Source organism: Bos mutus, chromosome 5, assembly GCF_027580195.1.
Source record: "Bos mutus isolate GX-2022 chromosome 5, NWIPB_WYAK_1.1, whole genome shotgun sequence".
Classification (NCBI taxonomy): domain Eukaryota; kingdom Metazoa; phylum Chordata; class Mammalia; order Artiodactyla; family Bovidae; genus Bos; species Bos mutus.
The window spans coordinates 111,293,180-111,360,786 of NC_091621.1; the positions used below are offsets into that span (position 1 = coordinate 111,293,180).

The 67,607-nt window shown below is 54.8% G+C and overlaps 4 protein-coding genes across 9 annotated transcripts in view; 3 read left to right on the forward strand and 1 right to left on the reverse strand.

The window, feature by feature from the left end:
• Positions 1–368: 368 nt before the first annotated feature.
• ADA2 (adenosine deaminase 2) lies at positions 369–24,546 on the forward strand. 5 transcript variants are annotated; one of them, XM_070371656.1, is made up of 10 exons: positions 369–449; positions 2,987–3,313; positions 4,831–5,056; positions 6,377–6,587; positions 16,605–16,732; positions 18,011–18,101; positions 18,816–18,924; positions 21,626–21,783; positions 22,200–22,429; positions 22,632–24,546. In XM_070371656.1, the coding sequence occupies exons 1-10, from the start codon at positions 395–397 to the stop codon at positions 22,729–22,731; spliced, it is 1,635 nt and encodes a 544-aa protein (XP_070227757.1). In that variant the 5' UTR covers positions 369–394; the 3' UTR covers positions 22,732–24,546. The 5 variants fall into 5 exon arrangements, with proteins under 5 accessions (XP_070227757.1, XP_005895265.2, XP_070227759.1 ...); XM_005895203.3 differs by having other exon boundaries at positions 22,227–22,429; positions 22,632–24,539; XM_070371658.1 differs by lacking the exon at positions 369–449 and adding an exon at positions 583–693.
• Positions 24,547–29,091: 4,545 nt separating this feature from the next.
• HDHD5 (haloacid dehalogenase like hydrolase domain containing 5) lies at positions 29,092–39,539 on the forward strand. Its single transcript, XM_070371660.1, has 8 exons — positions 29,092–29,216; positions 32,739–32,942; positions 33,787–33,899; positions 34,757–34,850; positions 35,837–35,870; positions 37,731–37,905; positions 38,749–38,937; positions 39,042–39,539. Exons 1-8 carry the CDS (start codon positions 29,106–29,108, stop codon positions 39,325–39,327), a joined length of 1,206 nt encoding a protein of 401 aa, XP_070227761.1. The 5' UTR covers positions 29,092–29,105; the 3' UTR covers positions 39,328–39,539.
• Positions 39,540–47,650: 8,111 nt separating this feature from the next.
• Positions 47,651–51,649, forward strand: TMEM121B (transmembrane protein 121B). The gene has a single exon (XM_070370089.1). It carries the CDS (start codon positions 47,669–47,671, stop codon positions 49,187–49,189), a length of 1,521 nt encoding a protein of 506 aa, XP_070226190.1. The 5' UTR covers positions 47,651–47,668; the 3' UTR covers positions 49,190–51,649.
• A 2,954-nt stretch (positions 51,650–54,603) lies between these two features.
• The window catches only part of IL17RA (interleukin 17 receptor A), a 15,624-nt gene continuing 2,620 nt past the window's right edge, over positions 54,604–67,607 (reverse strand). The window contains exons 2-13 of one of the 2 annotated variants that reach the window (XM_070371661.1): positions 65,677–65,701; positions 64,955–65,101; positions 64,154–64,266; positions 62,945–63,071; positions 61,282–61,329; positions 60,975–61,138; positions 60,117–60,200; positions 59,780–59,864; positions 59,105–59,116; positions 58,782–58,847; positions 57,654–57,695; positions 54,604–57,139 (exon numbers count right to left, since the gene is read on the reverse strand). In XM_070371661.1, the coding sequence (XP_070227762.1) occupies positions 55,740–57,139; positions 57,654–57,695; positions 58,782–58,847; positions 59,105–59,116; positions 59,780–59,864; positions 60,117–60,200; positions 60,975–61,138; positions 61,282–61,329; positions 62,945–63,071; positions 64,154–64,266; positions 64,955–65,101; positions 65,677–65,701 (2,313 nt within the window). In that variant the 3' untranslated portion in view covers positions 54,604–55,739. Of the gene's footprint in view, positions 57,140–57,653; positions 57,696–58,781; positions 58,884–59,104; positions 59,117–59,779; positions 59,865–60,116; positions 60,201–60,974; positions 61,139–61,281; positions 61,330–62,944; positions 63,072–64,153; positions 64,267–64,954; positions 65,102–65,676; positions 65,702–67,607 lie in introns of both variants that reach the window. The other variant, XM_070371662.1, reaches the window with a different exon arrangement.

The following is a 67,607-nucleotide window of genomic DNA, read 5'->3' on the forward strand; positions in this document are numbered from 1 at the left end:
GTAAAAGCGCCGAGTCCCAACCTTTGGGCCACAGGGAAATTCCCACACTCTACCTTTTGTCACTTCTACTTTTTCACCCACTGTCCAGTGGGTTGGCCCATGCTTCACCCCATATTTCTGAGGAGGAACGCTTCCCAACGTTCGTGAGCCAGTTCGAGTGCCTCCAGCCTGGGGGCACAGCCACTTATACCCCACCCACAAATGAGCATGACCCCCCTGCACACTGACACACATACATAGCACATACCTGTGTGGCTCTCACATGGATGCTCACACACACACAGAAACACACATGTGTGCACACACAGACTCAGCAGGCCGCACCCCACCCCCAGGCTGCAGGGAAGTGAAACCCTGCCCCAGGGAAGTGAAAGACTGTGAGCCCCAGCTTCCGATGGGCCTTTGTGGGATCGGAACCCGCAGTCACTTGTCTCTGGAGCTGTCCCGAGGTAACTGGGGTCCCTTGGGTGGAGCCTGGGGCCGAGGCGTGTAGGTGGTTGGAGGCACTAGGGACTCATCTGGGTGGGGGTCTGCCCTTGGGGTGATACTGGGGGTGGGAGGGGCAGGGCAGCTGGGGTTGCGCCACTTGCCAAGGCCCCAGTTCGTGACTCAGGCTCACAGATGCACAAGTTCCTTTCTTAGTCTGTGAACAAGCTGTTTTTGTAGCATTTTTCTGCGACTTCTTCTAAAAGTGTAAGTGCCAGGCCCCAGAGGGAGGAGGTGAGTGAGCACCTGGACGGGATGACTTCTCGTCCTGCTCCGTTGGGCTGCTCCTGACCAGCGCTGGACACACTTCCGTCTGGCCGGCTGGGAGGAGCCCTGGGTGCCGGCCACATGGATGCTGTGGGGTCCGTGGGGAGGATGGAGTGGGAGGTTTGGGGGTGGTGGCTCCTGTTTAATGTCACTGGGGGAGAGGAGATGAGGGGTGGGGTCCTGGGTGGAGGACGTGGGTGGAATAAGACGGCTCTGTGATGGGGAGGGGTGTGTGAGGGGCAGCGTCACTGTCCCCTGCCTGGAGACTTCAGGTTCGGCAAACACTGTTATCTGGGGAGAGATCTGAGGACCTAGTGAAGAAGCAGGGATTTTCCCAAAGCTCTGCTCTCAGACTTGAGGTCCAGCCCTGCCGCGCTGGAGTCTGATTAACCACTGAATAAACACCTACAATAATTGAAAGCCGGCCCCGAAAAGGATCTTGGACAAGGCGTCCTGATGATGACCAAACTTTTAATTAAAAAAAAAATTTATTTAATTAATTTATTTGTCTGGCTACATCTGGTCATAGTTGCAGCACCCGGGATCTTTATTGCTGCATTTAACTCTCAGTTCTTTAGTTGCAGCACGCAAACTCTCACTTGCAGCCTGTGGTATCTAGTTCCCTGACCAGGGATTGAACCCAGGCCCCCTGCATGGGGAGCATGGCTTCTTATAAGTGTTTTATTCCACCTGAACAAGGTTGACACACGATTCCCACTTTGAGAAGCACTGGTTTCACCAAGTTCACCCTTGCTGCAAGTGAGGAGACAGGCCCGCAGACATGAAGCGATGAGCCCGACGTCTCACCAGGATGTGCTCATTTGGGGCTGGGCCTGGGGTCTCCTCATTTACAGCCTTGATACTTCCTGGGAGAAAGGAGCATACCCTCAAGTGTGCATTAGGAATTTCACATTTATGTGGTTCCAGGAGTCAGCCCAGCTCAGGGGCTGCAGGCAGACCCGACCGGGGAGCTCCCTGATTCTGCCCACAAGCCCCCGCTCACTGGCCACCCTGGCCAGCTGCTCTTTGGGAGCTGCCGGAAGCTTCAGCGCTCAGTTTCTGAGATATTGCTGTTGAGTGACTGTGCTGCGTGCTCAGCAAGTCTAGCGCTCCCAGCGGGGCAGATCTTCACTTCTGGAATGATTTCTTTTTTTTAAAATATTTTTTCAAGGTCTTTATTGAATTTGTTACAATACTCTTTCTGTTGTATGTTTTGGGTTTTTGGCCGTGTGGTGGCATGTGGGATCTGAGCTCCCCGACCAGAGACTGAACCTGCAACCCCTGCATTGGGAAGCGAAGACAACCACTAGGCTGCCAGGCGAGCCCCTGGGACAGTTTCTTATATTATTTATTCCCCTTTCCCTCCCATCTATTCTTTCTTTTTCCTTCTGAAATGTCTGTTTTTTGGGGTGTTGGGTTTCCTGAACCCAATATTCTCCTCCTTTTCTTTGCTCCTGTTTTATCCTGCTTTTTAAAATCTTCTCTTCAGTTTCATCTTTTAATATTGCTGGTTAACGCTTTACATTTCAGCACTCACGCTTTTAACTTCTGAAAGCTCTTTCCTGTTTTGTGTATTTTTCACACTGTGCTTTGCCTGTTTCATAGACGCATGCTTCCTCGTTCTTGTAAGGAGGTTAATTGTGGTTCTTCTGGACTTCCTTTCATTTTTCTGTGCTAGTTCCTTCTCCGTGCTATTTTTTGAGTTCCTTTCTCATGTTGTGGGCTTTCTTCATAAGCCTCGCGACCTTCTGCTCTCTGGTTATTAAGTGAAAGTCACTCAGTCGTGTCCGACTTTTTGCGACCCCATGGACTGTACATTCCATGGAATTCTCCAGGCCAGAATACTGGAGTGGGCTACTCTTCCCTTCTCCAGGGGATCTTCCTGACCCAGGGATCGAACCAGGGTCTCCTGCATTGCAGGCAGACTCTTTACCAGCTGAGCCACCAGGGTTATATTTGAAAGTAAAACCCAAACAGTCTATGGTATCTTCCTCTGAATGTGAGCAGGGCTCGTTAAGGATAAGCTCCCATCTGGGAGCGTCATGACAAGTGTTTGTGTGGGGATACTGTCCTTGTCTGTCTTCACGGGTCTCTTCTCTGGGGTCTCGGAGAAGAGTTTTTTGTAAGCTGCCTCCTGGTAATCTACTGAACCTCCTCTGGCTTAAACACTTAGATCTGTAGTTTCCTGCCCCCTCCCCACTCAAGTCTACAGCTGAATGATCTCCTCTTCCAGGCATCCTAGCATCAATGTCGGGGCGGCTGGCCCCGCCCTCCCTGCTGCTGGCCCTGGTCGTGTCTTCTTTCTGCCCGGCCACGTCCAGGTCTGGAGATGAAACACGAAACCAGCTGTTGACGAGAGAGAAGATGATGCGGGTTGGGGGGCAGTTGGTGCTCACATGGGAGGAGGAGCTGGCCAACCAGAGGCTCAGGGCTCTCAAGGAGGCTGAGATGCATGAGGCCCTGAGTACGGGGAACATCCTGCCCAGCATGCACTTCTTCCAGGCCAAGAGCCTCATTGAGAAAAGCGAGGTGTTTAACATCCTGAAGAAGATGCCTAAAGGTAAGGGCCTGGAAGGGAGGGTTCTGGGGCCCTGGGGTCTTGGAGGAACTAAATTGCAGCTGGCGGTTTCTCTTCTAGTGGAGCGCAAACTCCATGGGGGCCCTGTGTGCTCCTTCTTGCTGGTGGACAGTGGCCGGGGGTCCACATGGCTTCTGTCCACCCTGGAAACCAAAATCCCAGCTCTGAGGGGACTCAGTGTCAGACAGGGAGGGGGTCTGGGTGTCACCGGGCATCCCTGGTGGGCCTGCAAGTTGTCCCCCACAAGAACCTCATCCTTCCTTTCATATGCTCTTCTAGCCTTTCCAGGGGCCAAGTTACCGAACAGGATACATCCTAGACAAACACCTTTCTCGTAGTTCATTGCAACCACCCACTGGGAAAAAATGCACAACCTGAGAGTTGTAGTTAAGTTTTATTTGGGGCAAAATGAAGACTATAGCATCTCAGATAATTCTGAGAAACTGCTCCAAAGAGGTGGTGGTGGAGGAGGGGGGAGGTTAGTACATATGCGATTTTGGTGAAGGGGAGTTCCTGCAATCATTCTGCTAGTCGTGTGTAGATCACTGCTAGTCACGAGGAGCGGATGTCACCATGAAGGATTTCAGTGCTTTTCTAGATATGAGAAGATGCAAGAAGTGGGTTCATAAGCTCATCTCCTGAAAATATCCAACTATCAGAAAACTGTCCAGCCAGTTTTTCCTAGAGCACAGAGGGCCTCTTTTCTGCTCCTCACCCTGAACTCCTTTCAGGGGTGTTGAAGGCCAACAGCTGCAGCAGCGTATAATTTAATCCTTGTAGCGGACACGACTGAAATGACTTAGCAGCAGCAGCAGAGGTAGATGGCAAGTGCCAATTTGTAGCTGAGACTACTACAGAAAGGCGTCGTCACTATGAACAGTAAAACGCACGCATAAATGGCAGTTTGCAGCTTGTAAGGACTTCTCTGTACTTTTTTTTTTTTTTTTGTATTGTAGAGATTAAAAAATGTAGAAACTGTGAGGTCGGTAAGGTCGCCTCACTGTTTAGGGAGGGAACACGGCAGAGCTCATACAGTGTGACGCCTGTCATGGGGTTAGCGTCAAGACCAGAGAGCAGAGGAGGTAGACACTGAGCCTCGAGTTGGGGTGAGGTCTGAAAGAAGCTGCTCGATGCTGGCAGGAAGCAGGGAGCCGGCAGGCAGCGGATGGGGTGATGGGGAATCGGATGGGGGACTTGAGGGTCCTGGGCAGACAGGCCAGGGGGCAGGTGGGGCTCCTCTTCTTAAACCCCCTCACATAGCGCTGGGCCACTTGAGGACTTGTTTGGAGGTCAGGCTCCTGACAGGAGCTGGAAGCCAGTCTTCTAACTCCGAGCCTGCCTGCTGCCTCCTGAATGAGACCACCCAGGGCCCCTCCTGGTGAGGGAGGGAATCAGGGAACCAGGAGGCTGTGGCCAGCTCTGAGCTGCAGAGGGAAAGGGCCCTGGGTTCCCAGGAACTTCACCTCGTAGAAACCCAGCCCACCCACTCTCTCCCTCAGGGGCCGCCCTTCACGTCCATGACTTCAGCATCACCAGCCCGGACTGGCTGGTGAAAAATGCCACGTACAGGCCCCACTGCTATTTTTGCTTCACCCAGAGGGGGACCCCGCAGTTCAGATTTGCTCATCCGACTACCCCCACCCCGAAGCCAGCAGAATGTCCCCAGTGGGTTTTGCTGGAGAAGTTTCGGAAGGGGCTGCGCAACGTCTCGGAGTTTGACAACAGGTGGGTGTTCTTTTGCGAAGAGCTTGTCTAGCACCTGCACAGGTGGGGGTGGCGTGCAGTGTCCCTGTGCTATGGACCTTTCTAGAAACACCTGACCTTAAAAAAATCAGGAGTCTTTTTCTCTTAACTGTATGGGATACTTTGCTTCACTACAGCGTTCCATGCCTTTCCCATCCAAGGCAAGCTCCTGGTACGTGTAGACCTGATTTGATCAGCAACACTGCTGCTGTGTCTGGACTCTCAGCAAGGGTAGAGACAAGTAAATTCCCCATTCCCAGAGCCGAGAGGGTCCCAGGCGGACGAGATAGCCTGAAAACATAAGGAGCATCTTTCTAACAGACCTATAAAGAATTACTATAATAACTGTTCTAATCAGAGAACCATCTACAGAGGGCTTTCTGGAACTGTTTCCTTTATGAGTAAGATAATGCTGCTCAGCCTGGGCAAGGAGGTTGCCCAAGGCCACACAGCCGATGAACAAATGGCTGAACAGGGAAGTAACCCGAGCCATGGGCTGCCAAGTCCACAGTCATTTCCATCAGACCCCGGGGGTGAGCTTACTGGGGCCGCCCCAGTGGGATGCCAGTGACAGTGACTTAAAGGGGAGAAATGTATTTTCACAGTTCTTGGAGCTGAAACTCCGAGATCAAGGTGTGGGCAGGTTTCTCTGAGGCCTCTGTCCTGGGCTGGTGGCCAGCCGTCTTCTCACTCTCTCTGCAACCCTAGGGTCTAGGATGCTGGCCCTGTTCATGCAGGTCTCTGCCTTCGGCACTGGTGGTCTAGTCACACAGTCGTGTCCGACTCTGTGCAACCCCATGGACTCCAGCCCGCCAGGCTCCTCTGTCCATGGGATTCTCTGGGCAAGAATACTGGAGTGGGTTGCCATTTCCTTCTCCAGGGGATCTTCCCGACCCAGCGATCAAACCCTCGACTCCCGTGTCTCCTAGATTGGCAGGCAGATTCTTTACCACTGAGCCGCCTGGGAAGCCACCACCACCACCTCCTGAAAGGCCCCATCTCCAAACACAGTTACACTGGGGATTAGGGTTCAACATACGAATTTGGGGGATGCAATTCAGTGCACAACACCCTCGAAGGAGAGCTTGACCTGGGATGTTCGTTCTGTGGGGTCAGCCTGGCTAAGAGGCGGAAGGCAACAGGTTGGGCCTGGCTGGGGGTGTGTGTCCTGCCTGCTGTCTCCTGGGGAGCAAGTGTAGGTCCTGGGGTGGGGGGCCTCCATTAGGGTGCCGGGGCAAGGGTCTTGCAGGGCCGGGGTGATGGCCTGTGGCACGCCTACACCCACCCTCTGTGTCCTGACAGCCTGCTGAGAAATCTCACTCTGATGACCGAGAACCCCCACGTGACTTACGCAGACCAGGATGCGATCTGGGCCAAGTTCGAGACCATCTTCTTCGTGCTGGGGGGCCTGGTGAGCTACGCACCGGTGTTCCGGGACTACCTGTCCCAGGGCCTGGAGGAGTTCTACCAGGACAACGTGCTCCACCTGGAGATCAGAGCCTCGCTGCACCCGGTGAGCCACCTCTGCTCACCTTTGCTTGGGCCAAGCTCTGCTGTCACCCTGCAGAGTGACAGGGTGACACTGGCTCCCCACCCTGGTGCCCCGCAGCACCAAGCACCGGCTTCACCCCCAGGGGTCTGGTGCCTGACCAGGGGCCGTGTGAGTGTGGAGCCCTGGAACGCGCTGGGCTGGCCCTCACTGCCCGTCACCTCCCTTCCCCCGTGACCCCCACAGACACTCGGGGCCTGGTGCCTGGACACCTACCCCTGGACTCTGGGCAGTGCCTCGAGCCTGGATGTCCTCGACCGTCTGCTTTCTTGTCAAAGCCTGCTGCAGGATGATGACCTCAGTGCAGGGACGCTGAGCCATCTGGTACACGGGTCTGGTTGCGTGTAGAGTGGGGGCTGGGAAGTCCCTGGGGGTTGGTCTCTTCTGTGGGCAATAAAGATGTCTGATTTGACTTTGAGGAAGGAAGGTCAAAGGGAAAGGAACAGAAAAGATTAAGAGAAGCCCCAAAACATCCCAAAGTGTTAAAGTATTAAAAAAAAAATTTGCTGAGTAGGACCTTGCATGTGGGCCAGTGGAAAAGGGTGACAGTCTCAGGTACACGAGCTGGGCCGACCTCAGCTTTGCGAGGGGGTCTTGGACTCCAGGCTGGGGGCAGGGTGGGCGTCCCATGAGGAGCCCAGGGAAGCCAAGTACAGCCACGAGAATGCTCCTGGTGGGTCTTTGAAGAGGACTTCTGGGGGCAGGCGGGGTTGGGGTGTCCTGGGTTCTGACTGACTCCCTCCGGGGGACTCAGGAGTGTGAACGCTTTATATGCAGGGGAGAGCCGCCCCTCAAGCTGTCCCTCGGCCTGTGGGTTATTTTGAGCAGAAATAGTCAAGGCCCATAGGACTCAGGAAGAGCCTTTGACCTTCCCCCTAAGTAAAAAACAGCACTTTTATTTATTTACCTATTTTTGGTTGCGCTGGGTCTTCACTGCTGGCCAGGTTTTTCTCCCGTTGCGGCGAACAGAAGCCATTTTTCATTGTGGCGTGAGGGCTTCTCACTGCAGCGGCTTCTCTTGTTGCGGACACAGGCTGTAGGTGTGCAGGCGTCAGCGGCTGGGGCTCCTGGGCTCTAGAGCAGAGGCTCAGTAGTTGTGATGGATGGACTTGGTTGCTTCACGGCATGTGGAATCTTCCCAGACCAGGGAAGAGAGACCCATGTCTTCTGCGCTGGCAAGAAGAGTCTTATCCACTGCACCACCAGGGGGGTCCTCCTCTAAGTTCTTAAAGAACCTAGGTGAAGGGCCCGTGCCCAGAATAGAGCTGTCACCAGTCTCTGCAGAGAATACGGCAGGTGTAGTACAGAGACTTCAGGGCCTGAGACCAGAGTCTTCTCTGTCCCTTGTCCCTGCGGGCCCAGAAAACGTGTGTTCACCAAACACTTGCTGTTTATCACCCCTTCTTCCCCTTTGAAGTCCCAAACCCCCACCCCCAACACCCTCTTTGTCTTGAGCTGAAGACGATATTTAAGGCGAGGGCTTCAGCCATTTGGGTGAGTGGCTCCCTCTTCCTGGGTCTCTCCCACATACTGCTACTGCTAAGTATGCAGTATGAACTGCTACTGCTAAGTCACTTCAGTCGTGTCCGACTCTGTGCGACCCCATAGATGGCAGTCCACCAGGCTCCCCTGTCCCTGGGATTCTCCAGGCAAGAACACTGGAGTGGGTTGCCATTTCCTTCTCCAATGCATGAAAGTGAAAAGTGAAAGTGAAGTCGCTCAGTCGTGTCCGACTCTTAGCGACCTCATGGACTGCAGCCTACCAGGCTCCTCTGTCTATGGGATTTTCCAGGCAAGAGTACTGGAGTGGGGTGCCATTGCCTTCTCCGGGTGTTATGAAGCTTGTGCTTAATTTTCTCCTGTTAATCTGTCTTATTTCAGCTTAATTCTTAGACCAGCCAGAAGAACCTAGAGGGGTAGAGGGAAATGCCACCCCCGCTCCCCATCTACCCCACCCCCTGCCAGTCCCCACCCCCATGTGCCCTCCACCCTCCACCCTCCTTGACAGCTGGCCAGTTGCCTAGGTGGCCCCAGGCTGCCAGTTCAGAAACCTTGGCAGAAGGTGAGAACCCTTATCCATTAGTCAGCCCCCGGATCTCTGTCTGCAGGGCTTTTGGAAGCAGGAGTGCTAAGAGTCTTTTTTCTTGTTTCTAAAATTAGGTCAGCAGGAGAAAATATTTGTGGAGCTGGTTCCTGGGGCTCAGAGCCTCTGGGCCTGTGAAGTTGGTAGAGCTTTGGGCTTGTCAATCCTTTTCCTCCCAGAGATGGTGTCTGTTTTCCTGTGTCTCTGTCTGTTGTGTCATAAGGAGGAAAACCTTTGTCAGGATGCCTTTTCCTTTTTTCTCATTCTGTTTTGAGAGTTTAGCCTCAGGACCAGTGAGAAAATTCGCCCTGGTCCTGCCATCCAGAAGGTGCAGGCACCAGGGCATTTGGTGGCCAGTCGGATCCAGTGGGATTCTGGGCTGTCACTGCTGGTGGGAAGCACATAATCGTGCCGGCTCCCAGGAGGGTTTATCACAAGGGGTCTCCATCCATGTGGGACTCTGTCATCTCAGCCTTCACTACAGCCTTTGCTTTCTCAGACCATCTTCGGGGAGTGAACTCTCTGGATCTGGTGCAGCCGTGTTCTTTGCCCTCTCCTGTGACAGCTCTTGGTCACGGCTAAGCCACAGAAAGCCTGATTGGTGTGTGTTGGTGTTAAGATCCTACTGTCCATGGTGGACACTTTGAACTGGAAAAACTTCTAAATTGGTAGATTTTTTAGCAACCTCTCTTTGTAAACACCTGTCTTATTGGTACCAATGTTAAGACCAAAATGTGGATACAAAGAAATGTAACCTTAACTCAAACAGAATGGTTTGAGAAGCAGAATGGAATGGGTCTTTCAGATGCTGATAAAGACGTTCTGTTAATTAGCAAGCCAGTGGGAAGAAGGGCCTTGGAGAAAGCAAAGGGGAAGAGGGGAGCTGTTATGAACTCTTCCAAACAAGGTGGAGAATTGTAAAGAGTCACGGGAGTAGGGGACCACAGGACTGGTCACAGCAGCTTGGGAAACTTCAGATGGTTGTTAAGAAATGGGATGAGAACAGTGGACATTGATGGGATTAAAACAGGTTTTGATACAGCATTCCCTAAGGTTGGGTAGGCTAAAGGGACCTCCTACCAGTTTCCCCAACATGAAAGGGCCCCAAACAAGTCCTCCCCACTCTTTACCCCAGTTTGGAGAAGTTTAAAAGCCAGAATGCAGAGATGATAGCCAGTAAGCTGACCCGTGATCACCAGGGGCAACAGAGGCTGTTTAACCAAGTTAAAGATTGACAGGAAGGCTTGGATCTCTGGGCTGGATCCCTGGCTAGGGACCTAAAGCCTTTTGCAAAGACTAGTGGAAGGAAGTTCCCCCAGCTCCTCAAAGCTGGGGCCCCATGAGTTGTGGCACCAAAGCCACTAGCGGAGCTGACTAGGGGTGTGAGGGTAGACAAGGTTATAAAGGTCAGAATGTTGGAGCGAGTGTTTGATGGGAACGGCTGTGATGTCCAGCTGACAGTTTCCAGACTGTCTGCCCGTTCCCCCAAATTACTGAGTAAACCAAGGGCTCGGGACTGACTCCAAGGGCAGTATTTCGGTTTTGTTACCAAATGAGTCTTTGTAGGCTCAGAAATTCTACTGTTTGTACACCCAGAAGTAAAAGGGCTGCAGAGACTGACACACATTGACCAAAGTCACAAGTGACAGATGTATACACAAGAAAGTCAGAATACAGTTTTCGGAGAAAATTGTCAATTAGACCAGACACGTAGGCTTCCTGATCAGTAAATTCTCTCTTTTTTTTTTTTTTGGTAAATTCTCTCTTGAAGGCAAATCTGTTTCTTTTAAATTGAAATATAGTTGATTTACAGTGTTGTTCTGGTCTCTGTTGTACAGTGAAGTGACAGCATTTTACACACATACAATCTTTTTAAAATACTCATTTCCACCATAGTTTATCCTAGGAGATTGAATATAGTTCCCCGTGCTATACAGTAGGATCTTGTTTATGCATCCTATATATAATAGTTTACATCTGCTAATCCCAAAGTCCCAGCCCTTTGTTCTTCTTCCCAACCCTCCTTAGCAACCACAAGTCTGATCTCTACGTCTGTGAGTCTGGTTTAGCTTTGTAGATAGTTCATTTGCGTCATATTTTAGATTCTACATCTAAGTGGTATCATCTGATATGTCTCTTTCTGACTCACTTCACTTAGTATGATAATCTCTAGTTATATCCATGTGCTGCAAATGGCATTATTTCATTCTTTTTAACAGCTGAGCAATATTCCATTGTATGTATACACCACATCTTTATCCATTCATCTGTCTATGGGCATTTAGGTTTCTTTCAATCTGGGCGATTGTAAATAATGCTGCTATGAACATAAGGGTGTATGTATGTTTCCGAATTCATTTTGTCTGGATATATGCCCAGGAGTGGGATTGCAGGATCATATGGTAGCTCTATGTTCAGTGTTTTGAGGAACCTCCATGCTGTTCTCCATAGTGGCTGTACCAACTTACATTCCCACCAATAGTGTAGGAATATTCCCTTTTCTCCATGTCCTCTCCAGCGTTTATTATTTGTAGACTTTTTAATGACAGCCTTTCTGACTGGTGTGAGGTGATACCTCACTGTGGTTTTCATTTGCATTTCTCTAATAACGAGTGATGTTGAGCATCTTTTCATGTGCCTACTGACCATCTGTATGTCTTCTTTGGGGAAATGTCTATTAAGGTCATCTGCTTATTTTTCTATAGTTTTTTTCTTGCTGGATTGTATGAGCCGTTTGCATATTTTGGAAATTAAACCCCTGTCTATTGCATCGTTTGCAAATATTTTCTCCCATTCCATAGGTTGTCTTTTCATTTTTTTTAATGGTTTCCTTTGCTGTGAAAACCTTGTAAGTTTGATTAGGTACTATTTGTTTATTTTTATTTCTATTGCCTTGGGTTGAAGGCAAATCTTTTTAAACTTTTTAAATTTATTTTTGGTTATGCTAAGTCTTTGTTGCCACAAGTGGGCTTTCTCTAGGTGTGGTGAGCAGTTGCTACCTTCTAATTTGCAACGCAAGCGCCTCTCATCATGGTGGATTCTCTTATTGCAGAGCACGACCTCTAGAGTTTGGGCCCAGTAGCTGTGGCATAGGGCTTAGTTGCCCCATGGAGCATGAAATCTTCCCAGACCAGGGATCGAACCCGTGTCCCCTGCATTGACAGGCGGATTCTCAACTACTAGACCACCAGGGAAGTCTGAAGGCAAATCCTAATTTCTACTGAAGCCAAACTGTCTGATATTTTTCTCCTTCAGAATGTGATACATTTTTAAATCCTGGGTGGAATCCCTAAAGGGACTCTATTGCCCTAGTGTGACTGGCTGAGTTGGCAGGCCCTGTCGTGGAGGCTGATCCTGCCCTGAGAACCAGTCATTCCAGAGTCAGGGCCCCTCCCCGCCCGCCCCCCGCACCCCCCCCACCCCCGCCCCCCGGCCCGCGTTCCAGGTCTCTACCTCCTGTGCATCCTGGACTGGCCCCCTTTCCCTTGAATATGTTCATCCTCCTCCAGGCCATCCCAGGTGAGGGTGGGCATCTCTACCAGAATCTGGTGTTTGTTCGATGGTTTAATGCTGAGTAGACTTTTGTTCCTATTTCTGATTCTTGGGAAGTGGGAGTGGGACTGACCTTGCCCCCAGGAGAACCTTTGCTAGCCTTGTGAGCAGTCAATAAGTACAAATGCTCCTTTCAACAGAAAAGAGAGGGTCCAGTCCACCTTCCACTAGAAGAATTTTGGAAAGAGGTGAGCTGGCCTGTGCAGGGCGGAGGACAGGGCAGCTCCCAGAGCCATCATGCCCAGTGTGCCCTGAAACCCCATCTCTTCCCCTAGCCCCAGCTCCCCACCTCCAGTCCACCTCCTCCGGAGTCTGGCTTAAGCCCCGCCTCCCCCTCCCTCTTCCTGGAACTGGCTTCCTCCCAGCTCTGGATCCCCAGTTAGACTATGAGTCACTCCAGACCACCTCCCCCACCCAGGTCCTCCAGAAGCCCCAGGAGTGGTCATCACACTCAGGAGTGGTGGGTGTACATGGGACTAATCTGGAGGTGCTCTTTGGTCCCTGACCTCCCAGGCTCCCAAATCTGAGGTCTTGAGTGGGGCCAGGAAGCAGCCCATTTAACTAGCCAGCCACCCCAGCCCCCACCCTGAGGTTCTGATTCAAGCTCTCCGACCCAGACCACACTTTGAGACCTTTTCCAAGCGCTTCATCTGCACTGTCTTATCTGAGCCCTTACTGCCGTGGGAATGAGGTGGGGAAGGGTCGAGGGGCCTGGCCCAGGCCAAACGGGCAGTGAGCAGGGACTAGGCTTTGAGACTTGGGGGTCCACAAGGCATCTCAAGAGGCGCTCCCTGAGGGGGTCCGGCCTGGGGGTCGCTTCCTGTGGTCACATCCTGCCGGCTTTCTCAGAGTAGGGACTGGGAGGGAGGCCTCCACACAGGGAGGGGCCTTGGGCCCCGGGGGAGGGGAAGAGGGGAGAGATGGCGGGGAGAGAGGGTCTGAGCCTGTGGAGGGCATCAGGGGAAGTTGCTGAGGAATTGCATGGAGGGTCGGCTTCCTCACCCCCTCCCCCTCTTGCCACGCCCCCTGGGGACAACTGGCTCCAGGGTATCCCCTGACGAGCCACCCAGCTCCCCTCTCTCCCAGCCCCCTCCGGACCCAGCCAGGATTCCTAGAAGGTGGAGGCCCAGGGGCGTGGGATCTACTCAAGGTTCTGGCCTGACCCCGGAACAAAGGCCCCTTGCTGTGGAGACTCTCGGGCTGACGCCCCCATTCCCCAGAGTAGGGGAGCCATCAGCACATTGCCACCCCAGACGTCTGCCCTGGAATTCTCTGCTGAGCCCCGGCCTCCCCTCCCTGCTCGTCGGGCTAACTCAGGGCCTGGGACGAGGTTTGATGGACCAGGCCACCGGCCCAGCCTCCTATTGTGTCACTAATGCTCCATCACAAAGGCCACTCGTCCTTAGCAACAGTTGCTAGGCGGGTCTGATCTCCCTGGGCCCCATCCCCGCCCCCACGGCCGGAATTGGAGGCTCCGACTGGATCGGGCCAGCCTTCTGAGCCGAGCTCCCAGGGGTTTATCCTCGGCCCTGACCCGTGGGCGGTCTTGCGGTTGAGGGGACAGGCCTGGGAGCCCAGGATGGTCATTCCCAGATGGCTTGGATGCTGTCAGCAGTGTGACCAGCGGTCCTAGCGCTCCCCCTATCCACCCCCTGGGTTTTGTCCTGGATTCTCAGCAGACTCCTTCCCTAGGAACTCCACCTGGCTTTTGCTGTAGTGACGGTATTTCATGTCACTGCTGCTGCTCTGGGGAATCCTGAGGGCAGCACCTTCTATGATGTTATTCTGTGACTGTGCTCCTCACAAGACTGTGAAACCTAGAGGCCCATGATACAGGAGGATCACCTGGACAAGGTTTTAAAAAACCAGCTTCTACCCCCAGGGAATCTGATTTAATTAACCTAGGGTAGGACTCAGGCATTTTCTTCTCCCTGGGTGGCTGGAGACTTTGAGACCACCCCCCACCATGCCTCCAAGTAAACTCTGCCACCCCAACCCCCCACTCCAGCCTGGGAGCAGGTGCGAGTTTCTTATCCTTTCTAAACCTCAAAATCCTCATCTCTAAAACGTTTACTAGGGGAGTGTGTGTACTAAGTCTCTGCAGTCGTGTCCAACTCTTTGCAACTCCACGGACTGTAGCCAGCTAGGCCCCTCTGTCCATGGGATTCTCCGGCAAGAATACTGGAGTGTGTTGTCATTTCCTCCTCCAGAAGATCTTCCGGACCCTAGGGATTCAAATTTTCGATCCCTTCTGATCCCTAGAGCCTGTGCTCTGCAACAAGAGAAGCCACCACCATGAGAAGCCCATGCACCGCAACTGGAGAGTAACTCCCACTCTCAGCAACTAGAGAAATGCCCGCGCAGCAACAAAGACCCAGCACCGCCAGAAATAAATAAATAAATACCATTTCTTGTAGTGACCATGTTTTATGCCATTGCTGAATTCTAGGGATTGAATTTGGATCTCCTGCATTGCAGGCAGATTCTTTACCGCCTGAGCCAGCAGGGTTCTTGGTCTCTAGAATGAGACCCAGCTGACAGTGACAGGCAAAACTCCATCGGTGCTTGTATAGAGAGTCAGGCTCTCCAGGTGAAAGTTGCCTGTGTCTCTAGTCAGAACCTCTGGGCCCCAGTTTCTGGTTTGACACAAATGGACTGTGTGACCTTGAGCAACTCTGACCCCAAATGTCCCTTTGTTCCTTCAGCTTCATATTCTCTAATTCCATGATCTCATAGATGATAGAAATTCGTAATCTTACACTGGTTTATGAAAGTTGTATGTAGTTTGAATAACTTCTCCATAAATTTACAGTTCCTCAATTAAACTATAGTTAAGGCTTGAGATAATCTGAATTGAATCCAATGTGGTTTTTTTTTTTTTTTTTTTGATGTAGACCATTTTTTAAAGTTTTAATTGAATTTGTTTCAACATTGCTTTTGTTTTATGTTTTGGTTTGGTTTTGGGGCCACAAGGCACGTGCGATCTTAGTTCCCTGACCAGGGATCCGTCATCCCTTCACACTCTGCATTGGAAGATGAAGTCTTAACCACTAGACTGCCAGGAAAGTCCCAGAGGCCAATATTTTTCTTTTTTTAACCCTTTTACTAAACCACTTCAAGAAATTGTATTTATTTATTTAGTTTAGGCGATGCTGGGTCTTTGTTGCAGGGCCTTTCTCTAGTTGCTGAGAGTGGGAGTTACTCTCTAGTTGCGGTACGTGGGCTTCTCATTGCGGTGGCTGCTCTTGTTGCAGAGCACAGGCTCTAGGCATTCGGGCTTCAGGAGTCGTGGCACACGGGCTTAGTCACTCCACAGTGTTCTGTTCTTGGGGACTGCAAATTAAACTTGCAAAAGGATAGGCATAGCAATTTTATTGGATGTTAATGTTTTAACTGTGTGCATGGACACCTTCATGGAAAAGAAGTGAAGACCCAAAGAAGTGGGTAGACCAGGTTCTCATATACTATTTTAACAAACGGTGATAAATTGTGGAGAAGCAGTAAGACGAAGGAAAGGGGGTTTGGCTTCTAGGAGTAGGAACTTGTGGGATGGTCAGTGTATGGGGGAATTGATAGAAGATAGGGGCTATTTAGTCAGGTTTGTTTGTTCAGACCCAGCTTGGTGCCTAGTTTCTGTCTCTGCTGGTAAGGGTGGGTGTCTCTCCTCCTGGAATAGGAGCTGGAAAGCGGTGCCTTCTGGACAGAAACATACATCTTGCTCTGTGGCAGACGGGCGGGCACAGAGATCTGTTTGCCTTTGTGCTTCTTATTTGCCTTTAGCTCAAAATAGTCCTGCAAAAAGTGACAGGTTTGGGGGTGGCACATTCTGATACCCTTCAGGACCCCCAGAGATGGAGAAGCAAAAAGCCTGCTCTTCTCCACTGTGTTTTTTTTTTACTCTGTCAAACCTACTGTGCATCCCTGGATCTTCCCACTCTGCCTCTGGCCATGTCACCTTGGTGTCCCTAAGTGGCTTGGCTACTTCAGGATCCCCCGCCTGGGGGTGGGAGAGTGGGGAGATGAAGAGGGTCCTCGGATCACTCTTTCTGGCTGGCATCCTGTCCTCAGCTGGTCTGCTGCTCATTTGCTGCACAAATACTTCCTGAGTACTGACTGCTTGCCAGACACTGTTCTAGGTGGAAGGACCCAGGCCTGAATGAGAAACAGACATCCCAACCTCACAGCACCAAGAGCATCATCCCATTCAGGGCTGGGACTTCTGGTCAACCTCAGAGGCCGTCAACCTCACAGGCTGTCAACCAGGCTTTGGAGATTGTTGGCAGTTGGGAATGGAGTTCTGCCTTACTCACCTCTGACATCTGGCTGGGACCCTGCTTCCCTCACAGGTGTATGAACTGGATGGGACGATCTACAGTCAAGAGTGGTTGGTGAGGACTTACGAAGAAGTGGCTCATAATTTTGCAAAAACGCATCCTGGGTTTATTGGAATCAAACTCATTTTTTCGGATCACAGGTAAGAGTGAGTGAAGCTGAGCCTGAAGGAACTGGGAAGACATGCTGTGGGCAGAGCCATGGGGATGGGAGGGGATGAGACAGGAGAAGAAAGGGGTGAGGCGGGGCAGGGAGGCTGTGGCCAGGGGCAGAGACCCCCCCCAGCTCAGGATCCAAGCACCATGGGCTCCATGTGCCATGGAATTCCAGGATGTGACCCACCCTGGCCTGGGTGGTTAGTTATGGGGTTAGTGTTTTTCCCTGCATGTTTTGATGGTTTTGTTTCAATCTGTGGCCGGGTCCTGCCTCACAGCAGCCCCATCTGTATGGAATACTCACTGCGAAGACAGACCCACCCTTGCTCCAAGCAAATGCAGAAAGCCTATAGGAATTCACCTGACTTTACCAAGGAAGGGTCTCCCTCTTGCTGAGGGGCAGTCAGTCTGGATAGACTGTGCCATGTCCAGCTAGAGGGCTGGGGAGGGGCAGCCGCCCCACCTGCTAAGCCATGGAAGGTGGGAGGGCAATCAGACCTCCCTGGAGCCCCTCCCCTCCCGCTGAGACCTGGGGCCGCTGCAGCTGGTGGGCCAGGGTGGATTGGCAGTAGTGGACGTGAAGGCTCCTTGGGGGCTGGTGGCAGGAGCTCCAGGGCAGGGCTACAGTGCCGGCTGCTGCGGGTGCAGGGAGGGACGGCCAGGTGTGGGGGTGCAGAGCTAGGGATCAGAGTGGGTGGGCCAACACCTTCCCCCATCATGGCCTGTACCTTTTCTCTTGGTGCTCCTATGGCGGTGCTCTTGCCTGGTCCGTGCCCTGGGCTGGTAAGGAGAGAGCTTTGGGGGAGAGGAGGCAGCCTGGTCATCTGGTTTCCAGAGCACTCTGGCCTTTTTGACTGAATCAGGGGCCAGGCCCATGTGCCCCACAGGGACCGGGTGTCCGTGGCATTTTACAGGTGCCCAGAGAGCAGAGAGCTGGACGCTTCCAGGACCATCTCTCAGGGACACAGGGCAGGTTTCGATCATGGCCACTTTTCTTCATCCAAATGCAGACAAGTAAAACTTGTCCTGTGGGCCCCTATCCCACTGGCTTTCCAGAGACTTAGGTCCCTCTGGAGCAGCCAGACTCCTCGACAGGAACGGATTTGGGCAAAATTTCTGTGTTTAGGAGGGACTCAGCAGCCTGGATGGAGTAGGGTCATGTGCAGTTGTGCCGAGGGTTTGAGACGTGGCAGCTGGGCGCCCTGGATGTGCTTGACCATCCACGTGGGAGCTGATGCCCGTGCTTCTCTCTGTCTCTCCCGCAGAACCAAAAACGAGTCCCTCATCAAGAAATCCATCCAGACAGCCATGGATCTTCGAGTCAAGTTCCCTGGGATAGTGGCGGGGTTTGACCTGGTAATGGGCGCAGCGTGAAGCCCCCAGGGAAGGGCTGGGAGGCACCATTGAGACCCTCCCTTGGGGTCTTGGGTGGTGAAGGGAGAGCAGAAGAGGTCAGAAGAAGGCTGGAAAGGGTAGTTCCCGAACAGGAAGGGCCACGAGGAAGGGCTGTCCCCACTCCCTGATCTCCACACTGGGCATGACACCTGGATCTTCAACCCGCAGCCCAGTGCGGGTGTCTGGAAGCTGAGGTGTGGCTGGGTGATTCCAGCACATCCTCGGGTGGTGTTGCTCTCCTCCCACTCCCCCCTCCCCTAAATAACAGCCGGGCCATACTTCCAGGTCACAATTTCTTAAATCTCATGAAGAAGCTAAGTTAGTATAACCAGCTGGATACACCTGACCCCCCTTCCGGAATCTGCACATCTTACCCAAGAGAACTCATGCTCTTGCTCTCAGACCCACTGGGGCCCCGGAGTGGATCTCAAGGGCTTATTTTCTCTGGACCAGGGTGTCCTCCTGGGGTCCTTGGGGGCTGCTCACAGGATCTAGCCTCCCCCAAATAAGGCAGGTGGTTATATCAGGGCCACACAGCTCTCTTTTCTTCCCCAGTCCTGCTACTGGTCTCTACAGCTGTTACAGAGGCCTTGGCAGTGGTGGCAGGTCCCGGGCACTCCAGCAAGGTGAGGCAGGGGGCCGGCAGGCACCCCACGTGCCTGCTCTGTCCTGCAGGTGGGGCGCGAGGACACGGGCTACACCCTGTATGACTACAGGGAGGCTTTGATGATTCCAGCCTCGCGGGGTGTTCACCTGCCTTACTTCTTCCACGCAGGAGAGACTGGTGAGCTTGCGACACCGTTGGGCACAGGGCTGATGGGCAGGGCCCCCTCAACATCTCTGGGGCCGCAGATAGGACCCCAGCCAGTAGAGTGACAGCCCCACGGTGGCTCACGGCGCGTGTCCGCTTCACGCACATTGTTGAGTCTATGCTGATAGCAGCGCCCAGAGAAGGGGGCATGGTGGTGCTGGGGCAGCTGTGCTTCACACACCTTACCTGTGGCTCTCACCTGGTCCTGCCAGGAGGGCACCCCACCCCAATCTCCAGGCAAGGAACCCGAGGCTCCAGCCAAACAGGGTGACTGGTCAACCAGAAGGAGCTGGGAACCCTTTCTGATGATGTCAATTTCATAACGAGCAAACCTTGCTTTCCAGGTGGACTCATGTGTAAAGTCACACCCTGGGAGGTTGGGGGAGAGGGACCAGCAGGCCAGTTCTGTGACTGGGAGGCACTGTACCCCCCCACCAGGCTGGGTTGGGGGGTGCTGTCGACTCCCACCAGGCTGAGGGGAGGCTGCCTGTCCACGTCCATCAGGCTGAGGTGGGGGACCTTAGTCTGCACCCACCAGGATGAGGGGGCCCAGCTCTGCTCAAGCAGCGCGGCTAGGTCTCTGCCCCTCAAAGCTCTGTCCGTGGGCTCACTGGTCATTGCTCAGCCTCCAGATGCTCCTCAAAACATGTAAACCCTCAGCAGAAGCAGCAGGTCACAGCTGCAACGTCACATCTCGGGGAAGATTTGGGGGGCTTAGACCTGCTGCACCCCACCCCTCAGAGCATCCGCGGCTCCGGCCACCTGAGAGGACCAAGGAGCCAAGGGCAGAGTCAGGATTTCACAGCCAGGCTGAAACCTGGCATCTCACACGGGCTCCAAAGCAAGGGTTCCCTGCGCATTTATCACTTTTTTCTGGACATTTTAAGTCCATTTGGAGCCAATTTAGATCAAAGCTATTCTAGGAGATGTAAAGAAGGGTTTGTGGGGGATGGGAAGCTGGGATGGGTCAGGGCAGGGCAGGGGACGTGGCAATTATTAGCCTTGAAGGCCCTGAGGTTTGGTTGGGAAACCATAGTCATCTCTGAAACAAACTCAATGCCATGACATGGTCCTAGGAGAAGATTTTGCCAGGACTTGAATATTTAATGGGCTTCCCAGGAGGCTCCAATACTTTGGCTGTCTGATGTGAAGAGTGGACTCATTGGAAAAGATCCTGATGCTGGGAAAGATTGAGGGTAGGAAGAGAAGGGGATGACAGAGGATGAGATCGTTGGATGGCATCACTGACTCAATGGACATGAGTTTGAGCAAAGTCCAGGAGATAGTGAAGGACAGGGAAGCCTGGCATGCTGCAGTCCATGGAGGTTGCAAAGAGTCGGACACAACTGAGCAACTGAACAAAATCCAGGTGGCTTAGTAGGTAAAAAATCCACCTGCAATGCAGGAGAACTAGTGTTCGATTCCTGGGTAGGGAAGATCCCCTAGAGGAAGGCATGGCAGCCCACTCCAGTATTCTTGCCTGGAGAATCCCACGGACAGAGGAGCCTGGTAGGCTACAGTCCATGAGGTTGCAAAGAGTCAGACATGACTGAAGTGACCTAACGCAAAAAAAAAAAAAAAAAGGAAAACATCTTTGAAAAGAAACTGCTAGGAAACCAGTGAAAATTCTTCTAAAGCACATGCTCTTACCAGCATTGGGAATTCTTGGGCTTCGTTCCCAAGAGAAACATGGAATTTTCACATTTCACATGTGGGGCAGTTAGGATGCTTTCGGCGCCCACACACCCTGTAGGCCCTGCTTTCAGGTCTGCTGTGATCGTTCACCATAATCAACCTTGCCGTCCTCCTGGGCCTGGGATCTCTCCCCATTCAGTCACAGATAGTGAAGTCACATCCGGGTGTGACCACATCCAGTGAAGCCAAAAAACAGCTGTTTCCTCCAGGGCAACTCCCTGAATGAGGGGGCGGGAGCTGCAGGGGCCCTCCACCCCACCCCAGGCTGCTGGGAAGGCTGGCGGAGTCAGAACGGTCTTCTCACCTCTAACCAGGAGGTCCTGCCAGCAGGAAGGTCCCGTGGGGTGGCTGGTTCCTGCTGGCCGTGGCTACCTTGCCCTGGGTTGTCCCAGGAGTTTTGTTAAAGATGGAAATTAAAGTAAGTGCAGATAAGGCAAATCGTTACAATGACAGAGTCTGCAGCACACTGTAAAGATCTTACACATAAAATTCCAAGAAAACCCTTTCTAGAAACAAACATAAGATGGAAAGAAAGAATCTAGGGAAAACAGGGGCAGGGAATTCCCGGGTGGTCCAGTGGTTGGGGGGTATGTGCTTCCACTGCAGGTTTGATCCTTGATCAGGGAACGGAGATCCCACGTGCCACCTGGTTCGGCCGAAAAAAAAAAGAATACAGACTATGGGTTGAGCAGACCAAGACTTGAAACCCACTTTTTCTGCTCTGTACGTGAGGACCTTCCCTTAGCCTATAAAGCCTGCGTGGGTTTCCGCTTCCTCACCCGTTACACACATACACACACACATAGGTACACACAGGTGGGCCGTACGCCCTCCTGCAGTGTTGTCAAAAGGAAAAGTGTGTGCACGTTTGTGTTAATGTTCATTTCTCTTCCTTTTCCTGCCTGGGAACTCTGGAGCCTTCACCTGCCAAAGGTCTGGGGTCCTATCCATCCTACTGAAGACCCCTCTCTATTCCCAGATTGGGAGGGAACTTCCGTAGACAGAAATCTTCTGGATGCTGTGATACTGAACTCGACCCGGATCGGCCATGGGTTTGCTTTGAGCAAGCACCCGGCGGTCTTGGCTGAAGCCTGGAAGAAGGACATCCCCATCGAAGTCTGTCCCATCTCTAACCAGGTACCGGCCTCCCCAGCCTCCCTCCCTGTGGTTGCTCCATGACTCAGTGTCCTTCCGCTCTCTCTCTCTCACTAGCATTCATGAAGTTATTTAGGAATGGCCTTTGCCTAAACTGTTCCCAGTAACGAGGGTCCCCAGTGGGACAGGACTGTGGGTGAAGCTGTAGACAGAGCTAACGGGGCCCTGGGGGGCACGCAGCAGGGAATGTGGGATCCCCCACTGCCACATGGCTCCTCAGGGCTCTGTGCTTGGGACAGAGGCTCAAGCTGGCCCAGGGGAGACCAGATGTTTGAATAGGACTGGCTCTTCCTGCATCAGGACTTTGCCCAGAGCTGTCCTGATGGTTGGAACAGCCACAGGGAGAGAAGGGCCTGATCCTGCTCACGGTCTCACCTCCCTCATGACGATTCCTCAAGGATCCAGGCTTGTCTCCGCCCGAGCAGGTCCTGAAGCTGGTGTCCGACCTGAGAAACCACCCCGCCGCTGTCATGATGGCCGCCGGGTACCCCATGGTGATCAGCTCAGACGACCCTGCGGCCTTTGGGGCCAGAGGCCTGTCCTACGATTTCTACGAGGCCTTCATGGGCATCGGCGGGATGTCGGCTGACCTGAGGACGCTCAAACAGCTGGCCATCAACTCCATCAGGTGAGTCTGCTGTGTGGTCCACTCCACCGCCGCCTGAGTCCGCTGCTCTGAGGTGTGGGCAGAGGTCCAGAAGGTTCCTGTGAGCTTCTCTGCCTCTTATGGCGTTACTGCTCTTGGACTGGGGACATGGAGCCCTGCTAACACCCTAGGTCCCCTCCCGCCCCCTCCCCAGGCTGACCTGGGCATCCTGCCCCCGTCACAGGTACAGCACCCTGTCGGAGACCAAGAAGAAGTCTGCCATGGAGACCTGGGAGGAGAGGTGGCAGAAGTTTGTAGCTGGGCTGGCCAGGGGCCCCAGGTGAGGGGACGGCTGTCTGTCACCCTCCACCTCTGCTTCCCTCCTCCCAATGGTCCAGAATCCAGGGAAGTCACCTCTGTTTGTCCATCAGGCCGCTGTGATTCTGGCCTGACTCACATGAGCCCCTAACTTATCTCCGTCTTCTCTTTGCCCTCTCCAGTTCATTTTCCCCAGAGCAGTGACTGTTTTAAGTTAAATTAAACCAGGGTACTCCACTGTGACAATTCAGAGCACTTAGAACTCACCCCCCCCAAAGCCCCCACCAGGCTCCCAGCATGAACAGGGGTCCCTCCCATGTCATCCCATCCCAGGCGCCCAAGCACACTGGCCTCTGGCCTTGGGCCCCTCCTGGCTCTCTCTGCTGGGAATGCTGTTTCTCCCCACTTCCGTCTGCTGCCTCCTGTCACCCTCAGGCTAGTCTCAGAAAGACTTGTCCCTTGGGGCACCTTGCTCGCTCCCTCCTGACTTCACCCAATGTGTCATTATGGATTTATTTCTGTGCGGCCTCCCTCCCCCAGACCTTCAGCTGCACAGGCACTCACAGCCAGTTCACGTCCACTGCAAGCCAGGAACCTAGATTGCCCCTTGCCCGGTCGGCCCTCAATAAACATTGTTTTGCAAGAATGCCTGTGCCCTGTCGTGCTGAGCTGGGTCAGTTCTGTCTCCCAGCCCGGCCCTTGGGAGAAAGAGGGCAAGGAGCCAGACTGGCTTTGCTGGGCGCTGGGTATGAAGGAGAACCAATGGGCCCAGTGATGTGAGTCTTCTTCTTATCCCTCATCCCCTGCATGGAGCCTGCAGGACCTCCCCCTGGGCTCGGGCTCCTGATGCTGGACAGCCTGTGGACTGGGGTCCTCAGCCACAGGCTGGTTCCCAGAGGGAGTCAGATATTCTCGAAAACCTTTTGATTCACAGCCTTCACCAGTCCCACGGTGGGGCATACAGGTCCCAGTTCAGCTGACTTTGGTTCAGTGAATGGTGACAACAGAACGCAGCAGAATGGGCTTCGGTAGCACGTTGCCATGGTCACGGGGGTCTCCTAGGAGTGTAGGGTCTCTGATTTGGGAAAACAAACCAGCTGTGGTGCCTTCATTCCTGTTAAACAGGCAGAGTCCAAGCAGAGAACCAGAAACACCAGTAGGGCCAGACCTGAACTCACCAGGTTGCTGCTGGCAGAGAAGGGAAAGCTGGTTTCACACACACCTCCTGGCACTTCCTGAGGGGCCCTGACGTGCTGATCTTCTAATATGTGTTAATTGAATTCTTATAAACAAAATCGAGGTGCACAGTGGGAGGGGGGCTTGCTGTTTCAGGAAATCTGTAGCAGAAGCTCCTGTTCACAAAACACCTTTTTCTGATTTGAACTCCAGGAGTCTATATTTCTTAGACTGAGGTCAAATTCCTTTTTTAAACTCTTTTATTATCATTTTGGCTACCCTGGGTCAAATCTCTCTAGGCTGAACACTCTCAGTTTCAAGAGGACAGGGTAGGGACCCTGCCTTCTGATGGAAGATGGTCCAGGTCACGTTAGTGAAGGACACGAAAGGTGACATAGAAAATGTCTGAAGATAAAAACATCACATAGTGATTTTTCTGGTTCTATCATTTCTTCTATATTTATTAGCTGCCATTCTTCTGTAAGAAGGACTTTTTCTCATTGATCGATTGATTACCAGTATGGCTCATGGATTCTGGCTATCAGTGGATTATAATCTAAGACTATTGTTATTTATTTTGATGCCCAACTTTTGTAGACGTGGCCATGGGAACTCTGTTAAGCTGGCTCCTGAGACTCTTGGATAAATTCCTATTATTCTTTGAGCACTTATTTGCTTTCTGACACAACAAAATGTTTTAGGTTCATTTTACACTTTCCATGTCTGTGGCTGAAGATCAACCATTTCTCCAAAGAGCTCTGGTTCTTTTTCATAGAGAATAATATTTAGAAGCCTTGATCTGGGCATTAGATGTTCCTGTTGCTAGTGATGTGTGTAAAAATAATCAGAAATATATAAATACAATTTATGTATGTATGTGTATATTTAGTCACTTAGTCGTGTCCAACTCTTTGGGACCCCATGGACTGTAGCCCACTAGGTTCTTCCGTCCACAGGATTTCCCAGGCAAGAATACTGGAGTGGATTGCCAATTGCTTCTTCAGGGGATCTTCCTGACCCAGGGATCAAACTCGTGTCTCCTGTGTCTTCAAGATTGCAGGCAGATTCTTTACTCACTGAGCCGTTGAAGAAGCCCAATTTATATATGTTAGAATGCAATATATATTTAGACACATACATTTTATGTTTCCAAATTTATCTGAGTTTAAAAAAAAACCATGGGTCTATATCCACATCTCCAATTCTATTGAAGACCATAGGGTTGATTCCAGCCTCAGCCCTCCCATATGCCTGTTCCCCACCAGTGAGAACCTGGCACCCACGACCTCCAAGGCATCTGCAAGGCATCTTGATACTTGCTGATGCCCTTGTTTGTGGTCCATCTTGGACCTCCACTGCAGCCTTTTCCACTGGCCCTTCCCACTGGTCCCAAATGCCTCCAGGGAAGGGAGAGGACAAGGGAAATGTTTGGAAGAAGAGAAATCCATGGGCTTTCAGTGTTCAGGAGTGACTTAACATGGGAACAGATTTACTGGTGTTACTGAAGCTCTGTCTCAGGGGCATTGACCCCCTTGTAAGAGAAACTGTGTATTAGTGATTTTAAATCTTCTCTAAGAGGGACCTTCAAACTCGTCGTGAAGCCTCAGGGGCCCCAGTCCAGGTGGGCTTTCATCCCGGAAGAGGCAGATGCAGAGCTAAGTTACAGTGAGGTCAGCCCTCCAGCCTGGAAGGGAGCCTGAGGCTCTCAAACGACCCTCTACAGTCGGGAGGCACTGCCAGGAACTTCCTCAGGAAGACCTGCCTGTTGAGTTTTTACAGCTCACTGTAAAATAGGTGGCTCACCCACCTGGAACAGATCCCCAAATGTCCCCTTCCCCAGATGAGGTGCTTGAATGACTGATATGAGCCATGCCCCTTGCAAGGCTGGACCCCTTGAGGTCTGGCTATGTGTAGATGCATCTGTTGGTGGAATTAAATCAGACTGCTGGATTAGAAATGTTATTTTCACATATATATTACTTTACATATATGTTTCACATATATGTTACTTTAAATAGCAGTCATCCTGCTGCTGCTACTGCTAAGTCGCTTCAGTTGTGTACGACTCTGTGCGACCCCATAGACGGCAGCCAACCAGGCTCCCCTGTCCCTGGGATTCTCCAGGCAAGAACACTGGGGTGGGTTGCCATTTCCTTCTCCAATGCATGAAAGTGAAAAGTGAAAGTGAAGTCACTCAGTCGTGCCCAACTCTTAGCGACCCCATGGACTGCAGCCCATCAGGCTCCTCCGTCCATGGGATTTTCCAGGCAAGAGTACTGGAGTGGGGTGCCATCGCCTTCTCCAGCAGTCATCCTAAAGTCAATGTAACCTTCTTTGTCCTTTCTTCTGTGTCTGGAAGCATGTTCCTCCACGGTGTGGGGTCTGGCAGCATGGTGGGGGTGGCGAGCACTTTCAGATGAGAAATAACTATAGCTCCCAGTTCTCACCCGGATGGTGTGGCCCAGGCAGAGATGCTGGGTTCCACTGGGTCCAGGCGTTTCAGCCAATAGCCAGGATCCGACCTTCCAAAGGGCCTTTTCCTGGGGACTGTCTGGAGACCATGTTAGGGGGATAGGTCTGCTTGGTCCAGCCAGACCTCCCTGGGGCTAAGCCCCCTCTTGAGGGTAAGTGTCAGGGGACTGGAAGTTTTAGATTCACAGAATGAGAGTTGGGAGCGGTCCGAAGATCATTTTATCTAACCTGAGTGACAGGGACTCAACTGGGGCCCAGAGAGGGCCAGTAACTCCCAGATCACACAGCGGGTGACAGCTGCTTCCCTGGCTCAGTGATCACTTTCCAACACGCAGCTATTTTCTCTCCTGTCAGGGGTTCCTTTATCGAGGGTGGAGTTCACGCTAATCAGCTCCTAACCCACCCACAGTCGCTCCATTCCTTAGTAAGGACGCGTCAGGCTTCAGGCGGCAGTCTGACCCTTCCCCTGACCCACTCTTGATATAGCCCCTGATTAGCCTTCGGCGGTGTCCCAGCCCCGGAAACTGTCTTCGCTTCCTGTGGCCCGGGAGAAACGGATTCTTGCCCGGAGCCTGTGTCCAGGGTCCTCCGCTCCCCCGCCCCCAGGGACTGTCGTTTGGTGGGAAGTGGCCCGAGGAAGAAGCAGGCGCTGTGCGCGGCGCGCACCTGTTGCACCTGCGTTGGCAGCACCCGCGGCGCGCGGCGCGCGGCTGACCCCTCGTGGCCGCCGTAGGTAGCGCAGGCGCCGCCGCTCGCTCCCAGCGCCCTCCCGGTTCAGACCCGCCGGCTGCCGCGCGCTTCCTTCCTCCAGGTGAGCAGGTGAGCGAGCACACCTGGGGTCCGTGCCACCGGCTTCGGCCTTCTCGCTTGCACTGCCCGCCTCCCTTGCTTTGTTCCCGCGTCCCATCCACTCCGGGAAGAAAGGCTGGCTCCTACCGTGGACGTCTTGCGCTTTGAACCGGCTTAGAGCTCATAGTGGGAGGAGAGGGTAGGGCCATCGCAGTGTTAAATTTTGTTACATTAAAAAAATTTTTTTTTAAATTTTGTTACATTTAAAATGAAAAGTTCGAATACACATGGAATCACATTTCAAAAAACACGAAAAGGGATACTTTGAAAGGTTTCGACCCGCCTCTACTCCCGCCGCCCCCCCGCCCCCGACCTTTCCCACTCCATCTATTTCTCCCACCACGTTTATTAGGTTTTTTGTGCTTCTTTGCGTAATAAACAAATGCACATGTAAACTCTGTTTCCTTTTCTGTGATGAAACGCGCACGTTGCCCACCTGTCCGGATCTTTGCTTTGCTTTTAGTTGAGGGTCTTCCTCCCACCTCTCCCCTCCTGCCTCTGTCTCAATCAGGGTTTGGGGATGGAGTGGGAAGACACACCAGAGCTTAATAAACAAGGTCCTCTAGCTGACACCTGGGTTCTTTTCTTTCAAGTGTGTGTGTGTGTGATAGTTGCTCAGTCGTGTCCGACTCTTCGATTCCATGGACTGTAGCCTGCCAGGCTCCTTTGTCCATGGGATTCTCCAGGCAAGAATACTGGAGTGGGTTGCCATGCCCTCTTCTCTTTTCAAGTACATGTTAGGCTAAACTCTTGGAACTTCCCCGCCCGTCCAGTGGTCAGGACTCCATGCTTTCACTGCTGTGGGTGCAGGTTCAATCCCTGGTAGCGGAGGAGCTAAGATCCTTCAAGCTGCAAGGTCTGGCCAGGCCAAAAAAATAAGACAAAAAAACTCAAAACGCCAAAACTCTTGTGATATAATAAGTAGCTAATTTATGCAATGAATGAATAAAGAGCCAGGTGACAGAAGCCCTGAGGGCAAGTTCCTGGGCTTATAGACAGCACCTCCACCACCTCCGCAGGTCAGAGGACGTGCACAGTCACCTGTGCTTCGTGGGAAGCAGCGTCTTCCTTAACATGTCAAAGCTAGAGGGTCCATGCAGGTTAGAAGTAGAAATGGAAAAAAGAAAGTATATGGACAACATTTTGAAGGGAAAATTAAGAAACCAGACATAATTTTCTGTAGACTCTGCAACACTGCTCAGAGGGGAGTTGGAGGCCGAGGGGATCAGCACCTTGTTCAGTCTGGGTCTAAGAGCTCCTGGAATGGCCTCTTCCGACCCCCTCGCCCGAACCATCCTGTGATGTTGGGAGCTGTATCTGGGGTCCCAGAGCTCTTCCAGAAAAACCCACCCTTCTTTACCCCAATAACTTACACAAGGCCAAATAGAACAAAGCTGCCTAGAGTAGAGGGTTAAGGGGGCCGGGACCCCGGGGGAGAGTGGCAGGGTTGTGAGCTCCTGTTCCAAATGGGCTACAGCCCTGCAGAGTGGGAGACCCACGAGGTAAGGGCTTCCAACGTTGATGGACCCTGAGGGTAAAATAAATCCGCTCGGTGATGTAAATCAGCGAAAACCAAATGCTGTGTGAGCTCACTTACATGTGAAATCTAAGAAACAGAATAACCAAGCTCACAGATCCAGAGAACCAGAGAGAGACTGGTGATTGCCCGAGGCGGGGTGGGGTTGCGAAATGGGAGAGGCGGTCAAGAGGTATAAACTTCCCATTATCTGATGAATAAGTCCGAGCTCAGACGCGGTCCCCAGAGACCCAGGCAGAACTACAGCTCCCGAGATGGCCCGCACCAGCTCCACGCCCCCGACACTGAGGCGAGACTACAACTCCCGTGGTGCCTCGAGCGCCGCCGGCCTCTGATTGGCTGCGCGGAGCGCGCAGGCGGCGGCCCATGGCTGCGCTAGGCGAGGCGGCGGCGCGCTGGGCGCCGGGGCTGTGGCGGCGGGCGGTGCGCACGGCCGCGTGGCTTCGGGGCAGGCGTTTCGCGAGCGGCGGAACGCAGGTGAGGGTGGCGGATACGGGGTGGGCTGCGGGAGCCCGAGGGGCTTCCCGTGCCGGACTCGGAGCTGGGTTCCCGACCTCTGAATGTCATTCCCACCTCTCCCGCCTTGGCCGCGAGTGCCGACGTCACGTCCCCTGCGGTCGTGCCAAGCGCACAGCCCCGGGGGCGCCGCGTGACCCCGTCGCTCGCGGGGGCGACCTGGGGGCTGGGGACTCGGGACCCCAGGCAGGACCCCAGCCCCCCGCGTCCTGACTTTCTCCACTTTCCTGGTGGCAAGAGTAGGAGGAGGGGAAGTGATGCCGCTCCTTTCGGGGTCAGCCCTGCCCGGGCCACGCACTCCCCGTGTGACTTACGGCAAGTTACCGCCGCCCCTTGGTGTTCACAGCGGACACCGAAACCCTCGCGTGCTTGAATCCCACAGCTGGACCCCGCATCCGCGGACCCACCAACCCACTTGGTGTGTGAGGTTTGTCATCAGCATTTGGTTGAATCCAGGGCTTGCCTGGTGGTTCAGTGGTAAAGAATCTGCCTGGAATGCAGGAGACATGGGTTCAATCCCTGAGTCAGGAAGATCCCCTGGAGAAGGAACTGGCCAACCACTCCGGTAGTCTTGCCTGGAGAATCCCGTGGACAGAGGAGCCTGGCAGGCTATATAGTCAGTCCATGGTTCGCAGAGTCAGCACGTCGGCGTCAGGGCTAGCCCTTAGCATGTATTGTTTTTACAGAGGCTACCAGGGGCACTTTGTGTGATGTAGTACCTGTCACAGGGACTGCAGGGATGCAGCTAGTTGGAGTGGACAGTGTCCCAAATGGTGCTTGTGCTGCTGTTGAAAAACACATCCACCAGTTCCAGATAAGAAGCAGAAACACAAAGGAGCATCTTAGTTGTCCCTTCATTTCAAACTAATCTTAAAATCACACTTTTAAAAATTGAAGTATAGTTGACTTACAGTATTGTGTTAATTTCAGGCATATAGCAAAGTGGTTTAGTTGTGTGTGTGTACTTATACATATATATATGCATATATACACACATATGTATGTTTTTTCAGAGTCTTTCCCATTATAGGTTATGGCAGAACATCAAGTATAGTTCCCTGTGCTATATATCAGTTCCTTCTTTATTTTAGGTATAGTAGAAATCCACACATTTTAGCACTGCCACAAATATGAACTTTAATTAGAAAATCTAGCCTGATACCCAGGACTAATTTAAAAAAAATGAAGTGATATAGAATAAAAATACAGAAGAGAATGAAAAGAAAAAAGAATGAGAAGAAAAAAAATCTAATCCTGTTGCCTTTGCTCTAGGAAACTTCACTTCAAAAATTAATAGATGTTATTTTTTAGAGCAGTTTTAGGTTTTCAGAGAAGCTGAGCAGTAAGAATAGAGAAGCCCCAGACCCCAATCCTCCCGTCTCCTGCTCTTAATGATGGAGGGGCCTTGACTCAGTCGGTGGCTGGATGCCTGTTTCTGTGACTGCACACACCCGATGGTTGTAGGTAGAGGTTACACACCCACAGGAATAGATGAGGCAGGGTCCGGTCATTGCTAAATTGTCCTGAGACCTTCTTGTTCTCAGTAGTGGGGTCTTTGGATTCTTATGTCTCAGAGAGCAAATGGTGTAACTATTTAGAATATGGCCACTAAGAGCAGTGAAACTATGGTCAGCTTTTGCCGTCATCAAACAAGCTGTCTTGTATTTTAACTGTGTATTTAAAAAAGAAATGTAAGAACAGTATTATGAACTGCATAGGCGCATTTTCCAGAATCAACAGTTACTAACATTTGGCTGTACTTGCTTTGCTTATCTCCCTCCACCCTCTTCTATTTTGTGGCTCTAAGAGTTTGAAATGAATCCCTGATTTCTTGTCATTTCAACCCTAAATTCTTCTCTGTGCACTTCTAAGAAAATAAGGATATTCTGAACATAAGCACAATATGTGTGCGATGAGAGTGGCTTGACTTGGCTGACGCAAACAAAAGGAAAATGGAAAACAGGTTAGGTTGGATTTTTCTGACAATTTAAAAACATCTTGTATGTTAATAGTTCATAAAATAAAAGGTGGGATGAATTTTTAAAAAGAGGATAGTGTTCAACTTTGTAAATCCAAGAAATGCAGATTGAGAGGAGATTTTTTTTTTAGCTTTGAAATTAACAAGACATTTGATTCTTAACAAACTCTTTGATATTGTGAAAACCTCTTTGGCAAGGGCTCCAGGGTCCATGTGAGCTGATACATCTTGTTAGTAGGTGTTCTGTCATTGAAATGTCTGTACCCATTTGGCTTACTACTCTTGCTTTTAAGAATCTAGCTTGAAAAAAAAAAAAAAGAATCTAGCTTGAAATGTCCATAATATGGAAAAATCAGTAAGCATGAGGAGGTTCTTTATAACGTAATTTGTAGCAGCAGAATATGGGAAAACCTAAGTGAGATAAGGGAAACCTATATTAGTGGAATATTCACTCAGAATATTATGTAGCCAGAAACACGGAGGATGTAAGGCTGTATGTACTGATGCCAATAGAAAACCAAGAGAGACCAGTGAAAAGAAGATGGGAAGAAAAGCACAGCATAGTGCCATTTGTGTGTTGGTGAAAAGATGAGAAAGTAGCACCATCCGGGAAGGGTTTCCAGAAAATACCGAGAGGGGTTGGCCCTGGGTGGAAGAGGAAGCAGGAAACAACATTTTTTCTCTATATCATCTGTAGCGATTGAGTGTTTTTTAAAAGCTCTATGTGTGTTGTTATGGTAAAACTTAAAAGGTGGTTATGAAGGCTGTTGTAACAGATTAAAATGTTTCATGTCAAGCAAAAGAACAAGACACAAATCACACGTATAAGGTGCAGTCTCAGCCACGTAACACACAGAAGACTAGAAAACGGCGATTAAAACAAATCCTGATCCGTCGTGTTCAAGTCCTGGGCTTATTTCTGAATTTCTCTATTTTCCAATTAAAAAACTTCCTTTAGGGACTTCCCTGCTGGCTCGGTGGTAAAGAATCTGCCTGCCAACGCAGGAGACAGTGATTCGGTCCTGCTCAGGGAAGATCCCACAGCCTGTGGGGCATCTACACCCGTGCAGCACGACTGCCGAGCCTGTGCTCTGGAGCCGGGGAGCTGCAGCCACTGAGCCCACCCAGCACATCAGCAAGAGAAGCCACTGCAGTGAGAAGCCCACGCACCACAACTAGAGAAACACACGACTAGCTTTCTCGCTGCAACTAGAGAAAGCGCTTGCAGCAGCAAAGACCCAGCACAGCCATAAATAAATAAATGAAAGTAATCCTTTATATCAGTTATGCAAAGCTAACTTTAACCAAGTAGTCTGTGCTTAAAAATACCTGAAAAGGCCGAATTCTCTATTGCAGATGGATCTGCCTGGCCAGCAACCCCAAGTTGTCCTCTGGAATCCAAGGCCCGGGCTGGCCCGAGGGTGGGGATGAGGCCTCCCCCCACGCCTCCCCACCCCGCTACCTCTCTGCCTGACTTGGGCTGCTCTCGTCTCCTCTCCGTGCAGAGTCCACCCACTTTTGGGTTGCTGTTGGACATTGATGGGGTACTGGTGAGGGGCCACCAGGTCATCCCCGCCGCGCAGGAGGCCTTCCGCCGGCTGCTGGACCCCCAGGGGCAGCTGCGGGTGCCTGTGGTCTTCGTCACAAATGCTGGGAACATCTCACAGTGCAGTAAAGCTGAGGAGCTGTCGGCCCAGCTCGGCTTCCAGGTGAGGACCTCCCCCCACCACGGAACCCCCTCTCCAACACTGACTGCGCCCTTTCCCCGGGGTGGGGCACATTGTGGATGAGCCAGGGTAAACCTCCCAGACCTGCTGGAAAAATAACTTGAAGCTTGAGGCCAGACTCAGGGGGAGAGCCCCATTGGCAGAGTCCTCTTTTATGAAAAAGAGCACTGTGGACTTGGCCATTTCCATCTTTCCTCCTGGGCCTCGGGGTCACGTGTTCCTAAGTGTCCATGTGTCAGGGGAACGGTGAGGTGACAGCTCTCTTTTCTCACGAGTAGGATGGCACAGTTGCGTGAGCTCTTGCCTCTCACCCGCCGGCAGCTCCCACCTCCCTGGCATCCACGTGGCGTGTGTTGGCAGTGGATCTGGGTTTGGAAAGAGCCCTCACGAAACCTAGAGAGTAGAGCTATTGCCGGGTGGCTGGGACACTGCTTGGGGACAAGGCCGGTTCCTCCCCTGGTGTCCAGACAGTGGGGCTTTGAGGTCACCAGTAGCACAGATACTGAGAAGCCAGGTTTTATTGAGAATTGAAAACTGTCAGAGGCAAAGGCAGTGACGAAGAACACTGAGCTCGTGCACGAACTCTGTGGTTCTCCAGCAGGGCTGAGAGATCGGGGTGTGGGGAGCGGGGCAGGTGGGGCCTGTGGTGGCCACAGCTCCTGCTAGCTCTGCTGTCCGGGCCCCTCACCCATGTTGGGGTAGCTCCGGAAGAGTTGGGCCCCCTCTGGGCCAGTTTCTCCTCCCCGTGTCCCCACTGCTCCTGACGCTGTCCTCGCCTGCCCTCACCTGCGTGTCGTCTGCTCTCCCTCTCTTGGCTGCCCTGCAGGTGGAGCCTGACCAGGTGATCCTGTCCCACAGCCCCATGAAGCTCTTCTCGCAGCATCATGACAGGCGGATGCTGGTGTCTGGGCAGGGGCCCCTGGTGGAAAACGCTCGAGCGTATCCTGCTGCTGCTTCCAGCTCTGCTGTCCTCGCCTGGCCGAGGGAACTGGGGCCCGGCTTGCTCGGTGCCCACGGGAGGAGGGAGGGCAGCTCCCAGGTGTCCAGCCCTGGCGTCCGGGGGTTCCTGAAAGCCAGCTCACCGCCTTCAGCCCACTGGGCAGCTCCCTGGAGAGTCTGACTCACTGTAGCCCGAGAGCCCAGGCGGTTCTGTGGTTCAGTTTGGGCCCCACAGCTCCCTGTGCTCGGTGCGCGTCTGCGTGGAGCTCACCCCCAAGCGTGTGCTCACCCCCAGGAGTGTGCCCATAAGGGTCAGTCCCCGCTCTGAAGCAGTCTGTTCACTTGCTGCTCCTGCAAACCTGAGCTGAGCACTGCTGTGGGCAGCCGCGCCCTGGGGGCCAGAGCAGCACACGGCTGCTGCTTCATCAGGGCTCCTGCTGGAGGCGGCGAGAGAGGCCTTAGGACAGGACCACAGCAGAGAGCGCTGGAGGGTGAGGCTGCAGTGTGTCCCCCAGACTGAAGCCGGTCCATCGTCCAGATGTCATCCGGCCTGGCTTCTCCAGGCTCTGGCCAGCCTCCCTGTCACCGAGGAGTCTTCTCTCAGCTGTCCTCAGAGTGCTGGTGCTCCGGGCTCTGGGCCAGTTGGAGCTCGGGGATGGGGCTTCCTGCGTGCCTCTGCTCGGGGATCCATCACCAGTCCCCCTGCCTGCATACAGTGTCTCCTGGCGTGTGCTGGCCTCATGCGCTCTGTCCAGGGTTGAAGTGGGCTTGATCGGGTCGGGGGTGCTTCCTTCACTTTCAAAGGCATCTCCCCCTACACCCTGCCCTGGCCACTTTGCTTCCTGACCTTGCTGCAGACTGGGTTTCAAGCATTTGGTCACAGTGGACGAGCTGCGGGCTGCCTTCCCTGTGCTGGACATGGTGGATCTGCAGCGGCGGCCCAAGACCACGGTAACCGGACACGCTCGGGCCCCCCTCGCTGACCCTGCAGCCCCGCCCCCAGAGAGCAGGTTCCTCGCAGGACACGACTGGCCAAGGACTTAGTCCCTAGATGCACGGGGTGAGGACTGTTCTCTCTCCTTCCAGAGTCCTCTCGTCCCTTCCAGCTGGCGGCTTTGTGCTTTACCAGCCCTTCCAGAGTCGCCCGGGAGGACCCTGGCCTTTGTAGAGTTGATCGCGTCTCTGCGGTCCTGGAGCCCCTTACAGAGGGCTGTCCTGGTGGGACAGCTTCCTGGGAAAGCAGTTCTGAGCATCTGTGCCCAGCTCCTTTTGGGTTTGGTTCATACTTGAACCTTCTCTCCTGGTCAGTGGTCATGGGGCCTGTCGCTGACCCTCTAGGGTGACTGCTCTCTCCTGCTGGCCCTTCGCCCTCCTTCCCCGTGTGAGCTCTGTGTCTCCCACTCTGCAGCGTGATGACACAGTTGTTACAGAGCAGACAGGCCTACTTCTGTTGGTCTGCATGGCTCTCGTCCTGCCCTGCCTCCGAGCCATGCGCAGTGTGTCCTCAGCCAGGTGTCGCCCCAGCTCTCAGGACAGCGCAGTGACAGCCCCCAGGGACGTGCTCGGCCCAGGTCTCAGCTGGTCGTTAGCAGAGCCGAGACCTGGGCAGCTGTTCCTGGAAGAAATGGGCCCCAAGACTGCAGTCAGTGGGGCCCCGCCCCCGGAGTGACGCCAGGCTCCTGTCCCTCCTGGGCTCATCTCATTCTCGGCCGCCTGATTCCAGACTCTCACCTCCCATCCTTGCTGCAAGAAGACAGTGGAGCAGCCGACCCCTGGCTGACCTTCACACGTGGCGCCCCCGCTGGGTGCTGTCACCCTCTCCCTGAGGACCTTCTCCTCGGCCTCGGCCACACCGAGGGTCCCTCTGTCATCACGCGTCCCACCCCCTGGAAACCAGGTGACCATGGCATTGACGGCCTCTTCTTGGTCTCTTGCAGCCGCTTCCAAGGAGTGACTTCCCTGCGATTGAAGGTAATGAGGTCCCTGTGTGATGCGGGCAGTGTGGGCGGGGTGCTGGACGCTGGGCTCTGGTCTCCATCTGCCATTCACCACCTCTGAGACATTAGCTGCTGCTCATCTTTCCTTCCCCATGCCACCTGCCTCGTTACTCCAGAAAAACCATAAAGGTAGAAAATCTAACTGGAAAGGTGCCTAAGGTAACCTGGCCCAGTGTTTCTCAGCCCTGTTAAACCCAGTTTTGCCTGGGCAACAGAAATATTGTATGGTCCCACTTACTATCCCAAGTGATCTCATAGATAATACAACTTTCCTGTACACAAACGTTATGGAGAAGGAAATGGCAACCCACTTCAGTATTCTTGCCTGGAGAATCCCATGGACAGAGGAGCCTGGCAGGGCTACAGTCCGTGGGATCACAAGAGTCGGACACGACTTAGTGACTACACCACCACCACCACTGTACACAAAGGTCAATTCACTCTAAAGCCAGAATTGTATGAAGAAATAAACAGTTTTTAGTAAGGTAATCTGCATTTCAGTATGTGATAATTACCCAAGAGAACATAGTTAAGTAGCAAAATGATCGTAGCAAAATGATGATAGCAAAACAATCATAGCAAAAGTAGAATCCCCGGGAGTGTCACAGCTATAAACGCAGTGTGTTCATAGGTAACATAGGTGTGCTTCGGTGTGACAAACACAGTGTGTTCACAGGTGTGTAAGTGTGCTTCATCGTGCCAAACGCAGTGTGTTCACAGGTGTGTAGGTGTGCTTCAATGTGCCAACGCAGTGTGATCACAGGTGTGTAGGTGTGCTTCGGCGTGCCAAACGCAGTGTGATCACAGGTGTGTAGGTGTGCTTCAATGTGCCAACGCAGTGTGATCACAGGTGTGTAGGTGTGCTTCGGCGTGACAAACGCAGTGTGTTCACAGGTGTGTAGGTGTGCTTCGGCGTGACAAACGCAGTGTGTTCACAGGTGTGTAGGTGTGCTTCGGCGTGACAAACGCAGTGTGTTCACAGGTGTGTAGGTGTGCTTCGGCGTGACAAACGCAGTGTGTTCACAGGTGTGTAGGTGTGCTTCGGCGTGACAAACGCAGTGTGATCACAGGTGTGTAGGTGTGCTTCGGCGTGACAAACGCAGTGTGTTCACAGGTGTGTAGGTGTGCTTCGGCGTGACAAACGCAGTGTGTTCACAGGTGTGTAGGTGTGCTTCGGCGTGCCAAACGCAGTGTGTTCACAGGTGTGTAGGTGTGCTTCGGCGTGCCAAACGCAGTGTGATCACAGGTGTCCTGCGCCCCTCGCGTCCCGGCCCCTCCCTCAGCCCTCACTTCGAGTGTCAGTCCTGTGACAGTGAAGACAACTCCCCGGGGCGTGCTGCCCAGCGGGCTGCGGACTGGCCAGCGCCTGGTCTTGAAGCTGGTGCTGGCAGCCTGTGGGCAGCTCAGCCTGCGTGCTCTGCCGGGTTTCAGTTTGATCCTCCGCACAGCAGTGAGTGTCGTCCTTATGTAGTTGAGGAAGCTGAGGCTGAGACATGCTGAGAACTAGCCTACAGTCTCAGAGGGATGTGGGCAGCGTCAGCCCTGTGACCCTGTCTCTCCACCGTGTTGCCAACTGGCCCTGGGGCTCGGGGGACATGACCGGGTGGCTGAGGTGCTGGGCAAGGGTCGGTCAGCAGGGGCTGTTGCTCCTCTGCTTTTAACCCTCGGGGTGGCCCGGTGGACACATAAAGGAGCCCTCAGGAGCTCCTCCTGGCTCGGCTTTGTTCACCTCCTGGGACCCATGCCCTCTCCAGGGCCATGCACCCCGGGGAATGGCTGGGGCCAGGCATGGTGGGACTCCCTGAGCCCTGGCTCACAACTCCATGCTCTGCAGGGGTGCTCCTCCTGGGGGAGCCTGTGCGCTGGGAGACGAGCCTGCAGCTGATCACGGACGTCCTTCTCAGCGACGGGAACCCTGGCACAGGTCTGGCGACGGCCCCCTACCCCCACCTCCCTGTCCTGGCCAGCAACACAGACCTCCTCTGGATGGCCGAAGCCAAGATGCCCAGGTGAGGACACTGGGTCCCCGCCTCAGCCCTGGGTCCCCGCCTCCAGCTGATGGTGGCTCCTCAGCCATCCAGGTGCTCTGAGCTCAGACTCCTTCGTCTAGGCCCCGGGGTTGCCATGGTAACCTGGCCTCTGGGAGAGGTCTCCAGGGTCACTTCACATACTGAGTAGTAAGGGAACACTGCCGCTTACTGAGCACGGAAGGTGGATCCAGGTGGGGGTTACCCCCGCTTGCCTGCCAGAGTCCAGCAGGACGACTCCTTTCGGCCCTCGGAGCGCGAGCGGTGCTCAGGCCCTGTTGTCCGCACCCTCCCCTCCCTCCCTGCCTTCACCCGAGGTGCTGGTCTCCCACTCCTTGGTGTCCTTCTGCCCATAAGACGCGGGGAAGGGAAGAGGATTTTGAGGCGTGTGGCTCTGGGGAGGGCCCTCACCCTGCCCGGCCGGGCTGCGCACAGCACGGAGCACGGTTTTGCTGACCCGCAGGTGGCCTCCTTGGAAGGGCAGCTGCTGGCACTTCTGGGCTTGTCTGGGGCCACAGGCGGACAAGTGACGTCTCCTCCACCTGCCTCCAGATGAGCTGTGCGGGGCCAACCCCGAGCCGCTGCGCAGCCGCCCAAGGGGGACAGGCCATTGTGTTCGCTCTCATTGCTTTTTAAAGTGTGGTTCCACAGCTCGCGGTCAGGCATGTCTTCTGGAACGTTCTTCCTAGAGTTCAGGTTTGCTGACGCTAGGTGAAGGGAGTGGGTTATGTAGGACCAAACGGCAGGAGGCGACTTATCGTTGATAAAGCCAATTTGATGTCACCTGTTCATTCAGTGATGTCAAAATTGAAACCTCTCTGACAGGTTTGGCCACGGGACCTTCCTGCTGTGCCTGGAGGCCATTTACCGCAAGCTGACAGGCCGGGAGCTGTGCTACTCGGGCCTCACAGGCAAGCCCAGCCTCCTCACCTACCGGTACGCCGAGGGCCTGCTGGCGCGGCAGGCGGCGCGGAGGGGCTGGGCCGCCCCCATCCGGAGCCTCTACGCCGTGGGGTGAGCCCCCCTCCTCCCCCGTGCTCGTGCCCCAGCCCCCTCCACCCCGAGTGGACAGCACCCTGCCCGCTGCCACCACACTGAACCGGGTCCTCTCTCCCCAGCGACAACCCCATGTCCGACGTCTACGGGGCCAACCTGTTCCACCAGCACCTGCAGACTCAGCAGGAGGGGGCGGCCCGGAGCTGCGCCTCCATCCTGGTGTGCACGGGTGTGTACGGTCCCCAGGCTCCCAGCCCCACTGTGCCCGCCCTGGGCAGTGAGGGGTCTCCATTCCACGGACACCGGGACTTTGGCTTCAGGCCCGAGCTCCTGCAGGCAGCCCACGTGGTCAGCGACTTGCACGAGGCTGTGCAGCTGGTCCTCCGCAAGGAGGGCTGGGCTCTCTAGGGCCCAGGGATGGGGGTGGGCCTGCCAGCTGTCCCCCTGCCGCTCCCCTGCAGACAGCGTCCTCACCCGGTGCGGGTCTCTGCCTGCTGCCAGCATGGGCTGTGATTCTTAGACACTGTTTTGTATGGTCTTTTAAGTTACTTCCCAGAGACTTTGGACCTATTTTTTTAAGTGAAAATAACTGTACAATAATAAATATTCATTTTGCTGTGTCTTGTGATGCTCTGTCTGGAATGCACTAAAGAGTCCCGTGGGGAAGGATGGTGGGCAAGTGGAGTGGGTGACCTGAGGCATTGGTGAGAACATGGACCCCTGCCCTTTGCAGTCTGGGCCTCGAGCCCCGTCTGTGCAGGACTGAGTCTGGCCCAGGCCTCACCACGGACTTAACCACTTCCCTGATGTGGAAAGAAAGAGGGGCCTTTCCTACAGTGACTCTAGAAACTGTCTCATGTTCCTGGCTGCTCTTGCAGTCATCCCGGTCATCCCGTGCCTGTCTTCCAGGATTGTGGCCCCCACTCGCCATGCGCCCGCCCCCAGCCAGCCCTGGTCCCCGTCTTACTGCCCCTGACATAGCCCACTGCTCCCTCCCTCCTTTTTTTTTTTCTTTTTTCCCTCCCTCCTTCAGACTCTTCCCTGGGCTGCTCCTGGGAGGGGCGAGGGGGAGGGCGAATGACATGTGCCCCGTCCCTGAGCAGGACCATGTCCACAGGCCCTGCAGGAGGCCCCCACCACCTCCAGGCAGCAGCAGCTCCTCCTCACATGCAGCCCACCCTCGCCTGCAGACCCCTCCAGCCCTAACGCCCCTCACAGGCCCAGTCAGGGCAGAGCTTTGACCAGCTCTCTTATCAGGTCCCTGCAGTCAGGCCCTCCTGCCTCCGGGCCTCTGCACTCGCCATTCCCTTACTTCCAACATCCACGAAGCTCCATCCGTTTTTCAGGATCTGGGGATGTGACCCCCTCAGAGGGACTCCCTCAAATTCCTGTAAAAACAGGGTCTTCCCTGCTGCTCCAATGGGTAGGGCTCCAGCTTCCATTCCTGGGTGGGGAACTCAAATTCCTGGTACAGCAAACAAAAACAAAACCAAAACAAAACAAGATCGCGCTCTCCGCTGTCCTGCATCATCTTCCCTGAGGTCCCCATCACCCGTGACCTATGATCACTCCTTACTCTACGTCTTCTAAAAGACGTGCTCTGTGCACTGTCCATGCTGGTGCCTTCTTGGGTCCCCTCACCCACATGCTGGGTGCTTGGCAGGACTGCAGACCCACAGGCAGGCGTGGCTTCTCTCCCTCCTGTTCCTTGGGGGAGGGCAGGGGCCCCACCCGCAGTGATCCCCACTCCTCTCCAGCTCCTTCCCATCTGTAGATGGTGGATGCCATGAAGGAGCTGTTGTAGGTACCACGCTGTGCTGTTTAGGATTTTCTTCAGCTGCCTGTCTCTGAAGCCTGACCACAGCATCTCCAATGCTGTCTGAACATCACGGCATTCGGGGCAGGCATCTCAAGGACTCTGTTGCCCACCCTGCTGGCCTGCAGGCCTGCCTACCTGCGGCATGGATGGCCTCAGCATCTCAGCCACGTTCCATGGAGAGAAGAGGGCGAAGATGGAGCAGGTGGTGCTGGAGTCCCTTTAAAGAACTTTCCTGCAATGCATCTTCCCCGGTGGTCCAGTGGCTAAGAGTCCGCACTCCTAATGCCAGGGGCCCAGGTTCTATCCCAGGTCAGGGAATTAGATCCCACATGCCACTACAGGAGTTCCAGTCACTAAAAGATCCTGCAAGCCACAACTAAGACCTTCGAGCTCTCCCTGGGCCCAGGAGGCCCCCAAGAGTGAAGGGAGAGTGCAGCAGGAATGGGAAGCCACGCTGGGTGTGGCCGTGTGCAGGGTCTTGCCGGAGCCCCAGGCTGAAGGGATGGGGTGACAGTGTGTGTCTGCCCCCAGCTCTGCCCTGTGGCTGGCAGCTGCTCTCTCTGTGGCCCTTTCTCTCCCTTTCTAACACTTGGTTTTTCCTGAAGGTGGTAGGAGCCCTTCCAGGTGGGGTGCAGGAAGGAAAGGTGACCGCAGGTCACTCACGCAGGTCAAGGACAGGGCGGGCCACTAGGCTGCAGACTGGTCTCGTTCCTCTGGGGCTTTGTCCAGACCTTGGAACCAAATCCACAACCAGCTGCTTCATTGCTCAGCCAGACTGAGTGAAAAAGTTACCTTTTTGTGTTTCAAAGGAGCCAAGTGAATACAAACAAGACTGAGTCAGTCTGCATGGGAAGTAAGCACATGTTCAGAATAAAGTGATCAGCCCAGAGCAGAAGCGGACCATGCGGTGTCCACGTGGGTCTCCAGCCCTGACCTTGGTGCTGGAACCCCACCCTTCCTTCGTGTCCCTGTGGTGCTGGCAGCTTCTGGCCTCCCAAGGACACCCCTAGGCTGAGGCAGGTGGGGAGCCAGTGGGTGGTCAGGCCTCCCCAGGAGCTAGGGTTGCTGTAGCAACCGGATGCTGCCTTGAGGGCGGATTTTTAAAATATCTCGGCTAGAATAGCTTTGTTCCTCCAATCTCTCTTGTCACTTCCCCCGTACCGCGTGGTGCAGGGAAGCTGGGTCGTGCGGGGATGCCTGCCTGCTCTCTGCCGGGGACTCCTGGCAGCTTCTGCCAGGGGCTGGAGGTGCGAGGATTGTCTCCGGCTGTGAAGGGCTGCGAGGCTGTCAGGCCTTCAAGCTTTTGCTTCCAACCTCCTCCAGCTCTTGGTTCCAAAAACCTCATTTTCTCTTTTTTCGGGAGACAGAGAAGAGGGGTCTGGTTTGAAAGCCGCCTCCCTTCTCCCACTGTGGACCTCACTCCTACCAGAACAGCTTCAGCATCCGGGACCTCCCTTTGGAGCCCGAGGCAGGTCTCATCTCGTCTGCTTTTTCCTGTGTGTTTCTAACTTCCTCTTTGGCTTCGTTTATTCACTCAACAAATGCCTGCAGAGCACTTACTGAGCCCCTGAAAGAAATGAAAAACTGCCTAGTTGTGGAGAAGTTCCTGTCTTCACCCTGGATTTGGTCCTATCGGATTTCAAACATTTTAAAAAGGTTACAGTAAATTAAGACAGTGTTCTCTTGGCAGAGGGTGGGATACAAACCAATGGGACAAAACAGCACTCAGAAACATGTACATTGAAAATACGGCTTAACGCACTCAAGGTATTTCTCACTCATTTCATAGCCTGATGTGGGCCAGGTGCTGCCCTTGGCCTTCCCCTGCAGGTGGTGACTCAGACATCCAGGTGCCTTCCATCTCTCATAACAACTCTATGAAGGAGGTGCTATTAATTATTGTCCCCATATTACAGGTGAGAAAATCGAAGACAGATCAAGTAACTTGACCAAGGTCACCCAGCTTCTGAGTGGTGGAGTCAGGAATTGAACCTAGTAGTCTAGGTCTAGTGTGTATACCCTTAACTACTATGCCAGCTCCTTTATCACTATACGATGAAATTCTTTATTTCATAAAGATATTCTCGAGTATAAAGTTTATTTTTTTCTAATGCGAATATGGTCACGCCAGCTTTTTAAAGGCATTTTCTTTTTATCATTTTTATCTATTTCATTTTTTGGGCTGAGCTGGGATTTCGTTGCTGTGGAGGCTTTTCTTTAGTGGCAGCGAGCAGGAGCTGGCCACTGGCTGCTGCTCACTGCGGTGGCTTCTCTTTTTGCAGAGCATGGGCTCTAGGCGTGCGTGCTGCAGTAGCTGTGGCCTGTGGGCTCGGTAACCGTGGTTCCTGGGCTCTAGGGGATGGGTGCGATAGTTGTGGCGCGTAGGTTTAGCTGCTTCGTGGTGTGTGGGATCCTCTGGGATCAGGGATCGAACCTGTGTCTCCTGCATGGCAGGAGGATTCTTCACCCCTGAGCCACCAGGAAGCCCAAGTCATGCTAGCTTTTTTGAGTTAATATTTGCTTGGTTTATTTATATAAATGCATTAAAATACATATGTCTACATTTTTCTTCAACCTTCACATTCAACCTTTCTTTGTCTTTATGTTGTAGAGATAGTTCTTTTATTTGCTAACTTATTTTTGGTTGTGGTGGCGCGTTGCTGCGGTTTGAGGGCTGTCTCTGGTTGCGGCGCGCTGGGTCCTCTCTCGCTGTGCAGCACAGGCTCCAGGCGAGCGGGCTTCAGTAGTCGCAGCCAGGCTTAGTTGCCCCGTGGCATATGGAATACTCCCAGGCCAGCGATCGAATCAGTGTCCCCTGCATTGGCAGGAGATTCTTACCCACTGTGCCACCAGGGAAGTCCCTGGAAATATTTCTTATAAAAGCATATAGCTGGGAATTAAAAAAAAATTGAGCCCAATCATCTCTCTTATTTAACAGGACACTTATTGTGATTGCGGATATATTTAACTTTATTTTTTTAAACCATCCTTTGCATTCTGGCTTGTGTTATTTCTGATGAGAAGCCTGCTGTCAATCTAACTTCTGTTCCGTGATTTTCTGTCATGGTGTCTCTGAAGATCCTTTCCTGTAGATGCTCTCTGGTTTCATATCCGAGCATCTAGCAGCAGGTTTATTTTTATTCATCCTGTTTAGGATTCATTGTGATTCTTAAATCTGTGGATTGGAGAAGTTTTCACCAATTTTAGAAAATTCTCAGCTGTAATTTCTTTATTATCTTTCCCTGACACTTTCAAGTTTCTCCTTCTGGAATTTCTATTAGGCATATTTTGGATCTTCCCAATCTACTCAATTTGTCTTTGGAATATGTTACCACTGCTAGCTCTCTCTACTGCATTCTAGAGATTTTCTTCAGATATATATTTTTATTCATTTTTGTTGGAGCATGGTTGCTTTTCAATGTTGTATTAGTTTCTTCTGCACAGCAAAGTGAGTCAGTTATACATACATCCCCTCTTCAGATAATATTATTAAAGTCACTAAGTCTTTTTAGGTGTATCTAATGTACTGCTGGAGAAGGCAATGGCACCCCACTCCAGTACTCCTGCCTGGAAAATCCCATGGACGGAGGACCCTGGTGGGCCACAGTCCATGGGGTCGCTAAGAGTCCGACACGACTGAGCAACTTCACTTTCACTTTTCACTTTCATGCATTGGAGAAGGAAATGGCAACCCACTCTAGTGTCCTTGCCTGGAGAATCCCAGGGACGGGGGAGCCTGGTGGGCTGCCGTCTATGGGGTCGCACAGAGTCGGACACGACTGAAGCGACTTAGCAGCAGCAGAAATGTACTGCTTAATACATCTATTAATGATTTTCAATGACTATATATTTGAAACCTGAAGTTCTTTTTAAAAAAATATTTTCATTTTTTGGTACTAAGAGTTTTTTTTTTTTTCCCTAGTATAATATTTAATTCCTTTAACAATTTTAAAACTGTTCTTTAAAAATATTTATTTATTTGGCTGTGCCAGGTCTTAGTTGCCGCACATGGGATCTAGTTCCCTGACCAGGGATTGAACCCTGGGCCTCCTGCATTGGGAGCGTGGAGTCTTAGCCACTGGACCACCAGGGAAGTCTCTTAAATGGTTTTTTGAGTTATTTTCTTAGTAGTTGCTCTAAAGCTAATAATATGCATTGTATCTTATGGTTTATACCAATGTAATTTCAGTGAGAAATAGAAAACATGCTTCTATGTATTTCATTTCTGTTCCCCTCTTGGTATTTTATGTCTTAAAGAAGCTGAGATCTAGTCTTCCTCTACAGGAGAGAATCTATATATTTGTAAATCTGCGGTATTAAACCTCGGTGCTGGGGGTGGGGGCGATCCTGCCCACTGAGTTTCCTGGGCTGCTGAGCTGACTGGGCCTGTCTTCTCCCTCTCAACCCATCCTGGCCTCCCCGCTCCAGGTGGACGAGGTATCAGGTCTCCAAACAAGCTCTACCTGGTGTCCCCCTCTGCCCCCTGGCATTTAACAGGTGCTCAGGGAAATGGGTTTTGGATTGAAACTTGCTTAGCTTGTCCCCCACTCCCAGGCTGCCATCCTAGGCTTATGAGAAGGAGTGTGATGGGCAGGTGAGGACACTGGGCTGGGAGTCGGAGGTCTGGAAGCAAAGTGCCATCCCTCTGTCTCTGTCCCTGGGTATTGTGTATGAGACGTAAGCACAGACCCTGGGAGCCTGGGAGCTGCTTGGCGAGTGTGTCTTCCCTTTTCCAGGTCCTTGTGGGATGTTTGCACTCAATTTATATACGAGAAAGTCTTAACTTTCTTCTTTTCATCCCAGCCACATCTTTGTCAAGCTTCTCCCAGGCTGAAGCGAAGGCTGTGTGTGTGCATGTGTGCGTTCGAGTGTGTAGATTAGACATAACCCACTGCAACACCGAGGAGCCTCCGGGACTCAGACCATTGGCATACTCCATCATGTGCCCTGATTTCTCATCCTTCTTTTCTGTGACCTTTTCATTCAGGGCCTCAGACCTGAAAGAAATGGGGCTAAAGAATCTCATTCAGAAGTTACTCTAGGGAGTCCATTCCCTAGAAATGCAAGGATAACTTCAAAGATCTGGTACAACCCAAGTTCCCAGGGAGGAGACCTATCCTCGGCAGGGGGTGGGGGTGGGGGTGTCTGGGTGAGGGCTGGCATGATGGCCGAGGGCAGGAGGTAGCCAAGTGGGTGGCTAGAGTAAGTGGGCCTAGGCTGGGGTGAGGACAGAGCCATCAGTGTTCACTCAGGAGCCCAGTTCTTTGCCTTCATCAGCATCTCTGCTTCTCCTGCTCGGTTGGCTTGAGCAGGAATTATAGGCCAGTTTTCAGGTTAGCTGCTGGGTGGTGTTCTCCCTGAGGGGAGGCTGGGAGCCTGGCTGTAATCACTCCCATTAGCAGTTGGCAGGTCCCCAGCCCGCTTTTTCACCTGGACCTGCTGTGACACTCACGAGTGCCCCCCCCACTGCCCCGGGTGGGTGGCCTCGGTGCCAGCTGGCAGGGCTAAATCTCTCATGCCGTGAAGCCTGTGCCCAGCTCCAAGGACCGCTGTTCCCAACAAGAACTGCTCGGCTCCCTGGTGCTTGGCGAAGCCCAGAGCTGTTGGGCAGCAGAGCTCCCAGTGTGATCTTGGGAAGGGATCCAGCCCAGAAAACAATCAGGAGTGGCCTGAGCTGGTAGGTTCCCAAGGGTGGAGAAATGAGCAGTTGTAATGATGACACTTACCTTTCACACGTTCTGCACCAGAAACTGTGCCAAACCCTCCCAGCTCATGACCTCCTAATACAACAGCCTGGGAAGGCAAATGTTGGTCCCCTTTTGCAACTGGGTAATCCGAGGCTCAGAGAGATGAAATAAGACCACACAGCCCCAGTGGTAGAGCTGAGACCACCAACCCAGGGCTCAGCTCCCCCGCCACACCTGTTGGACCCACATGAGGACTGGACACAGAACGTGTGCGTGCTGGGGGTGTGCTGTGAAACCCCACGTCCACCTGTGGACTGGCAGGACAGAGCGCTGGGCGCGTGCTGAGCGTGAAACCCCACGTCCACCTGCGGACTGGCGGGACAGAGCTCTATGCACTGCCTGGCTACAGCATTCAGCATCACTGCTGCGGTCCTTTGAGTCCGTCGACACACCTGCACCTCTAGGGGTTTCTTTATTTTTCCTCTGCAGCTACCTCTTCCCGGTGATTCCTGTTCCTGCCTTATGAACCTCAGAGAATACCCAGCGCCAGCTTAGCTGGGGCCACACAAACCGTCCTCCTTCTGCCCCTTTCTTCCCAGCGTTTGTATTCAAAGAGCTGCTCCGGCCACTGCAGATTGGTACCTCCCCTGGGGTGCCCACTGAACCAAGTGGGCAAGGGACATAAATATGTAGAAATATATGTCTGTTTATGGTCCTTGTAATCAGTACGGCCTGACTCTCCCCGTGGCTTTTAAGGGCCTTAGGGAGAGGCAGGGTGGCCCAATGGGGAGTGGAGAGGGCACTGGAGGAAGCAGAGGCCAAGTCTACCCTGGTGCCTGCAGAGGTCCGAGCCTGGTTGCTCGCAGGCACGATATACACTGAGACCAAGGCCACCCAGTCCCTAAAGCCCAAGGGTTCAGCGGGTAGGACCTCGCGATCACCTCCCATCTCACCTCCGCGTTCCCACGGGGCGCCCCCGAGTCCCCACGGGTTCCGAGGCAGCGTCCTCCCCGCTCCCCGCCACCTCCGCGCCCAGCAGCCTCTCCCCTTCTTCCCGCCGACCTCGCGGCCCGGATCTCCCCCTCCCAGCCCCGAATCCAATCCCGGTCTCCCTGCCCCGCCCCCAGCTCCTGGCTGGGCCGCCCCGCGCGCCGTCACCGCCGCCGTCACCGCGCGCGCCCGGCCGCGGGGCTCGGCTCCGGCGCGCGGCTCCGGCCGGGGAGGCGGGAGGGAGCCGAGGACAATGCGCCCCGCGCCCGGCGCCCCCCGCGCGGCCCCGCCCCCAGCCCGGCGGCAGCCCCGGTTCCTGCGCGGCCGGAGCGGCTCGGGCAGCAGCGGCGGCCCCGGCGGCAGCAGCGACAGCAGCGCGGGCGCCGAGCGGGAGGACGACGACGAGAGCGCCAGCATCAGCAGGCCGCTGGTGTCCGCAGAGCCCCCGGGGACCCCCGCCGCCTCTCGCGCCTCCACGCCCACCTCCGCGCGCAGCATGACCGCCGCTGACCTGGGCGCGGGCGCCGGGGCCGGGGCCGTCGGGGGTGCGGGCGGCCCCGGCCCCGGCCCCGGCCCCTCCTGCCGTTCGTGCTGTGGTTGCTGCGGGCGCCGGGCCCGGTCGGGCCGCGGGGGCGGGCGCCGCGGTTGCTCCTCTGGCTCGGGCTGCCGCTGGGGCTACCAGGCGCTGTCCGTGGCGCTGCTGCTGGCGCAAGGCGGCCTGCTGGACGTGTACCTCATCGCCGTCACGGACCTGTACTGGTGCTCCTGGGTGGCCACCGACCTGGTGGTGGCGGCGGGCTGGGCCATCTTCTTCGCCAAGAACAGCCGGGGCCGTCGGGGAGGTGCACACGCCCACCACCCGCATCACCCGCACGCCGCGCCCCTGCACCTGCCGGCCGCCCCCGCCGGGGCTGCGGGCGCCAAGGCGCGGGGCGCGCGCGGGGGCGCGGGTGGCCCGGGGCCAGCGGGGCCGGTCGGAGCGGCGGGCGAGTTCGCCTTCGCCTACTTGGCCTGGCTCATCTATTCCATCGCCTTCACGCCCAAGGTGGTGCTCATCCTGGGCACGTCCATCCTGGACCTCATCGAGCTGCGCGCGCCCTTCGGCACCACGGGCTTCCGCCTCACCATGGCGCTTTCGGCGCCGCTGCTCTACTGCCTGGTGCGGGCCATCGGTGAAGCGGGCGCCACCCCCGGCTCCGCGGGCCCCCTGCTCCTGCAGCCGCAGCGGCACCGCGCCGCCGGCTGCTTCCTGGGCACGTGCCTGGATCTGCTGGACAGCTTCGCGCTGGTGGAGCTGATGCTGGACGGCCGCGCGCCGCTGCCCGCGCACCTGCGCTACCTGCTCCTCGCGGTCTACTTCCTCGCGCTCGCCTCGCCGGTGCTCTGGCTCTACGAGCTCCACGCCGCCGCCTCGCCCCGGGCCCGGGCATCGCGGCCCGGTGGCTGCAGCTGTCTCCTGCGCCTCCTGGGCAGCTGCCTGGTGGACGCGCCCTTGCTGGCGCTGCGCTGCCTGCTGGCCCTGAGCTACCAGCAGCCGCTCTCTGTCTTCATGCTCAAGAACCTCTTCTTCCTCGGCTGCCGCGGCCTGGAGGCCCTGGAGGGCTGCTGGGACCAGGGGCTAACGGCGTCCCCTAGTCGGGCCAGGTCGGGCTACGGTGCTCCACCCTCCGCCCCGCCGGCGCCCGGAGCCCCCCAACTGGGCCACTGCATCTCGGAGGACGAGGGGTGCGCCCACGGCTATGTCAACACTCTGGCTGTGGCCTCCCAGAATTGAGGGGTCTGGAGTCTTGCTTTGGGGTTGGGAAACCCAGCTCCCTGTCCTCCGACCTTTCCTCACCTAGTCTAGATCATCTGTTAATGGGGCTGAGGGCCAACACGCCACTCTGAGCCCTTTGGGTCAAGACTGCTTGGAGCGAGCCAGCTACTGAAAGAAGGAGGAAAGTCGCCAGGCTCTGTTCTCCACACCCATTCTGAGTTCCAGCCTCCAGGGGCCTGGCGCCTCTGCTTCCTGCTTTTCCCATCTCACCCTGATTCCTCTCCTTTGTGGCGGAGAGTGGAGGAGGGGGACCCAGGCAGGAGGCTGGATGGGACAGCTGCTTTTAGGCTGTGGCTAGTGGCCGGTGTCCCACACCTTGAAATTGACCTGGAGTCCCCTGTTCCCGGGCTGTGTCTGTTGTGTTTCATCCGGATGATAGATGCAATGTGTGTGTGCGTGCGTGCGTGCACGCGCGCTCACGTGTGCGTGTGTTGTTTCCTTGTGTCCACCCTGTGCCACTTGAGATCAGCAGGGGATCTGGGGAGGCCCTGTCCTCCCCACCCACACTCCTCATTCCTACCTGAATCTGTGGCCATGAATTAATTCCCAGACAGAGCTGGGCACCTGGGGACTGCCCGGGGCCCTCCTCTGAGGGAGAGGCTCACCCAGGGTCCTCCTCAGTCCCACCCCACTCCTCTCAGCTGCGGGGTGGGGTCCACACTCTAAGGACCAAACTATACCCTTTCCTGGGTGAGTGAGCGTGTCTACCTCCGTGCTTCCCACTCGTGTTGCATCACACACTGATGCTGCTTGCAAAAAATAAGGACAAAGACTCAGATGTCGCATTCACCATGGCCACTGGACCCGCTGGGGTTTGGTGCCAGTGTTATTACAGGGTCTATGGAGGATCAGCCACTGGCTGCCCTCCGTCTCTCCCTCTCTCTGCGCCCATAGCTTCCATCCTTCCTGAGGCTGGTTGCGGGCTGGGTCAGGTCTTGGCTCAGAACGGCTTTGGTGGGGTCCCTGGATTGATATCAGTTGGGCCACCCACGGGCCCACGGGAGTAGGGAACCCGTCTCCCACCCCCTGCCTTTCTTCTGGGAAGCCTGGCGTGGATCAGAAAGGGTGGCAGTGACCTTTGTCCTCTGCTCTGGTTAACGGAGTCCCTAGGGAAAAGGTGGACTGTCTGGAGGGGGTGGGCAAGCCCCACCCCACCCAGCCTCCCTCCCTAGCGACAGCTGGTACCCAGGGGTTGCCCACACACAGACTTGAGGCCAGGGTAACAGGGTAACAGGATGGGGTGGGGGCGGTTTGTAAGGATCTCCCCGCTCCGTGTGCTTGGGCAGCTTTGTGTGGTGTAATAAACCCCAGACAAAGTGCCCCAAGTCTTGGGTGGTGGTTTGACTCTCACAGGCTGGCTTCAGTGACATGTCACTTTTGCTTCCTGGGCCTCTGTACTGTGCTGGGGGCCAGAGAATGTTTTGGGGCTCTTCATTGTTATGGAGGGTTGTTGACAGAAGACAGAGACACAGGAAGGGCTAATGTCCTGAGCCTCCCTGCTCTAGGGGCGGGGGCAGGGAAGAAAATGTTTGCACTGAGTGTTGGGGCTCCCAGCCCCTCGCCCACCAGGTCCAGGGTCAACTGGTTGGATTTTGCAACAAATTGTTCCTTTTTTTGCCTTCCCGCCTCTCCCAGGACCCCTCTTCTTGCCCTTTGAACTCCTTGTGGTCAAAGTTCTGGGGCCCAGACCCTGGGGGGAGCCCCTCTGCTCCCATACCCTCTCTCCAGCGTAGCTGTTGCTCTGCCACCCACTCTCCATGTCTGAGCCATGGGGGCCCAGGCTGGCCCCTGCCCCACCCCCTTCTCCCTGCTGAGTGACACTGCGACACGTGGGGGGACCCCAACTCGGGTGTGCTGGTGGGGGGCTGCGGTGGGTTCCGATGAGCTGCGCTTCCCCGTCCGCTGAGAGACTGAGTGTGCGGCTGGTCCCGGCCGCTGGCCCTGGCTCACCTGAGGACAGACATCCTCTTCCTGACACTTGGTGCCGTCACTTGCGCTCAGGGGGTCAACCCTTCCTTCTGCCATGTTTCTCTGGAGTCCTTTTACTTACTTCCCTTGCCCCACTCACAAGAAGAGATGCCCCGAAGTTTCGTTTTTCTTGTTTTCTAGGGGCATCTGTGGTGTGGGGGGCCAACTGGAGATGCCTGTCCCTGGGCCCACGCCCTCCGTGCAGGTCACGGAGGAGAAGCTGGAGTCGGACCCGCGCTGCTGCCTCTAATGCTGGGTGGGTCGGGCCTCTGACTCCTTCCCTGTTTGGAAAGGGCTTGGCCCAGACCCTCTGTACAGACGGCTACAGAGTCCACGATTCTTCCAGAAGAGCGGAGAGCTGGCAGTCGGAGCCTGGGGGACGGAAGTGGCACCTTGCTGGCATTTATCACGTTTTTTTTTTTTTTTTTTCTCCTTCTCTTTTTAAAAATAAAACCAGCTTCTGTTCTGGAAAAAAAAAAAAAACAAAACTTGAGACTTGTGACAAGCTTCCTGTGCGGTTTAAGATCGTGCCTGTCCTGGTTTCCCTGCTAAACTCTTGAATGTCACCGTGACATCTGTCATCGCTGTGTGGGTCTCTGCTCACATTCTGGGCCCGCCTTGGCTGCTTCCTTCCAGGTGGCTGGCAGGCTCTTGAGGAAGTGGCCTTGGGCTTCACGCCCTGGCTCCCCTCCTTGGCTCCTTCTTTCTGGGAAGAACTTGCCAGTGGGGGAAAAGGCTGAGAAGCCAACTTCTTAAGTCCTCTGCCCTCCTCGCACAGGCCAGAAGCAAGAGTCGTTTTAGGGAAGAGGAGGGGCCGTGCTTGTCTGTTTTTAGCACAGAGAGCTGGGCGGCCTGAGGGAACACCAAATCTCTGCAGAAATAAGACCATGGTCATAGTTCTGCACAGAGAGGGCCGGAGCTGTACAAGCCGCGAAGCCCAGGCGGCTCCGCCCGTGCCTGCTCAGGCCCACCTGGCCAGCGGGATCTTCCCCATTTACAGGACAGGAGCACCTACAAGCTTATAGGTGGGAATGGGGTGACGTGTGCCGAGACAGTCCTTCCCTCAAGACATGGACGATCGTAACAAGTACAACAGTCACAGAGCAGCAAAGACCATGTCTTCATGTCTCCCTAAATGCAGGTGGATGGTAAGATGACCAATCTGACTACGTTTCTCGTGGCTGAGCTGCTCAAGAGGGGAGGTCGTGTCAGGGGGCTCTAGTCCTGCAGCCAGAGGCCTGGGGTTGGGTGAGCTCAGGGCCCGGCCCCTCCAGCCCTCACGGCCCCTCCGGGGAGCTTCCCCTCTGCTCCTGAGCCCAGAAGGATGGAGGTGCCTGCGGGAGGCCGCACTGCAGTCAGCAAGGGAATCAGGTCTGAACCACGTCCAGTGGGCGGCCCCGGGCAGCCTTCAGACTTGGATTCTCCTTTGTCGTCTGGGTCTGGCTAAAAAGCAGGGGCAGGAGCCACATCCCGGGGAGTCCCACAGGCCCCCAGTCAAGCCCAGGCAGACTCTCCTCTCAGGCCATAGAGAGGAAGGAGCCGGGACACTGATTCCCACTAAGGTGTGAACAACTAAAGTTGACTCTGATGGGCAGGGCTGGGCAGGGCCCTCACTGAGCAGGTCTTTGCAGGAAGGCCCCTCCCTTGTTTACCTGGGAGGGGAGACTGCTCCTGCAGAGCGCAAAGGCCACAGACAGAAACCACCTTTGTCGTCTGGTTCTGGCTAAAAAGCAGGGGTAGGTAGCCACATCCTGGGAGTCCTACTGGTGAGCATCTTCTCCCTTCTGCCCGAGGCAAAGATAAGCAGGAAATGAGTAAAACCCATCACAAAGCAGGCGTTCAGAGGCCCAGCTCCAGGTGCTGAGTGGACATTTAAGTGATGAACAAAAGCCCCTCCAAAACCTGAGCACCTCTGAGGACCTTCCTGAACAGGAAAGAGAAGCTGGTTCAGAACCAGCGTGGCCTGCAACGTCCAGAGGACCTGTTAGCCATTTCTCACTTTCCTAGAGAAAAAGCTGTGGACATCTGCACGGGTTGTATGGCCAGGGGTCCTCCCCCATCCTTGAGCCCCTTCTGTGCACTTTGCTTGGTGAGGGCCCCGAGGCGTGGGGGTCACAGTCTAGAGGACACTTGTTATCAAAGGGCCTTTCTGGGTGAGGCACGATTTCACTAGCTGTGGTTCAGAATAGCATGGAAAGCGAGACCTGGCCTTATTCATACCTGATGCTCTTGGCATTTGGGTGATACTTAGACTGAGACCAGTGTGAGGCTGGGGGCTCTAGGGAAGGAGGGGGGAGATGGGTGGAACAAGGGCTGATTACCTGTGGATCTTCCTGACTCCGTTTGTATCCACCGTGTCCACATAGGCACACCCACTGATGGAAAGATCAGTGACTGTCCAGCGATGGGACGTTTGGGGTCATGGGGTGATAATTAGAGGGGCTGGGTTTCTTTGGGGAGGAAGAAAAATGTTCCAAAATTGATTATGCTGAAGGTTGCTGAACTCTGAACTCCCCAAAGCCTTGACTTGTACAGGATCCGTGGTGAACTGTGTGAGCTGTGAATCGTGTCTCAGTGAAGTCGTGAGGAAAGAAAGGGCAGCTGTGGTGAGAAAGGGACCTGGTGGATGGTGACAACTGGGTCGTCTGGCCTCAGTGGCCAGCACAGCAGGAGTCTGAGGTCTGTGGGGAAGGTGGTCCAGGCGGAGAGTGTCTCCCAAGACCAGGCTTGAGACCACAGGGCCGGGACACCCTGCTGCAGGCACCACCTGGCTCCAGCCATGGAACCCACACTCTGCACATTGAGCACGAGATGACTGGAAGTGGGGGGATCGTCCCAGAGAGCTGTGTGGGCATCTGCACCCAGTGACGCCCACCCAACATCGGGGGGTGGCGCCCAGGAGACTGGAGGCTGGGAGGTCTCGGCTCCTCTGACCTAGTCCTCTTGGCTGCTAGAATGGAATGCCTGAGACTGCACAGACTATGAACAGCAGAAACAGAGCCGGGGCTGGAAGTCCAAGGTCAGGGTGCCGGCGGATTCTAGATTCACAGGTGGCCATCTCACAGTGTCCTTGCATGGCAGGTTTCCTACTAGGGCACTTAGCCCATCCATGGGACCCCACTCCACGACCCCCTTCCTCCCAGAAGCCCTCCCCAACACCATCACACACTGGGGACTAGGTATTAACCAAGGGATGTGGGGGAGGGGGCACGGACGCCGGCCTGTCGCACTCCCATGCCCGGTCCTTTGCTTCGCGGGGCTGCTGCGGACCTTGCACTGTCCAGGACCTGGGCCTCAGCAGCCTGCTGCTACCAGGCACAACCTCACCACGAGAAAGGCCTCTGCAGCCAGAAGCCTCCCAACCTCTATAACATGTGACTCAAAGTGACAGCCAGGAACTCTAATCAGAGTTAAAAAATTTATTCATTCTTTTATCAATAAGCTCGCTTTCACACATGCACACGTGTACACGCGGTATCTGATTTCTCCTTGAATTTCAGAACCCCTTCCTCCTTGCAGGTGCTTGAAGCTACAGTGGAGGACTCAGGTTCAAGCAAAGAGAACCTAGAGCCACCCCAGTGTGCACAGGGTTGGGGGCTCCTTGTTCTTCTTGAGCCTGGATGCTATAGCCCAGGGGCTCAGCCCGCAATCCTGGAGGAATCCTTGGCCAAAGCTCTCCCACTGACCAAGACCACACATGGTTTCAGGCCCTGCTGAGGCCATCAGGGCTCATTCACTTCTATCCAATCTTTCTCCGAAAATGACCAGTGTGTCTGATCTACAGCCTCCTCTGCAGGGAACAGGGCATCCTGGTAAAGAAGCCCCGGCCTTTAGCATCAGGGCCTGATGCTCCAGCCCCAGCCTGGCCCCCAGGCCTCCCCAAGCTGGGCCCATGGGCTCACTTTCTGCGGCAGGATCAGTTACACACTGCCCTCCTGCCCCAGACTCGGGACTCCACCTGCCCTCCACCCCCCACAGGCACCCCTTCTGCCTCCACATCTTGCCCTCACCCTGTGTGCTCCCTGGACCCTCCCACTAGAGGAGCAGCTCCTTGGCGGTCAGGGCTATACTGGACCCAAGATAAACGCCAAAGGAAGGAATGGCAGACGGTCTGTCCTTTAGCTCCTGGGAATGGGCCATGGGGTCTCGGGGATGGAAGGTGACCACACGGGGACCTGAAGAAAAGCTAAGGGGACATAGTCAAGCTGCTGCTGCTAAGTCGCTTCAGTTGTGTCTGACTCTGTGTGATCCCATAGATGGCAGCCCACCAGGCTCCTCCATCCCTGGGATTCTCCAGGCAAGAACACTGGAGTGGGTTGCCATTTCCTTCTCCAATGCATGCATGCTAAGTCACTTCAGTCATGTCGGACTCTGTGCGACCCCATAGACGGCAGCCCACCAGGCTCCTCTGTCCCTGGGATTCTCTAGGCAAGAATACTGGAGTGGGTTGCCATTTCCTTCTCCCACAGTCAAGCTGGCTACCTTTAAAGGTGCGGCCTCACGGACGCAAGCCCACACGTGCACACACGCACACACGTGCTCACTCACCGCCCGGCTGGGGGAGGGCCGCGCATGGCGGGCCCTCGGGCTCAAGGCCGGGGTTCTTGCTAAGATCCTGGAAAAAGAGCAGCAGCTGGAGGCTGCGCAGGCTCTCCAGGCCCTGGGGGGACAGCGGCTGCCCCCCGTCCTCCTCCCCGACCCTCTCCCTGTTGTCATCGTCGTCGTCGTCGGGGGGCTGCGGGGAGCTCCTGGAGATATAGCCCTGGTCCGACTGCACAGACCGCCGCTGCTCCTCCTCGGGGGGCGTGAGCATGTCCTGGAGGCTCGGGTTCAGCTTGGGGGTCGGGAGCCGCCCCTCGGAGAGGAAGAGGACGCTGTTCCGCCGGGGTCCCTGGCTCCCCAGAAGCGGGCAGGCCTCTTCTCCCTCCACTAGGGCCAGCCGGCCAGCGCCGCTCCCCACCTCCTGTGGGACGGGCTCCACTATCTGAGCCCGAGGGACCCTGTCCACCGGGACCACCATGGTCTGGAGCGTTGGGGCTGCCGGCTGCCCCGGGGGCCGGGGTTGGGGCTCCAGCCGCGCCAGCCCGCCCCCTCCTTCTCCAGCGAGGAGCAGCTCCACCAGCAGGTGGTCCCGGGAGGTGGGCTCCCGCACCAGCGGCTCCTGCCGGAGGATCCCTCCTTCGGGCAGCGGCTCCTCCTCGAAGGCCTCCTCGTCCAGGGACGGGAGGTCCCGGCCGTCCGCTGAGCGGAGGTTCTCCAGTTCGAACCAGTCTGGGCGCTGGGCCTGCCAGCGGCGGAAGCGCTGCACGGCCTCGCGGAGCTGCCGGCCGCTGGGGCTCTGCAGGTAGTTCTGGGCCGCGAGCGCCCCCACGCGGTGCATGCGGCCGGGCTCGAACATCTCCAGGTCCTGGATGCGGAAGTAGACCTCCTCGAACCGGTCCATGAGCTCATAGCAGGAGGTGATGTTGAACAGGTCGGGCACGTCCGCCTCGCAGCTGATGTCGCTGAAGTAGCAGACGATATAGGTGCCGAAGCAGGCCGGCTTCTTGAAGTCCGGCAGGATCATGTTCATGGCCGCCGTGAACAGGTCCCCCGCTGGCTGCCCGCGGTCGCAGCGGAGCTGCACGGCGGCGGCGTCCTCCCAGCCAAGCATCGCCTGCCACTTGGCCCGGGTGCCTCGGGAGCACAGGACGACGATCTTGGAGTTGCTGTCCGCCACTTCCTGTTTCTGGCGCCCCACCCAGGTCATGACCCCTACCTCCGAGATGGCCTGCTCCTCCAGCAGGTCCAGGGCTACTTCGGTGCCACACACGGTGAGCAGGAATTGGGCGAACTTGAGGACCACGTCCACGTAGAGGGGGTGGTCGGCGGAGTAGACGATCCAGACCTTCCTGGGCTTCAGGGGCGGGGGGCTCAGGCTGGTGGCGGCGGGCAGGATCTCTGGGGGAAACAAGGAAACCAGGGTGTGGTTTCAGGCGTTTCAGTGCTGACCACACATCACAGGCCTGGCCTGCCGGTGAGGGACAGGAAACAGGCTGAGTTTGGCTCCCCGAGCCCAAGAAATGCAGCTGAGACCCCAGAAGATGCCCGAGGTGGCTGCCAGGCTGCACTGGCTGCCTGCAAAATAGCCTGTGCCTTCAGGGAAAAGAGTGTCTCTCACTTTCCTACCTTGCCTGCAGCCTGCACGTTAGCTAGCATTATCTTTTCTTCAAGACACCAAGACCTATCTCTGGCATGGACACAGCTGCTCTCCAGGGGCCCTGACCCTCCCTTCTTGTTCAGGGATTAGCTGTGAGCCCAGCCCCGCTGCTATTTGAGGTCCTTCCATTCCGGGCTGGAGGTGGGTCCCGGCAGGTGACATCTCCCGAAGGACAGGAACTGACTCGGGAGCTCCTCCAGGCCAATGTGAACAGCCTCCCCCTGAAGCCAGGCCGCCCAAACCAGGAGTGCCCACCTGTGTCTTTGGTGCCATCTTCATGTTTTCCTTGACGGAACCCTGAAAGGAAAGGCAAGGTCAGAAGGATTGCTCCAGAAGTGTCCGTACAAGTGGCACAGGTTTTACAAGGCCATCTCCCGACCCCGGGAGGGGCCGAGGAGCACCTCCTAGCTGCTCTGGGCCTTGGCGGGGAGACCGCGTCTCCCACAACCGCTGTGTGACCTGGAGGAGGTACCGATGTCTCTGAAGCTTGGTTTCTTCCTCTGTGAAATGGGTCTGTGGGTTAAGTGCCCACAGGGGAGGAAGATACCCACAGGTGGGTATCCAACATACCCACCACCTGGGTCACAAGTATTCGGCACCACTGACTGGTCTGGGGCCCCCAGAACGGTGCCTAGGAGGTTACCACCTCAGTGGCTGCCCCCAAGCAGACTCCCTTTTCAGGGAAAGCCCATCCCCCAGACCTGTCCTTGCAGGAGGCACAAGCCTTCTGAGACGTCTCTGGAAGTGGCGCCCCCAGCCCCTTTGCGGCCTCCTTGTATTCTGAAAGTCATGCGGGGAACCAACGTTCTTAAGTGACCTCCCCTCCTGGACCCAGTGAGGGACCCCATGGTGTGGGGCTGACTCCCTGGAGTCACACAGAGGCCAAGGAGGGCATTTGGCACCTGACTTCAACCCCCACCTTTGGGCTGCTCCCCAGAACCATGAGGTCCTTCCCTCGCCCCAAAGAGTGGGTGCTTCGGGAAAAGGTCAGATGTGAGGCCCAAGAACAGCCTCCTGACCCCTGGAAAGACCCGGATGCTGGACCCTCCCAGGGACCCTCTGTGGAAGGACCCTCTCGACAGATCTCACGCCTGGCTTGGTGATCTTCCCCTGAACGAATCGTGGTCACAGAGGGAACGGCCACCCAGATCAGGGTCATGGAGGGGCAGGGAGAGGCCAACCCCCACCCTGGAGACCCATGTTCCCTCCTGCTTGGAACGTGGCCAGAACGGGCCTGGGGTGGGGGACTGATGCTTATTAATAGCCTGCAGGGCTGGGGGTGTGGGGTCCTGAGCACAGACTTAGGGCTGGCACGGGGAGAAGGGTCTGGGAAGAGGGAGGGGGAGACCGGAAATCCCAGGTGGGCTGTAGCCCCCCTCTTACCTGGTAGCCTCCAAGTCATGCAGAGGATCAGCAGGATGACAGAGCCCACCAGCAGGATGGAGAGGCCTGTGATGAATGCAGATACCCACAGGGGCGTGTGGTCTGTGGCAGGAGGGTGGTATGAGTGACATGACACCCTGGGGCCCCGCCCACTGCCCAACCCAGGAGTCCTCTCTGCCCTGCCAGCCCTGGGGCCCCGCCCACTTTCCACCCCGGACTGCTCCCCTGGGGTGTCTCCTCATGCCGCCTGACCCCACACCAAGCTAGGCAGGGACCTCTCCATGACCCTTGAGGTGTCTCAGCCTGGAAAGGGTCAGCCTCACCTTCATCGGCGTCTGTAAGGAGAACAGGGACAGACTTTCAGTTGTCAGCAGTGATAGTGCACAGTACGTAGTACACACTTGGTACATAGTATATAGTACCCAGAACCAAGTGTGTAATACTTAGTACACAGTACATGGTACACAGTAAAATATACTTAGTACTATATAGTACACAGTATCTATACTATGGTGCGTAGTACCCAGTACTTAGTACATAGCACACAGTACTATAGTGCATAGTGCCCAGCACATAGAGCTTAGCACTTAGTACACAGTACCTATACTATAGTGAACAGTGCACAGTACTATGGTGTGTAGTACCTAGTACACAGTACTAGTCAGATAGTACTATGACTCAGAGTTTGTGAGAACTAAAAGCAGACGTGTTAGAGCGCTTTGCTCACTCAGTACATGGTGTTAACTGTAGCTGTGACAATAAAGAGTTCCCAGTTTTCCAGTCACAGAAACTGAAGATCAGAAAGGCTCGGTGCTTTTCCTGCGGTCACACAGCTAACGAAAGTCAGCGAGGAGTCCAATGTGGAGCCTCTCTCTAAGGCCGCACGACACAGGCCTGGACAACTGCCCCTTCCCCGCGGACCAGGTCATGGTGCAGTCTCGGCTGCTGACCTTCGCCCACCCTGCTTCCACATGGCCCCTGGCAGCCGCACGTCCCACCTGGGGTGTGCAAGACCTCTGGGCAGGCCACGGACAGCGAGTGTCGGAGGCAGTCGTTGAGGCAGCTGCTGAAGAAGGGCTGGATCTGTGAGGCAGAGAGTGCGAGGAGAGGCTGGGGGACACGGGCCCACCAGGAACCCACCGGTCTCTCCAGGACGTCTCCATGGCTGCTGGGCAGGTGGCCCGTCAGCGGGAGGGGGTGGACGACCCTGCCTGGGCGAGGCTGGTGGCTGGCCAGGAAATCCCCAGGCAGTAGCGGTACTGGATCCAGGGGGAGCATGACCCCCCCAAGCTGCCTACCTGCCCTTTGCCCACCCCGTCCCACCCTGCTCCCCACCTGCACGTGGTGGCGGCAGCACCAGCTGGAGTCTGGCAGGGTGACCATGATGTGGCAGCGCTGCTGGGTGGCTTCCTGTGCGGGCTGCAGGGTGGAGGGATGGTGAGGCCCTAGCCCCGGCTGGGATGTGACCCGGGGGCCCCCTCCCTGGGGAGAGGGGCTGCAGGTCCGGCTCCAGGAGGAGCAGCCGTCCCCAGGACTGCATCCTCAGGACTGCATCGGACGCCCTGGCCACCGGGGATCAAGGGATAGACGCACGTGTCCAGCAGCGGCCCTACCCTGGCTCCGTCTTACTGCCTCACCTTGACCCCCCACCTTGTCCTCATGTGCACGTTGTACAGTCTTCAAATCCTCTTTGCAATCATGAAATTAACAAAGTAAAAAGAGGACCAGGAGGATGTGGGGGAGGGGAGGACAGAGGGCTGAGTGCACAGGGCAGAGACAGGGCTCCTGTCAGCTGCAGGAACTACGTACCAGCCACACGCAGCCACACTGCAAGCACACACCAGCCACACTCCAACTGCACACCAGCCACACTGCAAGCACACACCAGCCACACTCCAAGTGCACACCAGCCACACTCCAAGTGCACACCAGCCACACTCCAACTGCACACCAGCCACACTCCAACTGCATACCAGCCACATGTCAGGCACACACCAGCCACACATCAACTATACACCAGCTACACACCCACCTCACACCAGCCACTCTCCAAGTGCACATCAGCCTCACTCTGCACACACGGGAAGGGAGATCACATGCTCTAAGCCCAGCCCGAGCGCCTGGCCCTTGAGGGTGGAGAGGGTGCTCTGAGCCAGGCTGATGGGTTAGGAAAGCGGCAGGGAGGGCAGTTACCACGGGCAGGTCGACGACATATTGGAAGCAGCTCTGGTTCTCCGCGGGCGGGAAGCTGTGTAGCAGGACCTGGTAACTGGTGGACTCGTTCCACGGGGTGAAGCTCAGCTGTAGCTGGTGGGCCTCGAGGGTCTCCACGGTGATGTTGGGGTCCCACAGGCTGCCTATCGCACGGGCACAACGTGACCAGGAGTCAGAGAGAGGGGCGAGCGTGCTTGCACATGTGCACGTATGTGCATGCTTGTGTGTCTGTGTGCATGTGTGTGTGACCCAAGTAAAGCTCCCACACGGTCGCCCCCACGGTTACCTGAACTCACACATGGCGTGGTGTCCTTCATCCTGGGGTCCTTGCAGTCTGTGGATTGGGAAGAGGTGCAACCATCAGCCCCTGCCTTGGAGAGCTTGTCTTACAGAACCTCTAACACCAGAGGTAACAACCGTCTGCTTTCTGGGAGCCTGTCTAAAGGCGGCCCCTTCAGAGGAGCCCTAGAATGGACGCTGCTATGGGTCGGAGGCCCGAGGCCTGGGGCTGCCCTGGCCACCTCACCACTAGTCCCTCCAGAAACTTCCAGATCCAGGCAGAAGCCCCCTCCCCAGACTTGTTCTTGGACTGAGGGGTCCTGTCTACTCCTGTTCCCCCTCTCTGGGGGCTCCCTCCCTGGATCTGCTTCTGCCCTTGAGGGGAGATGGGCTTTGTCCCCCTTGGCAAATGGTGACGTGGCCCCCCAGCTTCCACACATCCTCATGGGAATCTTGGGTTCAGCCCCGTCTGGGGTGGGCCTGGGAAGCTGCATTTCTGACAAGTTCCCAGGTGATTCCATGGCACTGCCAACCTGGGGACCCTGTGAGGACCGCTCCCCCGGAGACGGCTTCTTGGTCCCCCATTTCCTTGATTGCAGCATTTTTATTGGTTTAAGATGTGACAGGCGTGAATCACTGTGAGCAACAGGTGCTGAGTCAGTCCGCTTTAGGGATGGGGGGCTAGGAGGGGGATCGGGGAGTGTCACTCATCTGACAAATAATTATGGAGCCCCTAGTATGTGCCAGGTGCTTTGTGAGGCCTGGGAGATATAGCCAGGAGTGAGACAAAGTCCCTGCCCTCTGGGAATGCCATTCCAGCCAGAGGGACCATAGAAGGAAACTGTAATATCATGCCATGGCTATGTCAAGATGCTGGCATGTCAGGGATGGGGAGTGACATAAGAGGGGAAACAAAGCTGGGTGAGCAGACCATGCGTGCATGTGTGTGTACATGTGTGCACATATCTGTGTGCATGTGTGTACACGAGTGAATTTGCATGCATGTGCACATCTGTGTGTATGCATGGGTGTACATGTTTTGTGTGTGCAAGAGGTGCTCCAACGATGTGGATGGCCTCAGCAAGCACTTCCCAATCGCCTCCCACACACCGGGCCATTTACAAGGGTCTTGAGGCTGTCCAAGTGGGTGTAAGGCCCAGGCCCTGTCCTCCAGGGACTGGGCATTCAGGCACTCTTGGCTCTGGACAACGAGAAAGGCGGACCGTGGCAGAGACTCCGGGGGGGACAGAGATGCACCCAGAGGTACAGATGTATCAAATGCTGTTTTGGAAGATGAGCCTGGCAAGCATCCCAGGAGGAGGGAGCAGGGGAAGTAGGGCTGGTGCCAGATACACACAGTAGGACGTGGGAAGAGTGAGGAGCCGGGGCTGGGACAGGGCGGGCAGTGAGGCCACAGCTCTCTGGGGACAGGCCTCTCTTCCCAACACCTTCTGGGCAGGACATGCCAGATGAAGGACTCAGTTCCCATAGAACTCCCAGGGTCTTGGGCCAACACCAAGTTGGTGCCACAGAGAACGGACTCCGCCTTAGGAAGTGGAGGCTGCAGCCCCCCACCCAGGAGCCCCGGCCCTGCACCTGTTTGTCCCGTGGGTTCCACAGGCCGACCACAGAGTGAGGGGTGAAGGGCATGTGCGGGGTGGTGCTCTTACCGGGCACCAGGAAGTTTCTGGATTGGTGGTTTGGGTCCCCGTCAGGGATGGGCTTAGGCAGGTGATGGACGGTCACCTCGTACTCCTCTCTGGGTTCTACCACGAAGTGGCTGAAGGCAAATCGCCACTAGGAGACAGAAGGAGGGGAGGTCAAACGGTCACAGCTCTTACCTGAGTCCAAAGACCTCCCCACCCGTCCCTGAAGAATTCACCAACACAGGGAGGGAACAACCACGGCGCAAGCTCCCGAGTCAGAGGCATCGTGTCCCTGTTCTGTGTTTCTTCTGGTCTTCCTACTTGTTTACAAACACCTGGCTCTGGCCTCATTAGGAGACAGCAGGGCCAAAGGCAAGAGAATACGGGCGAGGTTGAAGGCGCCCCTCCCCCATCAGCCCTCTCCAACTCCAGGGCTGTAGGCCTCTGGGACCCAGGGGCAGCTGAAGACCACTTGTTACGTGGCTCTGCCCCGTGGAAGGGAAAGCAGGGTCTCTGGAGCACGAAAGTACAGTGGGAGGCTATGAGGTCCCCCGTCCACCCCCTGAGCCTCACGGCGTTGTTGTTGCTCAAACATTTTTAGGCCGATGGAGATGAGACGCACTGACTCCAGCTCCCCTGGTGGACTGCTTGGGGTCCCTGGTCCTCCCCATCCTCCCGGTAGTTGGGGGATCCCGTCCTCACTAAACACAGGACAGGGTATCTGTCTTTGCTGCTTGTGTTCTGGGAGCTCTGCCTGTGGCCACTTGTCAGATGTAAATCGGCAGAATTGAGACGAGCCTGCATCAGGATCAACTGGATGGCTTGTCACCACCAACCGCAGCCGTTTGAACACTCCAGCCTCTGGTTCAGGAGGTCTGGGGGGCTACCTGGAACCTGCATTTCTACCAATCCCCTGGTGTTGCTGCCGGGCTTGGGACTACACACTGGCAATCAGCGCTTTGACCAAACTAAACACGAACCCATTCTGGCTCCAAGCAGCAGAAGGAACAGAAACTGCGCTGGAAACCACGGCTGCTCCGCGCTGGGCAGAGCCCCTGCGCCTGGAGGAGACCCTGGCTGACGGCAGGCGCTGGCCAAGGAAGCCGCCCTCCTAACAACGAGCCTGGACGTGAGGTGGGGAGGAAGAGTGGGGTGCATGCATGTGTGTGCATGTGTGTGTATGTGCCCACCACTCCCCGCGGTCACCACCGCCCACCCTGGTGGGACTCTTACCCGCTTGTGATGATGCCTCAGTGTGGTCAGAAACTCAAACCTGACACACAGACGCTCGTTGGTGTTCAGCTGCAGGATGGACAGCTCCGCCCCCTCCAGGTAGAGGACGCTGGCTGAAGGTCGAGGGGGGAGAGGAGCACAGGTGAGACCAAGGATGGCTAGCCGCCGGGGGGCGGGGGGTCATTTTCTGTCTGCTGTGCGTGCCGACTAACCCACCCCTGCTTTCTGCTCCTTCCAGCTCCCTCTGGGCTGGGTTAGCCGCTGCCTCTGGACAGCTACCTCTCACTGGACACGGACGAAGATACTTTACCCCGGGCCAAAAGGGAAGCTTTGCAAATTCGTGGCTAGGCTGCTGGGGACAGACTGTGGGTGTCAGAGGGGGGTCCTCGACCTTGAGGACGGAGCATGAGCCTCAGCAAGGGACTCACCCGGCCATCCACAGGCCTGGGCGCCCTCGTCACCCAGTCTTCCCAGGTGTGCACACGGCTCCACCCCCAAGAGGCTGAGGTGTGGGGGGTGCTGTCAGAAGGGCCAGCCTGCAGTCAGATGGTTCATGACCGACGTGTTTTCCAGGGTGATGAAGATTTGGGGCTGAAGAAAGGCCTTCAGTGGAGGATGGTGGGTTAACATCTAGAACTCTGAAAAAGGACTCACTGCGTGAACTGATGGGTCCTTTCTCTGAACTGGCCCCCGTGTCTGAGCACAGGGCCGGGAGCCAGGGCCTCTGAGTCTGGTGCGAGGACTAGGAGGCCCAGTCTGTGGACCCACCAGAGGTGGGCAGCACCCCGAACGCCCACTCACCATCTGTCTGCAGCGTCCACTCGATGTGAACCACGGGGAGCAAGTGTCCTTGCTGCGTGTGGGCGAAGCGCAGCTGGGTCTGCACGTTTTTTGGGGACGAGGGGGTGAGGTTCCGAGGGTGGATCCAGCTGTCATCCAGGCAGGTACCTGGGAGCAGGAGAGGCAGAAATCAGAGGCTTGCGGGCTCTAAGGGACAGAGATGCAGCCCAAAGAGGATGCCTGGCGGGGTCCAGGAGCCTTCACAGTCAGGCCATGACCCCAAGACCAAAACTGGGCTCACAGTTCTCTTGATGCCCTTCGGGGGTCGTGGCAAAGCTCTGACGTTACAGGAGAGATGACAAAGCATGCCTGTGGCTTTGAGATGAAGCAGTGGTTGGAAGTGGGCAGGAGACATGAGGCAGCCATAAGAGTTGCTCTGTTTTATGTGTTGGGTCCCTAATGAGCATGGACTCTTGAATGGTGCACCTCCTCCTTGAATTAAAACACAAAACAAGATCCCACCCCGGATATTGCCCACTGCAGGGTGACAGCTCTGGCTAAAGGGTCATACTGCAGAGCCAGGTCATATTGTGGCGCCCCAGAGAATTCTTCCAAAACCCTGATGACAGGTGCGGCCCCGAGTCTCAGGGGTCTTCCCGCTGGGGACTGGGTCCCTTGTCAACTCAGTATGGGGTCAGTACCGCATCAGGGCAACTTGAGAAGAGAAAAAAATGGTGACTTACTGTTCTTGACTGTGCAGTTCAGCCCCTGTGGAAAAGAGAAGCAGGTAATTACAGCTGAGAAAGAACTCAGATCCGCCAGCCGGGTTCCGGTGTCCCTGGGCTCACACTCAGGAATGAAACGCACGTGCCTTCCCTCTCACTTTTGGGGCCGCTCCTGGGGGGACCATATTCCCCCCCGTACTTTGCTGTCCTGACAACTGAGGAGATGCAGGGCAAGAAGTGGGTGCAACACATGGCAAAAAGAAACTGCCGTTTTCTCAGTGGCTTTAGGAGCTGCGCGTCATCTGAGCCTCGTTTCCTGCCCTGAGCTCAGGACGCTGGCAGCCAAGCCCAGAGATAAGACCTCCAGATTTCCACATCTGAGAGGCCCCATGGTCACCCAGCCTGACCCCTACAGTAAGTCCAGCGACTGATCCACACGGCCTGCTCCACAGGGCATCCAATGAGCTTTTAGAACCTTAGACTTGAATATTCTCAGACAACCAAAGAGTACCAGAATTGTATGAAAATAGGTTAAAAAAATCAGCAACTTACAAGAATGTTCTTGGAGGAAACAAGATGATGCTGGGAGCAGAATAAATTAAAACAAAATTATAACGGTCTCAAAGAAATGAGAGGGCACTGTATCCATATGACAGGGACAGAGTACTATGGAAAAATGAGCGAACAGAAATAAAAACGAACCTTGATGGGGAGGAAGGTGGGAGAGAGTTTCAAGAGGGAGGGGACATATATATACCAATGGCTGATTCATGTTGATATTTGGCAGAAGCCAACACAAGATTGTAAAGCAATTATCCTTCAGTTAAAAATAAATTAATTTAAAAATGAACCATGAAAATAAAAAAAATCCATAGACAAACTAGGCTATAAAATTCAGGAAATTTCTCCAAACGCAGAACAATATTAAGCAGAAATAGGAGAAACAATATGTGAATATTTAGAGAGTCAATTCAAGAGAAATGATATGACTAACTCTATTTCCAATTGCACTCATCTCACATGCTAGCAAAGTAATGCTCAAAATTCTCCAAGCCAGGTTTCAACAGTACGTGAACCATGAACTTCCAGATGTTCATGCTGGATTTAGAAAAGGCAGAGGAAACAGAGATCAAATTGCCAACATCCCCTGGATCACAGAAAAAGCAAGAGAGTTCCAGCAAAACATCTACTTCTTCTTTATTGACTACCCAAAGCCTTTCTGTGTGGATCACAACAAACTGTGGAAAATTCTGAAAGAGATGAGAATATCAGACCACCTTACCTATCTTCTGAGAAATCTGTATTCAGGTCAAGAAGCAACAGTTAGAACTGGACTTGGAACAGACTGGTTTCAAATTGGAAAAGGAGTACGTCAAGGCTGTATAATGTCACCCTGCTTATTTAACTTATATGCAGAATACATCATGGGAAATGTTGGGCTGGATGAAGCACAAGCTGGAATCAAGATTGCCAGGAGAAATATTAATAACGTCAGGAACACAGATGACACCACCCTTATGGCAGAAAGTGAAGAACTAAAGAGCCTCTTGATGAAAGTGAAAGAGCAGAGTGAAAAAGTTGGCTTAAAACTCAACATTCAGAAAACTAAGATCATGGCATCTGGTCCCATCACTTCATGGCAAATAGATGGGAAAACAATGGAGACAGTGAGAGACTTTATTTTCTTGGGCTCCAAAATCACTGCAGATGGTGACTGCAGCCATGAATGACCATGACCAATGTAAACAGCATATTAAAAAGCAGAGACATTACTTTACCAACAAAGGTCCGTCTAGTCAAGGCTATGGTTTTTCCAATAGTCATGTATGACTGTGAGAGTTGACCATAAGGAAAGCTGAGTGCTGAAGAATTGATGCTTTTGAACTGTGGTGTTGGAGAAGACGCTTGAGAGTCCCTTGGACTTCAGGGAGATCAAACCAGTCCATCCT

What these genes read in the sequence shown, in the direction of transcription:
- ADA2 (XM_070371656.1), top strand. Translation starts at nt 395, where the DNA reads ATGGGCCTTTGTGGGATCGGAACCCGCAGTCACTTGTCTCTGGAGCTG. An exon ending in TAGTGGCGGGGTTTGACCTG is followed by an intron (nt 18,102 to 18,815) that starts GTAATGGGCGCA and finishes TCTGTCCTGCAG; the next exon opens with GTGGGGCGCGAGGACACGGG. An exon ending in CTTCCACGCAGGAGAGACTG is followed by an intron (nt 18,925 to 21,625) that starts GTGAGCTTGCGA and finishes CTCTATTCCCAG; the next exon opens with ATTGGGAGGGAACTTCCGTA.
- HDHD5 (XM_070371660.1), top strand. Translation starts at nt 29,106, where the DNA reads ATGGCTGCGCTAGGCGAGGCGGCGGCGCGCTGGGCGCCGGGGCTGTGG. An exon ending in CTGGTGGAAAACGCTCGAGC is followed by an intron (nt 33,900 to 34,756) that starts GTATCCTGCTGC and finishes ACCTTGCTGCAG; the next exon opens with ACTGGGTTTCAAGCATTTGG. An exon ending in TGACTTCCCTGCGATTGAAG is followed by an intron (nt 35,871 to 37,730) that starts GTAATGAGGTCC and finishes CATGCTCTGCAG; the next exon opens with GGGTGCTCCTCCTGGGGGAG.
- TMEM121B (XM_070370089.1), top strand. Translation starts at nt 47,669, where the DNA reads ATGCGCCCCGCGCCCGGCGCCCCCCGCGCGGCCCCGCCCCCAGCCCGG.